Source organism: Suillus subalutaceus (genome assembly GCF_016647625.1).
Source record: "Suillus subalutaceus strain FC151 chromosome Unknown DFJ58scaffold_76, whole genome shotgun sequence".
Taxonomy (NCBI): Eukaryota; Fungi; Basidiomycota; class Agaricomycetes; order Boletales; family Suillaceae; genus Suillus; species Suillus subalutaceus.
The window spans coordinates 1-58,098 of NW_024540325.1; the positions used below are offsets into that span (position 1 = coordinate 1).

General features: G+C 49.0%; 15 protein-coding genes across 15 annotated transcripts; 6 read left to right on the forward strand and 9 right to left on the reverse strand.

Moving 5' to 3' along the window:
- Positions 1–13: 13 nt before the first annotated feature.
- DFJ58DRAFT_729607 (uncharacterized protein) lies at positions 14–1,297 on the reverse strand (the record flags this gene model as incomplete). The annotated part of the gene is made up of 4 exons (XM_041385772.1): positions 14–645; positions 699–793; positions 848–1,135; positions 1,194–1,297. 4 exons carry the CDS (start codon positions 1,295–1,297, stop codon positions 14–16), a joined length of 1,119 nt encoding a protein of 372 aa, XP_041242304.1.
- A 4,570-nt stretch (positions 1,298–5,867) lies between these two features.
- DFJ58DRAFT_662586 (P-loop containing nucleoside triphosphate hydrolase protein) lies at positions 5,868–6,552 on the forward strand (the record flags this gene model as incomplete). The annotated part of the gene is made up of 2 exons (XM_041382305.1): positions 5,868–5,920; positions 5,970–6,552. 2 exons carry the CDS (start codon positions 5,868–5,870, stop codon positions 6,550–6,552), a joined length of 636 nt encoding a protein of 211 aa, XP_041242305.1.
- A 4,816-nt stretch (positions 6,553–11,368) lies between these two features.
- On the reverse strand, positions 11,369–18,337 carry DFJ58DRAFT_795253 (uncharacterized protein). Its single transcript, XM_041390505.1, has 18 exons — positions 18,249–18,337; positions 17,995–18,193; positions 17,260–17,939; positions 16,900–17,204; positions 16,733–16,848; positions 16,376–16,674; positions 16,141–16,322; positions 16,039–16,093; positions 15,474–15,990; positions 14,805–15,422; positions 14,330–14,753; positions 13,965–14,282; positions 13,768–13,916; positions 13,505–13,718; positions 12,888–13,454; positions 12,456–12,837; positions 11,933–12,406; positions 11,369–11,874 (listed from the first exon to the last, which is right to left on the reverse strand). The coding sequence occupies exons 1-18, from the start codon at positions 18,257–18,259 to the stop codon at positions 11,610–11,612; spliced, it is 5,775 nt and encodes a 1,924-aa protein (XP_041242306.1). The 5' UTR covers positions 18,260–18,337; the 3' UTR covers positions 11,369–11,609.
- A 27-nt stretch (positions 18,338–18,364) lies between these two features.
- On the forward strand, positions 18,365–20,171 carry DFJ58DRAFT_795255 (uncharacterized protein). The gene is made up of 5 exons (XM_041390506.1): positions 18,365–18,629; positions 18,682–19,320; positions 19,358–19,569; positions 19,631–19,652; positions 19,708–20,171. The coding sequence occupies exons 1-5, from the start codon at positions 18,563–18,565 to the stop codon at positions 20,049–20,051; spliced, it is 1,284 nt and encodes a 427-aa protein (XP_041242307.1). The 5' UTR covers positions 18,365–18,562; the 3' UTR covers positions 20,052–20,171.
- A 105-nt stretch (positions 20,172–20,276) lies between these two features.
- Positions 20,277–23,767, forward strand: DFJ58DRAFT_795262 (RAM signaling pathway protein-domain-containing protein). Its single transcript, XM_041390507.1, has 6 exons — positions 20,277–20,604; positions 20,657–20,768; positions 20,819–20,911; positions 20,964–21,220; positions 21,269–23,120; positions 23,234–23,767. Exons 1-6 carry the CDS (start codon positions 20,342–20,344, stop codon positions 23,594–23,596), a joined length of 2,940 nt encoding a protein of 979 aa, XP_041242308.1. The 5' UTR covers positions 20,277–20,341; the 3' UTR covers positions 23,597–23,767.
- Positions 23,768–26,689, reverse strand: DFJ58DRAFT_704785 (uncharacterized protein). Its single transcript, XM_041383687.1, has 7 exons — positions 26,427–26,689; positions 25,104–26,376; positions 24,981–25,044; positions 24,604–24,913; positions 24,480–24,550; positions 24,229–24,421; positions 23,768–24,175 (listed from the first exon to the last, which is right to left on the reverse strand). The coding sequence occupies exons 1-7, from the start codon at positions 26,463–26,465 to the stop codon at positions 23,930–23,932; spliced, it is 2,196 nt and encodes a 731-aa protein (XP_041242309.1). The 5' UTR covers positions 26,466–26,689; the 3' UTR covers positions 23,768–23,929.
- A 54-nt stretch (positions 26,690–26,743) lies between these two features.
- Positions 26,744–28,470, reverse strand: DFJ58DRAFT_746676 (uncharacterized protein). The gene is made up of 5 exons (XM_041387479.1): positions 28,107–28,470; positions 27,941–28,056; positions 27,360–27,884; positions 27,252–27,309; positions 26,744–27,200 (listed from the first exon to the last, which is right to left on the reverse strand). The coding sequence occupies exons 1-5, from the start codon at positions 28,212–28,214 to the stop codon at positions 26,934–26,936; spliced, it is 1,074 nt and encodes a 357-aa protein (XP_041242310.1). The 5' UTR covers positions 28,215–28,470; the 3' UTR covers positions 26,744–26,933.
- A 116-nt stretch (positions 28,471–28,586) lies between these two features.
- On the reverse strand, positions 28,587–30,658 carry DFJ58DRAFT_729616 (uncharacterized protein; the record flags this gene model as incomplete). The annotated part of the gene is made up of 5 exons (XM_041385773.1): positions 28,587–29,230; positions 29,289–29,405; positions 29,455–29,934; positions 29,990–30,129; positions 30,183–30,658. The coding sequence occupies 5 exons, from the start codon at positions 30,656–30,658 to the stop codon at positions 28,587–28,589; spliced, it is 1,857 nt and encodes a 618-aa protein (XP_041242311.1).
- Positions 30,659–35,829: 5,171 nt separating this feature from the next.
- On the forward strand, positions 35,830–37,211 carry DFJ58DRAFT_889272 (SNF2 family DNA-dependent ATPase domain-containing protein; the record flags this gene model as incomplete). The annotated part of the gene is made up of 3 exons (XM_041394710.1): positions 35,830–36,372; positions 36,552–36,721; positions 36,754–37,211. The coding sequence occupies 3 exons, from the start codon at positions 35,830–35,832 to the stop codon at positions 37,031–37,033; spliced, it is 993 nt and encodes a 330-aa protein (XP_041242312.1). The 3' UTR covers positions 37,034–37,211.
- A 158-nt stretch (positions 37,212–37,369) lies between these two features.
- DFJ58DRAFT_746678 (uncharacterized protein) lies at positions 37,370–40,318 on the reverse strand. Its single transcript, XM_041387480.1, has 5 exons — positions 39,504–40,318; positions 38,365–39,449; positions 38,199–38,315; positions 37,788–38,141; positions 37,370–37,730 (listed from the first exon to the last, which is right to left on the reverse strand). Exons 1-5 carry the CDS (start codon positions 39,989–39,991, stop codon positions 37,591–37,593), a joined length of 2,184 nt encoding a protein of 727 aa, XP_041242313.1. The 5' UTR covers positions 39,992–40,318; the 3' UTR covers positions 37,370–37,590.
- Positions 40,319–41,029: 711 nt separating this feature from the next.
- DFJ58DRAFT_795281 (uncharacterized protein) lies at positions 41,030–43,087 on the reverse strand. Its single transcript, XM_041390508.1, has 4 exons — positions 42,195–43,087; positions 42,033–42,146; positions 41,639–41,966; positions 41,030–41,525 (listed from the first exon to the last, which is right to left on the reverse strand). Exons 1-4 carry the CDS (start codon positions 42,910–42,912, stop codon positions 41,408–41,410), a joined length of 1,278 nt encoding a protein of 425 aa, XP_041242314.1. The 5' UTR covers positions 42,913–43,087; the 3' UTR covers positions 41,030–41,407.
- Positions 43,088–46,233: 3,146 nt separating this feature from the next.
- Positions 46,234–46,989, reverse strand: DFJ58DRAFT_729620 (uncharacterized protein; the record flags this gene model as incomplete). Its single annotated transcript, XM_041385774.1, has 3 exons — positions 46,234–46,800; positions 46,852–46,921; positions 46,973–46,989. The coding sequence occupies 3 exons, from the start codon at positions 46,987–46,989 to the stop codon at positions 46,234–46,236; spliced, it is 654 nt and encodes a 217-aa protein (XP_041242315.1).
- A 1,773-nt stretch (positions 46,990–48,762) lies between these two features.
- DFJ58DRAFT_662561 (uncharacterized protein) lies at positions 48,763–50,652 on the forward strand (the record flags this gene model as incomplete). Its single annotated transcript, XM_041382304.1, has 4 exons — positions 48,763–49,270; positions 49,361–49,590; positions 49,639–50,370; positions 50,419–50,652. 4 exons carry the CDS (start codon positions 48,763–48,765, stop codon positions 50,650–50,652), a joined length of 1,704 nt encoding a protein of 567 aa, XP_041242316.1.
- Positions 50,653–54,330: 3,678 nt separating this feature from the next.
- Positions 54,331–54,642, reverse strand: DFJ58DRAFT_624511 (uncharacterized protein; the record flags this gene model as incomplete). Its single annotated transcript, XM_041381088.1, has 1 exon — positions 54,331–54,642. A coding segment is annotated over one exon (312 nt), but the record flags the coding sequence as incomplete, so codon positions are not given.
- Positions 54,643–56,638: 1,996 nt separating this feature from the next.
- Positions 56,639–57,072, forward strand: DFJ58DRAFT_645867 (uncharacterized protein; the record flags this gene model as incomplete). The annotated part of the gene is made up of 2 exons (XM_041381428.1): positions 56,639–56,849; positions 56,903–57,072. Coding segments are annotated over 2 exons (381 nt in total), but the record flags the coding sequence as incomplete, so codon positions are not given.
- Positions 57,073–58,098: the final 1,026 nt, after the last annotated feature.

Consider the following 58,098-nt stretch of genomic DNA (forward strand, 5'->3'; position numbering starts at 1 on the left):
TTCTTACACGTTTTCATATAAGACCCTCGGTTATTAAGACAGCGTTCCCAAGGGGAGCAGAGAGAGGGCCATTGTCATCGGCGTAAGGGTCATCATAGAGGTCACCATCTGGGTCATCAACTGGACTGCCCCCGGCGCCAGTGAAATGAGGAGGGGGGTGATGTGAAGGGGGAAGGTAAGCTGGGGGACTGCGCTGAGCGCCAGTGTCAAGTTGGTTTGGCAGAGGGAGCCGAGAGTCTTGGAGAGGGGGCTGAGGGTTTGGGGGAGGGAGCCGAGGGTTTGGGGGAAGGAGGTGAGGGGTCGGTTGAAGGAGTCGAGGGTCCGGTTGAAGGAGTCGAGGGTCCAGTTGAAGGAGTCGAGGGTCCGGTTGAAGGAGTCGAGGGTCCGGTTGAAGGAGTCGAGGGTCCGGTTGAAGGAGTCGAGGGTCCGGTTGAAGGAGTCGAGGGTCCGGTTGAAGGAGTCGAGGGCCAGGAGGCTCTGTGTTCGTGGAGGGACCAGCCCCCCCACGTGGATGAATAAGTGCATAGAAGTCCCTGGCATGGTCGACTCCCGGCTGGGAGGTGAAAATTTTGGCGCCACACGTCGGGTTAGAAAACAGGATGGGGTGGAGTTGGTCGTACCACGGGAACTCGAGCAGTACTTGTTCTTAAAATAAGATAAAATAAAATAAGAAACAACGGTGAAAAACAAACACTTACTGTGTAGATTAGCTGCTGCGTTTTCGTCAAGGGGGGTGACACCAGCACCGGTCTTGTTGAATTTGTTGAGTTGCTCCTTGAACAACTTCTTAAGACTTTGTAGAATTAAATAAGTAGCTACAGTCATCTGAGTGATAGAAACCACTTACGATACAATGCGGTTGCCCACCACGACGTCAAATTTCTTTGGGTCCTCAGCATATGCCGCTGAATAATCCGAGTCCTTCTCAAAGATCAGTTTCGCCAAGAACCGATGGATTTCCCCTTTGTCCTTTCCAGAAGGACGCTCATCATTGTTAGAAGCAGTGGTTTTTTTCCCCTCGTAGAATAGTACGCGAGCATCTGCAGAATTAGTGGAAAGATGCCGCACCAGAGTGTCTGTGTGGTGGAGATCTGAAGGTTTGGTCCAATGGACAATTATCTTCGGTCCGGCAGGCCTAGGAGCCTGATTATGAGTGGGATTGGACCCATGTCCTCGAGCCTTCCCTCTTCCACGGGATGTGGATGGATGGGGGGGGTAACTCCATCGCCTTTGGGCGACTTCGAGCGTCTGCTTGAAGCCTTGCAGAATGGCGGACACGTTGGCGGACAGCAGGCATTGGTATTCAAGCTCTGATACTTGATGCCGGCCGACTCCATCGTTGTTGGCTGTGCTAGAATGCTTAACCGGTTCTTTACCGAGCGCTTTAGCGAGTTTAGAAAACTACATTGATTCCCACTTATGTCCTCAAATTCACCCAAATTCACACCCCCAAAGTACGCCGCCGAAATTCACATGCCAATAATGGTTCTCAAAGTCGAACCTTCTAAGAAATTCACAGAGAAATTTTGCGAATTCGGATGCTGCCGGTACGGCAGGTTTCGAACTCCGACCTGCCCTGCCAGCCAGTGTGCTCAACATCGTCGTTACCGGTGTTGACACTGCTAAAGCCTTAATCCAATATCTGATCACTGTCATTAAGCACACCCTAGATCATGTCACGCTCAAATCAGAGAGGCCGGGGTGGAGGTGTCCGGGCCAACGCACCTGCCAGTACGGACACTGGGAAGAAGTGTACCATTCACTGGGAGGGGGTCCGTGGTGCTCGTACTGAACGGCTACTTGCCTGGTGCAAGGAAAATGACAATGCACGAATCAAGCTTTTCTCTGATTCGGCAAAGGATGCCAAGGAGCAAGGTCAGAAGAAGAAGCAGAGTGGTAGTTCGAGAGATGTTGTCTATTCACAGGTCGCACACGCAGTATTTTCGAATGATGAGGATCTGGAGGTTCAACGACTCTTCAAAGAGGACCCTAAGGCCTTTATCAAACCAGTTTCAACTCGTTTCGGCACGTAAGTATCTAGTTCCTGCGTCATTCATCTTCCCACTGGAATCACTGATAAGATGTTTCAGACTTCGAAGAAAATACAACGAGTTCAACAAGGACCTCAAGCAGTCAGGAGCAGGAAAGACGTATGCAGAGCTCCAAGAGGATCCAAAGATGAAGTCGTTGATCGGTCCGTTTTAGCTGTGTTGATCTGCACATGTCTTAACCGTGTTTCCATCAGATACAAAGCTCGAAAAATTTCCCTGGTGGCCTGAGCTTCATGGCTGGTGGCGGACCAACCCAGCCTTCAACTATGCCTTCTCTACTGCGGATGTAGGGCAGGACTTTGCATCTGCTGCATTGGAACACTTTGATATTCAATCGATGCAACTAAAACCGGCTACAGGTGACGACGACACTCACACAGACCCTGAAGACGGAGAAATAGTTGAGATCAATCCTCGCACTACGGATGATGGTGGTGTTGTAGATGTGACAGATGATATGGTGGTTGACCAGCCCCCCCCGCATGTAATCAGTTGAATCATCACCACTTTTAACTTCAGACTGTGGTCCTAGCAACACACCTGATTCATTCTCGCTAATTCCATTACCATCATGGTACCAACGACCACAGCTCCCTCCCATCTCAACTTCTGATGCGCTTGGCCCAGGAGTAGTATCATTGAACTCTCCTGAGTGCTCACCAGCATCCAATAAAAACGCCGTTGATAATTCACTGTCTTTTTTTCGGATTTCAAGGAGTCTTCACCGAGCCGTCAGTCTACACCTATTGACTCAGAAGACTCGGACATTGGTGCCAGCCGAGCACTACGGTCTCTCCATGTCAGCTCACTTAAGGGAAGTCGCGAAAGCTCACCTTCTCTCGCTGCAAAGCAGCCCCGTCCATCTTCTCAAAGCACATCATCTCAGCTTAGCCGTCCTCCCTCTTCATCACGCAAACGCCCTGGCACCAATGCTCTTGACCAGACCGCAGAAAGGATGTCCCAAACGGCAGAGTCTTTAATGGTACACCTCGATGGCAAACGCGAGGGTCATGTCGAGCATGAACGCTATAAGCGTATGAAACTCGAGAGCGAAGTCTGGGCTCGTGATCTCAAGGCCCGCAGTGCTCGTGATGAGCGGGAGCATGCAATGCGTCTTGCTGAACAAGACCACCTCCACCAACGGGAGAGGATAGTTCAGCAAATGGAGTTTGCAAGAATTGAACTTGAGCTATCTCATGCACGTCGAGAAGAGGAGGAGGCCCGGATTCGTCGTATTACTATGGAGCGTGGTCTTGATCAAAACTGAAGTACTAGGTCCGTACTATGTCATACAACTGATTGTTAAGCAATGCAAATGGTCCTTTCTCTGCAAATTTCCCTCGTTGGGTACTAAAGAGGATGAAGAGCTTCTACTTGACGCTGAACTTAAGCGCAAATTTCCCTCGTTGGGTACTAAAGAGGATGAAGAGCTTCTACTTGACAAAGAGAGTAGCAAAGAAACCCAAGATTGAAACAAACCGTATCACTGGACTCAAGATATGTACATTCTAATTACGCCAATGAGGAAAGCAACCGTGTCTTCAACGTGTTGCGAAAATCCTGCCCCACACTTCCAATGTAAGTCTGATCACCTATTGCACCACCCTCTTGTTGATCCTCCTCTCCCACATCGCCATCAGTTTGCCTTGGCCTCCGAGGTTGTTGGTAGAAGCGGACATTCGAGTCCCCATGGTTTAATTTTTCCTCGTTTTCAATAATTAAATTGTGCAGAATGAGGCACGAACAGATCCACATGTTTGCGTAGTCAAGGTCCTTCTGATTTTGGATTGGGATGCGAAGCTCCCGCAGTGATTGGAACCAGCCCTTGATAGAGCCAAAAAAATGCTCTGAACGAACACGGACCTAGACACTTGGTAAGCACTATGAACATGTATTGTGATTCATACTCACCGTTGACAGGTTGCGATTGAACGTCTTTTGGTCCTCCGTCAAACTCCCTCCCGGTGGCCGTTTATATGGTGGCACACACCAGGTTCGTGCAGCATATGCCAAGTCCACCCACAACCACTCTCCTGCACCAAAAAACAACTCAGGATGCCGGGAAACTCTCATTCATGCGAATACGTTTGAGTCATGGAGACTCCCAGGTACGCCAATGACATAGTCCACGATACGAAGGTTATGAGGGAATATAACAACCTTTTAAACTGTAAGTCACTGTGTTGCACACCGAACCGATACTTACCTGGGCTGTTAGAGAGTAGTCCGAATTCTTGTCAAAGAACCCTTCACCATGCCAACCAGGTTTCTCGTGTAGAGGGGACGGAGTCCCATCTACACAAAGAAAACCTCCATGCCATTCACGACATGTCTTGCTTTCCACGTAAGCTTTCGCCCGCTCTCGCTCCATTTGATCCTCGTGATCAAGCAGATCGAAATGAATCGCCCGGTCATGAAGCTGCAAGATCGCAATCATAACCCGTTTGTAGCAGTTATAAACGGTCCCCAAGGATACTCCAGCCCAGTCGGATATATCTTCAGTAGTCGCGGCATTGCCATAATGGCCGACACTGTTTAGAAAAATGGCGAGCTGGACCGCAACAGGGAGTTGGGGGTTATTTGAGCAGTTATAGAAGATGGGGTGTTCTTGAATTAACTTTGTGGGTCCATCGAACACGTCTGCCTCAACACGAAGCTTGCGGCGAAATTTATCAGCTGAGAACAGAGCCCACTCCTCCAGCAAGTGAAGCTGAGGTGCGCGATTCAGACATGGATGCACATTCAGCACTCGACACTTCTCCACCTCATCATGCAGCGCACCGATTGCGTCAATGAACTGGGTAAAGACCCGTTCACACATGTCCGGGATATCGTGCAATAAGAAGTCGGAGTATGCTGTCAAGAGCGATACCAGAGAGTTGATTGATGAGGCAGATGTGATTGACGATGTAGGCGACTCCGGCCATGTTGGTGATGCAGTCCGTATACTGATATCCGAGTCGCTACGGCCACTGGCAGCATCATCAAGCTCTGTATCAGAGTCTGAGTCTTCATCCAGTATTTGATCTATCATAAATTCAATTAGTTCCATGTATCGCGCGACGGAAAGGTCATTTCTGGTTTGTTTGAGGCTGCGAAGCAGCATCTTTCGATCTGATTCACGGGGCATATCAGTGATGGAGCTGCAGAATGCTATAGCAGATGGTACAAAGCTTAGGGTTTATTTGTCAGCGTCGGAGCTTCAAATACAACCGGCAACTCGCAAACTTTTGACGTTTCCAGATTCTATGAAATCAACTTTGAGAACCACTAATTCACTCTAATTCACCCGGGTGAATTAGCCAGGGTGAATTCACACCGCCACTTTCACAGTACACTACAACTCACAAAAGCTGCAGGGACTATACATGCGCACCATCGTCTCATTCTTTCAAGCACTCCAATCCAGAATGTCGCGCTGGAGCTTTTGAGTCTTTTCAACTTCTTGATGCCCGACTTCCTTAGGACCGATCAGCTATTCAACGAGCGATTCAGAAGCCAATCCTGTCAAATTGTGACGGAAAGGTGAAGACTGATGAAGCTGGTAAGTGACGCGTCCTGAGAACTAGTCCGCGGTTAACCAAATTCTCTGCAGCTGCTCTTGCTCTTGAGGCTCTGCATAAGCAAGTCCTGCCCGTCTTATTACGCCGGCTGAAAGAGGATGTCTTGAATGACCTACCCCGAAGATCATTCAGGATTACTACTGTGAGCTGTCAGAGGTGCAAAAAACACTGTACGACGACTTCTCCAGCTCACAGGCCAAGACGGATGTGGAGGATGCGATCCAAGAAGCTGCCAAGGATGCTCCACGACAGCATGGTTTCCAATTACTACAGTATTCAGTACGCACCGAAATTACTTGCTCTACGGTATTGTCTTTCTCTATGTGTGTGGTTGCAATACTCAAATGCGGGACAGGCAACTACTCACAGATTGCGGTATTGGAGGCAGTCCTTCGGTTACTGGTGAAAGTGGGAAGATCGATCCTGCGGAGAGCTTGTCCGAGTCGAGCAGTGCATTCTCCCAACATCGTGCTCTAATCTTCTGTCAGATGAAGCAAATGTTGGACATCATCGAAAATGATCTCTTCAAGCAATACATGCCTTCCGTCACATACATGCGACTCGATGGCGGAACCGACCCCAACAAGCGTCATGCTATTGTTCAAACATTCAATTCGGATCCCAGTATTGACTGCCTCTTATTGACAACGCACGTTGGTGGGCTTGGTCTTACCCTTACTGGGGCGGATACTGTGATATTTGTGGAGCATGATTGGAATCCTATGAAGGATCTTCAGGCCATGGACAGAGCTCACCGGATTGGACAAAAGAAGGTCGTTAATGTATATCGCTTGATTACGAAGGGCACGCTGGAAGAGAAGATCATGGGGTTAGTTCTGTATTTATTCTTTTTTTGTATCTTCGAAGACATTCCCGCAGAAGATAAATATGAGGGACTTGATCTGTCGAATTTCATGGACTCCTTGGGCATGCAGTGAAATGGGCGATTGTACACAGGGGGCCTACGATGATATGCCATTGGGTGAAATGGACACGACGTTACCTACGGGTGCCACCTCCCGTCAACAAAGCATTTTGTCAGAGTCTTGAGAATTTCAAGACTTGACGGCGGGCAATTTATATTGCTGGCTGTTAGGACTGAATGATGGAATTCATGAAATTCACCACGTCAGCCAACCATTGCCTGAGCCTGAAGCAGTGCTTCTGTTTCAATTTGACAAGACCAGAAACAACCAAGTTAGATCATCTTTGGACTGCAGGGGGCTGGCGCGAGAACACCCTGTACGACTACTAAATTACCGTAGTGAATACGAAGTCAAATCGAATCATGAGTCGATTTACATAATTCAAATATTAATACTGAGTCTATTCTCTCTCTAAAGTCAACTTTTGCATGTGAACACAAGTTAACTCGTTGTCTGACTTCGTGTTCCGACATCAGACTTCATCCAGTCAATGAATCTAGCAATCCTGATCTCATTCCAGGCACATACCCTACTCCTTTTCCGTTTGGAATCGGAAAGTTGAAACTGTGAATATGTGTCACTGGTCTAGACAGTCTGCTATTGCTGACTACAGTGTTACAATTAATAACCAAGTGCTCAAGACCAGCCTATGTTTTCAAGCGAAGTTGACTACCGATGCCCTGCAATATCTGGATGCATCAAATACATGGAGATCTTCCGATCGTCAGTCAGACTAGCCTGAGAGTCATCTGAAATTGTCGCTCTTCAGAACTATAGGCGACTAGACGCAATACATTATCTGTACAAGATCGATGTCTAGGGTTCAGAAGGCGTGTAACAACAGGTCCAGCAGCCTGAGCTACTTTCGGTGGGATCCTCGCACTCGGGTTTCCCAATATCGCATACAGTTACACAGGTTTCAACGGTAGAAGCCTTCACCACAGTGACAGCGGCGAGAATGGCAAGGATAGCAAACTGAATAGGCTTCATGGTGTCTAGTATAGCTATGCGAGTTAGTGATGGCCATCAGTGCGGGGACACCACACACCGACAAAAATTGAATGCGCGGTTGAGTACACGAAGGGGGTATAGCGACTTGAACTTCAATCAAGTCCAGAAAAAGCTGCATGACGTCGATTGAGTTAAACCGATACAGCCGCGACATTGCCCACATGTAAGATCGCTCACCCAAAATTTTAAGGCGTTTGTCCTGAGGATTTTGGGATGCGACTTGCGTTCAACTTATATTTGTTGCTGCGTGTAGAGTGACGGAATTCGCTATGTTAACCATCAACCGCACCAGAAGCAATGTCAGTGCTTCGACTTCAATTTGACGAGAAAATTTATCGGCACGCCGGTTTCCACGTAAATGTAAAACTTCTACTCGCTGCAGCTGCCGAATTTACGTATGTTCACCTCATGGAATGGAACCAAAACGAAGTCGGAATTGTTAGGCCATCGAAGGGTTACCTACGTCAGCGCTTCAGCTACGGTCAGCAACGAGAGTGATAATACGAAGTATCAATGAAATTGATGAAAGATAGTAATGAAAGACAGACGTTAATGAAGGAAACAAGATGACAGGAGGAGCAAGCGTGCAAGTGCAGAGATACAATTATACATATACCGCTCAGTGATGCGGCTGCAGTATTAAGCTGAAGGGAACATATTGAGTAGGGCCTGGGGGTCTTTTCATTGCGAATGGTAAGACGGTGCCACCGGGTGAGGGTTTCAAGTTGAAGTTGAAGTTAACATTGAAGTCTGACTCATCTGTCAGAGTGAAGAGCTTGTCGGAGTTTCCTATTTGGATATGCAACATCCACGATTACTCGACGAGAACGCCCAAACTCCGAGTCAATGTAAGATCGCACTGACAATGTGATTTGTATATATAGAGCGTTTGGGTAGTTTCGCTGGCTTCATGCCCCCCAAAAAACATCCTGGTACCAGTTTCAATGTATGTCAGTGCACTGGTTGATATTACTCTCATGACTCATCTATCTGATGGGCCTCAACTAATATCGCTGTATGAAATTGAATCATAATGCCAATGCTCCATTAAAGTCTGCTTCACTTTCGGCATCTGAGATGGGCACATATAGTCTGGGTCCAGAAAAACTCCCAAAAGATCTTCTATCAGTATTGTCAAAGCACCTTGATGATAAAGCTGCATACTGCTGCTTCGCTTTTGATTCTTCGACGGTACGCAGTGAACGACCACATAATCAGGCTGAAATTTAGATTCACGCCCCTCAAAAATTTAATCTAAGCACATATGCATCAAAATTGCAACCTAGGGAGAGTTGCTGCTTTTGAGTGGGTGACATAGGTGCCCTGTTACCAAGTGAGTACTCATCGACATCATTTGAGATCTACATGATCTGGCACTTTGCGTAATACTCTCGCACGCTCTCACACGCTCTCGTGTTCACTGGGAGTGATGAGTGCCCTGTCACCCTTCTGAAGCACTTCGGCTTCCAGATACTGACAAGGTACTAAGTACGTGCAGCGGAACGTAAGAACGTAATGACAAGACTTCGAAAACCTCGTCAGTTGCAAATTTGCCTCTGACTTACCCGAGTAGTAGAAACAGCCGCGGAAAAACCTCTTGGTCACGAACTTCAGAACAGGGCAACTTTCTGGCGCTCGCCAACGGCAACGTGAACGTACGACAACGATGATTTTTCTACACGAAAGTCGCCACTTCAACCGTAGTACAACTCGGATTGTTTATTACTCATACCCTTGCTTGTCCAGAATCCATGCCATCTGAACTCCCAAGTCAAGCATGCGCCCTCCACCGCACTAAACTCCACTCGCCCATCATTTTTGCAGCCCTTGTCCTTGTCCGGTGATTGAAGGTGCGCTTTCGGGATCCTTTGTTGAAGTTGGATGAGCTTTTTAAAAAACAAAGATGTGTCTCCGACTTAGTCTGGACCTCATTGGTTTCGGAGAAGTTATCACGAGGAGTGTCTAACCCCACGAGCCCGTATATCCGCAAGCTTTCTCACTCACTGGGCGGCTCATCGTCGTGTCGAGTGCTCGTTTTTGCTGGCAGCTTAGCCTTCTCCGCTAAGAGAATGCTCGCTCCAAGCAATGGGTAAATACTAAAGCCTTGGGCGTGAATGGAAAGGCAGGAGCCTTGATGCGTTCGTGTTATCTGAGAGTGCTCCACACACTTGAGCCAAGATTATGGGATAAAAATTGGCAAATATAAAGGAGGGCTTATCTCGTTGTACACTAGGTATAAATATGTGTGGTATTAACATTTTATCAAGAAGAAACAAGTGCGTTTGTGATGGCGCGGATAGACAATCTAGGTGAAGAAAGTAGTAAGAAGGTTCTGCATAAAATGATTGAAGATGAGCTCAGTAGACGTTGGGTACCAGCGTAGACAACGTAGTTCCATCTTGTATACATGGCACCTCCCAATTGAAACACTAGGGTGCATAAGGGCGGCAAATAGCACTCATGGGTTGCTTGGCCCACACGCTCTCATTTCTGAGCCTGTACTGAGCATCATCAGGAACTCCTCAACAGCCCAACCCTCATTGAAATTATGGTGCGGGGCGCACGTCCATGAGCCGTTCGAAGCAGTCCACGCCGTTCAACTTGGGCACCACCGTATCCAATTGACAGGCCACGGCGATGGGATCGTCAATCGGAGATATCCCCTAAAAATCTGGTGACATTATCGTTGGGAATGGTTTCACAGAACGGCTCGCTATTGGTGTCTACCGAGCATGCGCAGAAGCTCATGTCAATGGCGCACAAGCCCCGGCAATGTTGTATGAGGTGTATGAATCCTGTGAAGGTGAGAGATGGTGGGACCGGGCAACGACACCCACTTCCAAAGTAGAGCAGAGGCCAGGATTGCGCCATTCTCTTGAGTGACGCATCGTCGATGGCCGGAGCGCAGATCTAATCGAGGTCTACCTTTGTCAAGCGACTCGAGGACAACAGCGGGGCAAGTTGCAACCACATCAAAGACAAGTGTAAAACGGGGATCAGCAGGTATCTCTTCGTTTTCCGGGGAGAAGAGCGCGGAGTCGAAGCTAACACTGAGGTGTTCGAGAGCAAAAGAGAAGTACTCCGAGAATGGGATAATGAGTTCTGGAACAACCGGTAAATCATAAGGTAGCCCCGAAAGTGATATGTACTAGATTGTTTTCGGAGATAGATGTTGGATGGCATTGATTTGTGTGTTGTCAATATTGTTTGTCCTGAAGTACAGAGACTTCAACGACGGCAAAGACTCGGAAGCCAAGTGAAGGAGCGCTTGTGTGTTCCTGTCTCGAGATGGAAGAGTTCCCGCAAACTACGTACGGCGTCGGATATTACATCTGGACTGTCTTTAGAATCACATTGGTGTACGCACTCGAAATTCTGAACGGATGGACACCGAGCTCCGAAGGAAGCTAACAAGGCTGATTTGGCGATGAAGAGTACCCAGGAGGTTGCTGAAATACTAGAGCCCAGCTCCATCGACCTGATAGTAGGCACAAGGAGGCAGCGCAATAATAGAATGAAGCATTCTTGGTCATCGAGCCAATGCAAAATACAAAGGTTCGGCAACAGTGTGGGTGATTGAGCGTTTGCACAGCTTGATCATCTATGACATCTGACTCAAAGGGATTGAAGGTCAAGAAGCGGATACGGTGTGCATATTGAGCAAAAATGCTCCACTCTCTTGCGAAGGGAGGTCCGATGAGCGTCTATTTGAAAATTGTGGTAAATCGTGCACACTGGCATGTATCGATTTGCATTGGGCCTCGAGCGAGTCCGACTAAAAGAATTAAGATTTAGGTGTGTACCTCCTTAAGTCACGTGACGCCGCGTCCTGCAACCATTTTGTCGCAATGCTATCAACTTCTACATAGTGATGCGGTCACTGTCAATTATTATGTCAAGTCCGAGTCAGAGAGAAGACCTATTCGTAACTTAATCTACACTATACATTATTGGTGGAGTATGGGTACATTCTACTATAAATGCAACATATGTAGTCGTCAAGTGAAAACCAAGCCAGTGCTCGATCAATATAAATACCGAATCTAGAATCGCCAACCTCACTGCATGCCCAAGGAGCCCATGAAACTCGATAGATCAAGTCCCTCGTACTCGTCTTCTGCGGGAATGTCTTCGAGGCCTGACAGGAGGTTCTTCTGGCTGACAGGACCCGTTGGCGCCTTCGCCTTCTTCTTTGCCGCTGCATCTTCTTCTTCCGTTGTTCGTCTGAAAAGATCGAGAACAAGATCTGTATCCATCGACGCCAGACCAGAGTTCTGCTGCGTCACAACCGAGTTCGCAATGTTGAGCTTGAAGCGTTGCAAACTATCGAGCGCTGTCAGGGACCAGATACGAAAAAAAGGAATATATATATAGAACTAACCCCATGATCTTCTCTTCCAACGTGCCCTTCGTGATCAAGCGATATACATTAACGACCTTCTTTTGTCCAATCCGGTGAGCTCTGTCCATGGCCTGAAGATCCTTCATAGGATTCCAATCATGCTCCACAAATATCACAGTATCCGCCCCAGTAAGGGTAAGACCAAGCCCACCAACGTGCGTTGTCAATAAGAGGCAGTCAATACTGGGATCCGAATTGAATGTTTGAACAATAGCATGACGCTTGTTGGGGTCGGTTCCGCCATCGAGTCGCATGTATGTGACGGAAGGCATGTATTGCTTGAAGAGATCATTTTCGATGATGTCCAACATTTGCTTCATCTGACAGAAGATTAGAGCACGATGTTGGGAGAATGCACTGCTCGACTCGGACAAGCTCTCCGCAGGATCGATCTTCCCACTTTCACCAGTAACCGAAGGACTGCCTCCAATACCGCAATCTGTGAGTAGTTGCCTGTCCCGCATTTGAGTATTGCAACCACATACAGAGAGAAAGACAATACCGTAGAGCAAGTAATTTCGGTGCATGCTGAATATTGTTCAAGCTGTTGATTTTGCAATTCATCTTGGCGAGTGCTGCAACAACTGCATCTCGGTTGGTCTTCAGGATCAGTGAAGGATGATTGCAAAGTTTGCGGAGATACTGTAGTGATTGGAAAACATGTGGTTGTGGGGCATCCTTGACAGCTCCTTGGATGGCATCCTCCGCATCCGTCTTGGCCTGTGAGCTGGAGAAGTCGTCGTACAGTGTTTTTTGCACCTCTGACAGCTCACAGTAGTAGTCCTGAATGATCTTCGGGGGTAGGTCATTCAAGACATCCTCTTTCAGTCGGCGTAATAGGAAGGGTAGGACTTGTTTATGCAGGGCTTCGAGAGCAAGAGCAGCTACAGAGAATTTGGTTAGCCGCAGACTACTTCTCTGACGCGCCACTTACCAGCTTCACCAGTCTTCGCTTTTCCATCACGATTTGACAGGATTGGCTTGCTGAATCGCTCGTTGAACGACGTTTCAGTCCCAAGGAAGCCAGGCATCAAGAAGTCAAAAAGACTCCAAAGCTCCAACACGTTATTCTGGATTGGAGTGCCCGAAAGAATGAGACGATGTTGTGCATGTATAGCCTTAACGGCTTTTGTGAGTTTTGTCTTCGCGTTCTTGATCACGTGTCCTTCGTCAAGGATGCAGTATAGCCAGTTGTAATCTTCTAGGCTCGCAATATCGTTCCGCACAACTTCGTATGAGGTAATGACCACATCTTTCTTGGACAGTTTAGGAAGAAGCCTTGCGCGCTCCTTGGAATTGCCGGTGTAGAGAATGGGTTGCAAGTTCTCAGAGTATTTGAGAATCTCGTAGTACCAGTGACCGGTAAGAGTAGGGGGGCAGATAATGAGCGACGGAAGATGAACAGCATCAGGTGATTCTGTATCTTCATACTTCTTAGCTCGTTCTGCGTGCTTGCCGGCCAGTATACAAATGGACTGCAAGGTTTTACCAAGACCCATATCTAGAATATGTTAGAATGACGCGGGAAGTTTTAACGAAATTCAAACATACCATCACAAAGAATCCCATGCAACTGATATTTAGCCAAGAACGCCAGCCAATTAACACCTTCTTGCTGATATTTGCGAAGCTCCGCCTTGATAGGAACAGGTATGGTGTACTGTTCAACTTTGCTACCATCAAGTAGTTGGGTGAGGAACTGTCGTTCCGTTTCGCGCCTCTTAAGCAGCTCCTCGGGGAAGCTGGTAGGATCAGGCAAACCAGCCTGAAAAATATGTAAACGTAGAGGATGTATACCAGGTAATAGCACAAACCTCCAAGGGAACCATCTTGATCAGGGACGCAAATGTGTTGGTAGTCGCAGAGCGAATGTCGTCATCGGGATCGCTCATGCGCCCCAGAACAGGGACGATAAGAAAGATGACGTAGGGTAGTGCTTTGATGTCGAGGTGCTGGACGATATCTGCGCGAAGTATGAGAGACAGAACATTAAAAACAGTTGAACACGTACGATAGATCGCTTCTGCAGCACCCTGACGATTTGACAGCACAATAGCGTCTCCTAGTAATGGAATGATCTTCTCGATGGCGAACAGCATAGCGTCGGAAGTCATCACATTACAGATGGTAGCGAAACAGCGTGCAGCTGCCTGTCGAATAATGGCATACCGGCTACGCAGCGCCATGGCGATAGCGGGGAACAACTCTGCAAGCTTGGGCCAAAGATCAGGGTGAAAGGAAGGTACAACGGCTTCGAGCACGCTGAGCGAGTCAATGACATCTTGTCCATATTGTTTGTCCATGAGGGCGTCAGCTTCGTGTGGTAATGCTGAGTAGAGGTCAGGAAAATCAGAAGCTCCGGAAATAATTTCGCACCTGTTGTGCATGCACTCAGCAAGCCTCCTGCCATGGAAATCCACATCTTTGGGATCACCTGAAGGAGCTGAGATCCAAACTTGTAAGACAGCTGATCAAATGCTAGGCAAGCTCCTCGTCTTGATAACTGTGCTGTTGCAGCGTCATCGCCCGACTTGGCACTATCAGCACCCTTCGAACTATCCTTACCGTTCTTTGCTGGCTGTGTCGTTTGCTTTGACCAAGAGGTAAGGGACAGGATACCCTTGTAGACGGATCGCGAATAGGCAAAGGTCGGTGTTTGCTCCACATCTTGACATAAGAATGTACACAAATTTTTGACGATTTTATCAGGTGGCTGGGTAATGCTGTGTTGGAAGCAGAAGTCGATGAATAGTGCCACTGCTACGGCTGAGCGGGTCTGGAGATCCAGATTTTCCTCGTTCTGGAACAAGGTAAGCTTTTTTTGGTAATCGAGAGTCAACAATCAACATACCTTAATGCCATTCATGATTCCCTTGACCACGGGACTAACTTTATCTGGGGTACTCCGGAACGCAACGAAGGCGGCCGCAAAAGCCGCTGAAACACGAGTATCGTGCTGTGCCTTGACCTCAGAATATTGTTCGATGCTGATCACGACCTTTTGTCTCTTCTCGGCAATAACTCCCAATTCGCGCTTCTTCGTACGCCCAAGGCTGTCCTTCAGTTTCATGTACATCGGACCAACCGCTTCTTCTGCAGTCTCGATGGTGAAACTGTTCGGTTTTGTGCCAGTGATATCAATCTCGTCACCAAGATGCGGAATCAAGGAGATGGGAATCTTGCAATCAGTTGCGAAGCAACGAAGGAGCGCAGCACACTCTGAGTGGATGCGGTGTAGCGTGAACGCCATCTCGTGATATGCGATCGGAGGCGTGCCCTGCAACCAAGCCAAGCACATCGTGCTGAGCTCTGCTGCAAGAGGAAACGTCTCGATGATGGGTGCAGTAGGCGATGTTGCGTCATATGCGCGGGCCCATTCCTCTGAGACGAGGGCAGCCAAGAATTTCTGAAGCATGCTGGTTGACTGCAAGTAATGCACGAGTATGGGCTGGAAAAGTTCGTCGATGGACTACAAATAAATCATCAGAAGCAAATCGACACGCGCTGAAGAACGCAGCACCTTGGGAGGCCAATAAATCATTAAATACGCCATGGAGGTAGCCGCCGCGATCCGAGCCTGCATGATTACCTCCGCACTGACCAACGATAGATCCTGGGCAAGCATGTTCTTGTCAACATTGTGTCTCTCCAGGGGGGCGGCGTCACTGTCATCTTCCGTGAAGGCAGGGTAATAAAACGTCGAGCAATCGATAGGAGCGCCAAGCGGCGTCATCATGGTCGAGTACCAATCAAGGACGGTTTGCTGCTTCACCAACTTCTTCATCCATCCAGGCACATCCGCTACGACCTCGAGCGCCGTCCGCCAGGCTGTCAAAGTGATAGCGCGAATATCCGCTCGCTCTTCCACAACTAAATTCTGGAAAAGAAGGCGAAGGAATGGCGTGACGATCCATTCGCGGGGAAGAGAAGTTACGGTCATGAAGGAAAGCAAAGTCTTGACTACGGCGAGACGAACATTGGGGATCGTATGTCGGAAGAACGGGAAGAGTGTGGGTGCCAATTCCGTGAGCGGGAGGCTAATCAGGATCGTTAGATATAACTGAGAACAATCAAGAGAAACTTACGACACGCTAGCTTGTGCAAGGATATCGATGACCTTGCTATAAGTTACGAGTTTACCTACCGCCCGTGAGTACTACCCTGTAAGATGACAATTAGAGTCTTACCCAATAAATCCATCACTGCGCCAACACTTGAGCTCAAGTCATCCTTCATGCCACGTAGGCAGTCCCAGAGAACTAAAAGCACTCTATCCAGAGATTCTGGAAGCTGCTCGACAAGATGACCCGCAACTGGAAGCAAACAAGATGCGGCAACAGCACGAACATCATCATCAGGATCACTGAGACTGCATGGCCAGACGTCAGGAAGGTGACCATGAATACTACGTGACACACTTACCCGAGCACTGCGGCATCGACGACGCCCTGCAAAATCTCTTTTCCTGTATCACCAGCTGTCTCAAAAAGATCACTTCGCACGGCGACCTCGTACTTGATACCAAGAAGACCTGCGTGCCGAACCTCCCATACATGGCTACCATCGCCTTTCTTGCTCTTGGTTGGTTTGTGCCCCAACGGGAAGTCTTGTCGGATCATCTGCAATAGTATGGAATGGACGTGCTTTACAGACTGCTGAGGCATGTGTAGCAGTAGAGATGCGAGTGTTTGTGACACCGTCTCACGAACAGGTGCAACAACCTAGAGTGCACTCAGGACGTGTGCTATGCTTGAGTGTATAAAGAGAGAGAAAACGAACCTGATCAGAGACGAAGTCTCCGAAACGGTCGAGAACGAAAATGCACAAAAGTTTTGCGGCTAAGTCATTACACCAACGCTCGTGCGCAAGGGAATTTTCCTCCGCGGATAAACCGTCTAAACTCTGTCGTCAAGAACAAGCTCGATGCTATCACGAACAAATGTCACCTTTCATGCCACCCGATGATCCTTGGACCTTGAGCAACTCGCGCAAAGCCATGGCAGCACCATGTCTCGATTCCCAATTTGCAGAGAACAAGTCGACCTCTAAGAGGGCTACAATGCCCTGCCACACCCAAGCCCCTGGAATGACCTCCAGCGCATGTGATTGTTGGGCTGCTTTCGGTGATACAGCGCCACCCTTTGACGGGTCTATGATAACCTTCTCCTGAACGAATGATTTAACAGTGTCAACAGGGCTATCTAATCGTGATCTTGGCGCGTCCTGTGGTTCTGCTGATACCAGTCGCGCTCTGAGGGATTAAGATAGTGAGATATATAAGGAACTGTTGTTGCAATTGGACTGACTTATTTGATGGCCCTGCAGGAGTTGCGTTGTACTTGGCGCCGGCAGGGGGTGGAGGGGGTGCCGCAACAAATGCAGAGTTGCCTGGTTTCCGTTTACGTTTCAGGCGGTTTCGTTCGCGTGCTGAAAGTCCATTAAGACACTCTCCCTCTGTTACGGGTGACGACGCAGCGGGTGTTGTGCTCTTTGGGCGAGATAGTGATGGAGGTGGCGACCGTTCGCGTTTCACTGGAGCCTCGACCTCCATCGGGGAGTCTATAGGGGTAGCGGTGTCCTCTCTTTTAGGGCAAATTTCGTTGTCATGATCAGTTTCAGTCTCCCCTTCGATGGCGAGTTCCTTGTCCAGGTCCATGTCATCTGCAGCACCCACACTTTCAAGGAAGTCGAGACCTAGCCGACCCATGGCCTCCTTACGAGCTCTTTTAACCTCTGCTGCATTTGCAAGGATGCCCGTTGGCTTTGAGAACTCTTTCCCCGATGATGCAAGAAGTAGCACGCCTTTCTGCATGAGTTCTTGTACGGAAAATGCAGGAAAATCGGGGGAAATTATATCTAGATCTGGGAGAGGTTTGATGTCTACAGCCTGTGGTTGCCACACTGGCACAAGGGAGAATATTTGTGAGAGTGCATTCGATGCGGCCGACCTTGTTTCATGACTCTTTGAATGCAAATAAGGTAAAATCTGAGCAAGCGAAAATTAGCATGAAGAAACATGGAGTGGAACACGTTATACGAACTCGAGCCACGACGGCCATTAACTCAGACCATGCTGAGGAGTCCCCGAGGGGGACATGGTGACGAGTTGACTTTATATCGTCTTGAATTGCAACATCACTGATTACACTTTTGGCTGCAAGTTGGGCAAGTTGTTTGGCTGCTGTATTCCTCACGGAGGACGAAGATCCTGTATCAAGAAGAAGAAGGAGCCTGTCCAACCTGGAAGCAGCGTTAGATTATTCGTATGCAATAACGCTGCGGACGAAAGGCGTACCTCGAAGTCATATCCGAAAAAGGAATGCGGTCAACGCCGTTCGGCGCGGGCCGGATGCAATGGATTACTTTGAGAGGAAATGATCGTCTGGGGAATTTTCTCACGGCCGCTCCTTCCCCGTTGTCCTTTTTATCTTCAGCCACGCGTGACGGAAAATGGTTTCTGTCACGTAACTGTTCGCGTGTTTGTGACACTTCGATGCCTTTCACACGTGGAGTGTTGAAGTCCGCAGAGCAAAACGCTCATGTAGCCGCCGCCAGACGTGCATCTTTGTCTCTTAATTTTGTTTGCAGGTTATCAGGCTCTTTCGATTCATGAGTCTTGAATTTTTTGACCAACTCCTGGCAGAGTTGAGTGACGAAAGTCACCCGTCCACAGTTGGTAAGCGATTCTTCGAAAAGATACCAATTTTCCTGGTCACGATCACAACTAGACTTACGGTGCTGCGGCTCGGTATACTTCGAGTTTTACGCAGCGGCTCGTTCATTGCATGACAACGTCGACTCGGGGACGTCAATGAAACCTTTCATCGATAGGGCGTATCAAGAAATGAGCCGCTTACCGCCGTCCGAGTCCCTTTGCTGGCGAAGGCTATACACAGACGCCTGCCTCTTATATGCTGTATCCGAAGTTTCTGATTTGGTACAGGATGATGCAGCAGCTACAGAAGCTGTTGCCGTCTTGGATCGCGCTATTATTATAGCAGGCGCTCCTGGCAGATTGGATTCTATCCATCAACTCATCAAAGATATCCAAGAGAACCATCTAACGCTGAAACCACTCAGAGCCTCTCCTGGTCACAAACAATCACTGACACAGATGTACCATTCCAGCGCCTTTTCCCTTGGTGTTCCTTGCATTCACCCTCCACCAAATGCCTTCGGGAGGGAGTGGTCACAAAAGCCATTTGTACTTCAACGTCATGGTCACGTACAAGGTTGGAAAGCCTTAAGTTCGTGGGCGTCTATTGACTATCTCCGTTCCGTGGCGGGCGCTGGTCGTCTTGTGCCTGTCGAAGTTGGGAAAGACTACAGGACTGAGGAATGGACCCAAAGGCTGATGAGCTGGGACTGTTTTTTTGCAGTCCCTCGACTTTCCTGAACACCCAGCTCAACCCCAGAATGAGGTGTCATACCTTGCACAACATAACCTCTTGATGCAATTCCCGGCTCTCGAAGGGGACATTGGTATTCCCGAATACGTTTATGCGTGCCCTGATCCCCCATCTTGTTATCCTGCTTACAAACCTCCGGGAAATGCGGATGGGTTGATCATCAATGCATGGCTCGGCCCAAGGGGTACCATTTCCCCGGCCCATACTGTGAGTCCCTTCAAGATTAGATACCATGTCGATGCACGAGTATACTAATATTATCTGATAGGACCCCTTCTTCAATTGTTATGGTGAACGACTTCTTTGCCCATTATTTTACTTGTATATTGAATCTTCTTGCGCTAGCCCAAGTGGTCGGCCGCAAGACCGTCTGGCTCGCACCGCCTGATGTTTCCGATTTGATGTACCCATTCGATACATCGACATCTGACACTGCTGATAAATCTCGCAATCCGGCAGTCAACGTTACGGAGCCATCAATGTGCAATACATCTCGGGTGGATGTGTTTCCCGATTCCCCGGAGGCAGAGAAAGCATCGCGAGATGCTTTCCCTGATTTTTGGAAAGGGGTGCCGCAGAAAGCTATGTGCATGACCTTGGCCCCCGGTGATGTGCTATTTTTTCCTCCTGGATGGTGGCATGCGATGCGGAGTGAAGAGACGAGTTTTTCTGTTTCGATGTGGTTTTAGTTGTGGTTTTAAGATGGCGTTGTGTACGTAGATACGTTGATGGTGACCATTAAACGAGCAATGCGAAAGTCGGAGAATGAGATGATCGATCTGCTGTGAGTCGGAGCCTGTGACTTGTCCACTGTGGAAGCGTCGGATAGACCGCGTGAGTGTACAGCATTTATTGGACCGGATGGTACCGACGACTACCTGGTTCAGAATAATCATTGTTGGGAACAATACATTATTTGTTCGACGCCCTAGAAAGCCCAGCTGACCGTCGACCCTACTCCTCTTGCTTTATCCTCTAAATGTCAGCCTCGGACGCTGACCGTGCTGCTGGGCGCACGTCTCCATTCCCGGGTACTACTAGTAGACATGGCGCTTTATCTCCTTTGCTCTCTGCCTCACTAACGGAAGAACACATCGCGGAAGCACTTCGACAGTCATCCGACAATGGCGCTACCCTTGATCTCACACACAGGAACCTGACAGATGTCGGTGAGGATGGTGCAAAACACCTGGCAACCATGGGCAGGAACGGCTCTCTCGATGACGAGAGTTCAGTATTCAGGTACGTTGCTGCGACGCGTTGTTACCGCAACTTCATATACAAACTACTTTAGGATTGCATTGGGGTACAATCGCCTTGCTACGCTCCCCACTGCATTTGCCCTACTGTCTCGCTTGAGATATTTGAATTTGCAGAACAACAGTTTCACCTCTTTCCCCGATGTGGTGAGTAGCCTTGAAGTTCACGCGTTAAACGGTCGCTGAACACGACACAGTTGACAGTCATGCCATCCCTAGAGATTCTGGACATCAGTCGAAACAAAATTAAAAGACTACCGGGCCAATCAGGCTCCCTGATCAACCTGAGAGTACGTCCCGTGGTCCTGCACTTCCTCTTAGTGCCAAACGTGTTCTTGTCAGGTTTTCTGCCTATCACGCAACAAAATAACTCGCATCCCGGGGTACTTGACAGACTTTCGTGAACTGGACGTCTTGAAGGTAGACCACAATCCCATAGAGTGGCCGCCGAAGTATGTCATGGAAACGCCAGATGGGGGAAGGGAGTGGATAACATTCATGCAGAAGTGGATGAGAAATAATTCTCGACCTCGTTTGGACGTGAAACAATCCAGCGTCGACTCGTTCCTCAGTGCGAATGCTGCTTTGGACAACTCTATGTAAGGATCGAGTCTATCATACTCGAATGCCAGCTGACGCACCTACAGCGAAGACCAAATACAGTCCTGGTCTCATATACAGGAGGATTCAGACTCAGGTGTTACGCCCCATGCTCGTTCCTTCTCTATCGATGCCAACTTTTCTCCTCTTCCTGGACCTACAAAGCCAACATCGCCGCGTTTCGACCGCCCGCCACGTCTACGCCTTGGGGTGCTTCCTCCGTTCAAAGTGCCACCTCGATCAGTGACTATTGGGAGCTACCTGCCTACTCCTGCCGAGTCCGTGTCTTCTACAGATGATGACAGTACAGCCGTGCCAGAGGGTCCACAGCATGGTCGTAATGCATCATTTACCGGTTCAGCCCGTGATCGCCGTCCAGCACTGTTCGGGAAGAAGAGTCTGCCTGATCTCCGTGCAGCCAACGTGAGTGATGGTGTCAATAAGCAGACTGTCAGGGGGGCAAGCAAAGGAGTCCTCGCACCTGATCTGCTGTCGCAAGACGAATTTTCCATGCCCTCGCCTCTTTCACATCGTCAAGACTCATCATCATCTTCTGACGGTTCCTCGCATTTCCAAAGCAGGAAGGCATATGCTCAGACACCTCCTACATCTGCATCTCCAACCTCTGGCGATGTTCCTCGGCCGGTTCCCGAAGTCGAACGCCATGCATACTTCAAGCGCCTCTCGGCGCTTCCTGCTACGGCCATGATTAATAATCTCTCATGCTCCCTACGCTCCCTTGTAGAATGTGCACGGTCGCTGTTCTTCGCTGTTTCACAGGTGTATCAGGCACTTTCACACTACATCACTTACACCAACGACCGACAACTCTCCTCTGTGCTGAAGAAAGTCACCGACCCTGCGTATACTTACATGATGCAGTTGAACGGTGCACTCGATCGGTTTGATGCAATTTGCAAGAAAACAACGCCGCCTCCTTCACTCTGCCGAGCACTTGTTGAGAGTAGTAGAGATACCGCGGCCATGTTTGGCAAAGCTATTGCGATGATGTCACTGCAGTTGAACATCCTTGCGTCTAAAGACGATGACCGATATATGCGGTCATTGGTGCTCATCTTTTACGGTGCCATGGCCGAGATATCGAGTGCGTGGCAGTCGATGGTTCCACATATTGAAGCTATCAAACCTCACCTTTCGGAACGCCGGCGACACCATGTAGTGAAGCCCCAACCAGTCCCGAATCCTAGTCCCGAGCTTCCTCCTTCTTCAGCACCACCGTCGTACTCCCCGTTCAATCCGCCGCCGCCGCCGCACAGTATTCCAATCGCCAGATCACGGCCCACACAATCACTTGGTAGAGCAAGAACCACGCGGCGTCATGCTGGGTCATTCAGCTCAAAAGACGTGGAGATTGGTAAATCCTTGCCATCATATGACCTGCCAGTGCCATTTGGCGCAGTTGTAAACTCCACGGCGACGACACTTCGAGCAGGACAACGTCATCCGGCGCTACCGCTTTCAGCATCGACTTCGAGCTTGACTCCCTCGTTGATGAATTCTAGCATACCTTGGACGTCATTGCTGTCTGGGCAGCACTCCCGGCAAGCCTCCCAAACATCACTGACACCATCAGCTGCGCCTTCATCGCCTTATGTACCTGCCCGACGCCCAATACTCGAAATACCTCCTTCACGGACACTCGTCGACAAAGACGCCCTCGACGCGGTGGAAGTGGCAGTGGAGGCAGCACCAGCAGTATGGGAGATGCTGAAAGAGATCGTGGACAATTTATCCGAAGGAGCTGAAGAATTCCGCAACACGCTGCTTAAGGCTAAATCCACCACAGAGCGCCTGCGTACTAATATAAACGCAATGCGGTGCGGAGACCCAGGGGCTGACAGGAAAAGGCTCCGCGAGGACGCACACGTGTTCGTCAAGGTGATTCATCCCTCTGATTGCCTTGTCTTAGCCCATTCCTGTGGTGATCCACCTGTCTTTTCAATTTCATTTGGGTCATCTGTGACGCTGACTACCGGTATTTTTTTCTACAGATTGTGGTCAAATTGTCAAATCTGGTTAAAACGCACGGCACGTCCCATGCTGTGTTCTCAGATCTTTTAGGCAAGATGTTGGCGTTGACAAATGCCACGCAAGAGTTTGTGATGCTCCTGCATGTCTCGTCATTCTCGCCGTCGACGCCACGACCATATTCTCCCATGACTGCTATCTTGGCGCCATCCGCAGTTGGATTGATCGCCGAGGATGGGCGGCTAGGTGCAAATTTATCCAGGAGCCGCAGTTCCACGCAGCCGAAGGCATTGAAAGTGTTTGGTCACATAACGGCCCCTCGGAGCGCTCTTCCAAACCAGTCTTTTAATATACCCCGTATACGGGACACGAGTGATGAAGGCTGAGCCCTGGTGGCTTTGATTAATTGTTATATTCACGACTCATCCTCACTCCGCATGACGCATACCTGCAGTTATTGTAGCATCATCATACCAATATCTCATATTACATATTCGACTAGTATTGTCTCTTGCTTTTAAAATTCCATGCCTATATTATGCTGGATCCTACATAAAGGTGATGTGTATGTAAAATAAGAGGGTCCCAAAGCATAAGAAGATCTATCAGAACGATACAATGAGGATGCGGATGTAATGGTAGATTCATGAGATATCATTTTGTTTGCGTGCATGAACGAGTCGTCAACCAGCTATAATCACCCCATGCGCGCCTCCGTCTCACCGCACACCATCACCTAGCATACGATCGATTTCGGCTCTGATTTCGGCGAGATTCGCCTTGAGCGTCTTGGCGTCTTCGAACTTGCGATGCGCCATCGCCTCGCCGACAAAGGAGTCGAGCAGAGCCTCTTGTTCTAGAAGCGGTTGTAGTGTATGGGCGAGGTCTGAATCAGGGTCCACAAGTGGTGTCTCGAAAGGCACAGGTGACGATGTTGAATCACGTTTCTTAGGTTTGGGCAGGGACTGCGCACCGTGCTAGTCAGTTCAGAGTATCAAAGGAAACGTGTTTCACGTACCTGCAATGGGAACATATGCTTCTGCAAAAATAGATTCGCCCTGCTGAGGACTGCGAGCTGCACGTGGTTCTGGGAAGACCCTGTATTGCAAGGAATGGCACGTATCCGTTTGGCGAAAGCATCGTATTGAGCGAAGGCATCTAGGAGGCGCTTCCGTGCTGCAGACGCTTCTTTAGTTGGCTGGTCGTCATTGCTAGATGCAAAGGTAATATTGTCAATCTGGGAAGAACCAGAGTCCACTTAATACGTACCTGAGTGTAAGAAGAAGGTCCTGAAACTGCGGAATTGCATCCTCGATCTCTTTCTCGAGACTAATAAACGCCTATTTCCAAATTAGTACCACGCAAGCTCAATAGGCTATAGTAACCAACTTACATCATAGAACCTTACAAACGGCGGCACGCTCGCCATCTCCTGCCAATATTGCTGCCGCGTGAGCACAGGTCTGCAGCTACGGCATATCCTGACGCCGCGAAGAAATTTCTCCTCCTCGCCGGCGCCCGCACGACGTACACCGTAATCGACGCCCTCCCCGACCTCCTCGATACGCCGCGTCTTGGCATCGACGACGAAGAGCACTGAACAGGGGCTCTGACGCTGCGGGAGCTTTGGAGGAAGACTGCAGATGATGGTACCACAGAGGCGACAATGGTGTTTACGGTTCGTAAGTGGGTGAAAAGATGCGCTGGAGGAATGTAAGTGAGATTGTCATGTTCGAACGGTGGTGATTTTAGAGATTTAGGAAGACATACATGCATAGAGGACATTTAGATACGGCGGCATCATCCTGCCAAGGTGTTATCCGCTGTTCTGCAGCTGGAAAAGAAATTGTTTTGGTCAATACCCAATTCAACGAAATGAGCAATGTCATATACCTCGAGTATCACCGTTAGAGCCCTGTATCATTTGGCTTTGCAATACCCCTTTCCACAGTTCACCCGCATCAATATTCTTAAGGTCAAGATTAAAGAACGACGAGGCCCTCCTCTTCTCCATTCCTCTTCCATTAACGCTGACCTCATCTTTCCTCGCATTCACGCTCTTCTCAACAGAATTTTCCACAGGGAAATGCAAAGCGATGAGCTTTTCGAGCCTGCGCTCCAGCTTTGTCCGTTCCATCAGCCCCTCGTCAGCACGTTTCTTCCGGTATTCAGCAAATTCATCAGTACGGGGCCGATACAGACCCTTGGGCTGAAAGCCTGGACGGTAGGGCGCTGCGGACCGCGCAGGGGTTGATATGCGTGTGTGTGCAGAGGAATATGCAGGTGTAGATGAGGTGGAGGGGAGGGACGGAGTTGACGCTGCAGGAGAGGCCGAACCCGAGGCGGTTGCTGATACCGGGGCTGATGTAGAAGCTGGCGGTAGAGGTGCTGGTGTGGGTGTAGGTGAATAGAGTGTCGGTGGTGGCAGGGGTGCAGCCATCGAAGACGAGCGCGGGGGTGGACTGATCATGTTTTGAGGGAAAGGTGCGCTTTCTCTTCGAAATAAGACTGGCGGAGGTAGTTTACCATTATCTGATATCACTGATGTAACTGAGGTGATACGGCTGTGCATCACGGGTGAATGCGTTGCATCGAGTTGACGGCTGGATGTTGATGGTGCGGGTGAGTGGGTGAGGGGTGGGTGGAGAGGCGAAACGAGCGGGGATTTCGCAGCGGGCGGACGGAGGCGCCTGAACCTGGATGGTTTCGGAGAAGCAGCAGGTAGGTTTGTTATGGAGGGTACAGGAGATGAAATCGGTAATTCGATTTCTTTGTCTTTTCCGTTTGTACGTGGAACTGGCTCCTCGTCGGCCGCAGGGGCATGGACAGGATCTGGCAGCGCAATATCGATGCTTGCTGGGGAAGGTGATTCGGTACTAGTCTGTGAGCCATTGGTGGTTGGTGAGGAAGGAAGGTCCCTCGAATGTACGATATCGACGCTGGGTGCTCGTGTCTTGTCTGTTACAACTGTAATGACACTTGGATACTCTGTGGAGACTGTCAGAACCTTCTCAGACTCATAATATTCGTGTGGACGAGTGAGTGTAGGAGCTGGGATAGAAGGGACGATAGATGTGATGCTCGATGGGCGGGACATGGGCGGCGGGGAGACATTAGGAACCAGCTGAATAGATGAGACTGCTCGGGAATGTCGTTTCGACTTCGGCTTTTTACATTTAAATAAGAGTGAATGAGAATTTAAGATGATCAACGCACTTGGTAGGGCTGATACGGGACATTAGGCGGTGAATCCATAACTCAGCTGAGCAATTGGATATACAAAATATCTGCAAAGTAACCTGTAGTAAGTCGGTGGACACGCTAAGCGTCCGAGTAGCGTGAACAGAGGATGGTGCACAGGAAAACCCAAAACACCCGTCGGAATGACGACGACCAAAATCAGAATCGTGAGCCCGTCAGGGCACTGCCAGTGCTTGTGCAGCGTGAGCGCCTTCTCACCGGCGTCCTCTAACAACCGCAGCTAACCGCAGGCGCCTCACCGCTACCCTCTCTCATTAAGGGCATTACATAATCGGAGACTATTCCTTAGATCGACTTAAATTTTAGCTCGCTCCACATCTACATCATGAATAGTACAATATACAGTTCAACTACCCATTATCAGCAGGGATACATAGTGCTACATGCTATAAGGAATGAGCAGCCCAAACAATACACCAAAATTGAAAGATTTGTGATAAGATACATTTCATAGTGACGGCCTCATACCAGGAACATGCCAGCTACCACACCCACAAGGCCAACCAAGACGTTTGTCCCACGATCATTCATCTTTACCACACCACTCGACTGCGTCTGTGTAGCTTGTGCTCCCGTACTCGTGGTCGAGGATGTGGTCCCGTTGAGCTGGATTGCTAGCGCCTTGAATGCAGCAAAGTTGTTGGCTCCGGACTCCACTGCGTTCACAGAGAACACCATGCCTTGCCCACAGTGTCCAGACTGTTTACAATATACCCAGACCGGTGCAGTCTAAGGCACTCAATGTCAGCACAGAAAGTCATATGATGTCAAGTTCCTTACATCATTGATCTGGACCGTATACGTCGGGAATGTCGTCGCATTAGATGCAACAGCCATGCTAACAGCGCTGTCAGTTTCACATATCACTTGACCAACAAAAGCGCTTACAATCCAGAATCAAACCCAACTTGTCCACTGGTAGACGTCAGAGTAAGCGCGCGGCACGGATCCGCAAACGTGCTCTGCGTGGCCGTGTGATTCTTTTGCATGAATTGGAACGTTACCGTATCTCCAATTTGTGCAGTAATATTCGACGGCGTATACGTCAGGGTCGAGCCGCCAACGATAACTACATGATCTGCGCTTGTTCCGCTTGTTGGTGCTGCGCTGCCAGGGAACGAACCGTAGGTTGTAGTCACAGTTTGCCCGCCACCAGTGATAGTCGCGGTTGCAGTGACAACCCCAGTGGGAGCAGTTGCAGTCGTTGAAACGGACGAGGACGAGGAAGCCGTGGTATTGCCCATGGCCGCTGCTTGAAATGCAGCAAACTGAGTGCCCGGATTGATGGCAAAGACCATGCCCTGTTGGCAGTGATTGGCTTGTTTGCAGTACACCCAAACTGGGTTCGTATCCTGCACCGTATACTGCGCTGCAGGGAACGGGCCGTCGGTATTACTGGCTGATACTGGCATGCTGTGTACGCCGATATATGTCAGTCTAAATTTATACAACGACGTGCTCGTACTTACTAGCCAGAGTCAAATCCATTGGGCGCCTTCACACATGGCTGGGCTAAAGTAGATTGGGTAGCCGTATGGTTGGATTGTTTAAAAGTGAAAATGATGGTATCTCCAGGATTTGCATTCTTCACATTGATGAGTAATGAATACCGCGAAATTGACTACAGAGACGTACAACAAACTGCGGATCATATCTTAATGGTCCTCCACCAACAGTAACGTTAAACTGGGCGGCCTGCGCCAGTGACACTGCACCCAAGGCCAAAAATAAGCTTGAGAACATCGTGGTTGGTCAAGTTCGAATGTTTTGAAGTGTCAGAAATAGAATGAGGCGTCAAGCCCAAAAGTTGAACGCGCGCAGCGACGAGGGTCAGGAAGTAAAGGTCAAGACAGAAAAACTGAAACAGCAAACAACAAGACGAAAGTCCTTTATGTGCGCCATTTGTGCCAAGGTCCATATAAAAAAAGAGGACAACAGAGGATGATCGAATCCTGTTGTGGAAAGTGAACAATGCTCATTGCCATGCGACCGATTGTCCCAATGCCAAGAGAGCCTTTTTTGGGAGAACTATTGTTCGCCACGCTCACGACCTGAGATCCCCGTTTCGTTGAACGCTAACATTATAGAACTCATACAATGCTACGAAGGACACTGCTAGTGTACAACATCCCAAGTAAGTCCAGTAAATACCCGCGACAAAATTAACAGCGTCCACAGGTGAACCTCCCCAATAGTTATAAAAAGAGCCCAAGAGTCAAAACTAAGAGCCCAATAGTCAAAACTCATGGCATCGTCACCTTCAGCATAATATTCCATGAGGAATAACCCCCACTTCCTGATCACAGGCTTGACGATGTCTTCCCATTCTCTCTTAAAGAATTTACCACCTTTCTCGACGCGTGTGAATGCGAATATCTCCTTGTGTGTTTTAGGATATCCACTACAAAGTTCACCGCAGGGTTTAGGAACAGCCTTGTCCTGGTATTTTAAATCCGAATAGAGGACTTTAGGAAAATCGGGATGCAGATAAGCAACGTGCGTCACTAGGTCCCAAAGTTCAATATGCACCAATTGTTCGAGTTTTGCCGCCATCAGACCGAAGGCGCCCTGATCATTACTGTCGATGAGTGACTGTATCAAGGTTTTGTCATCGTCTTTAGCTTCGATTATGGTCTTGGGCCACCACCCGCGAACGTCTTTTATAGACAGTGGATGTTTCGTTTGCCACTGTTTGTGGCGTTTCTTGACGTTCTCACTAAACCCAATCTTCAACACGAGCTTTCCTTCGTAATCCGGGTCTTTGTAAGGGTTCGGATTTCAGGCCAATGTTTCTACAATGAGTCAAGGAATACCTACCGGACACGTCAAGCGCATATACATAGCCTGGTTCCTTGTGCCTCGACGAAAGACCCTTTTTGATGGCGTTTCGAAGTTTCTGCTGGGTATCCAGTTGCAGGTATTCAGGTATAAATTCTACTGAACGTTCAAAATAGACCGGCGAAATCAGCAACAAACACATTACCAGAAAGGCGGGCAGAAAGCTCTTTCTGCACTTTGGTCAACTCGACATCGACATGTTTCACATTTCCTCTTGTATGGACACGACAGAAAACCGGTTGGGAAGAATCCTTTGTGAGTTGTCCGGGGGCAGTCAAGGTCCCATGTTCACATTGGCGTCCTGTCGATTTGGCTATGGCACTACATTGCGGTGTTCTCCGGACGGTAGTAGGGGTGATGTTACATTGGGATGGATGCTCATGATTGTGTTGAACAGGAGGTTTCGAATTCACACTTGTTGTTGGCTTTGCAGTGGTGTCTCTCGATTGACGGCTCTGTGGACCCTTCCCATTCGCCGATGGAATAGAAGGAGGAGGGCCAGTATCTTGCTTATCATGATGGTGGCAAAAACTATTAGGGGCTTTGACCAGATTGTGGCACCGACGATTCTCCGTCTTGAGAAGGCCATTGCATTGTGTCTTGGCTTGCTCCGATATTCCTGTGTCTGTAATGTCTTCCGCGTTAGCTTGTCATGGGGCTCGAGACCAGGAATTTCGTACCTTGGTCAACATAGAGGCGATTAGGGGCTTTGGCCGATTTCAAGGATTGACTTTTTGTCTTCTCGGCAATGGATTTGCGCTGTGTCTCGACATGCTCTGATTTTTCTGTGTACAAGATGTGTTCCGCGTTATGCTCAGAGCTTATCATGAAACGTGAGATCAGGTATTTCCAAGGCCCAAAAATAACACTTACATTTCTGAGATCTTCACCACAGTCGAGATGATTTCCAGAGAGAGGCTTGACTCCGATTTGTCTGTCGTCTCTTTCTTATGACTGATGGGTCTGGACCGCGGTTTACTAAGACGCGGGGGCGTGTTGTCGGGCGTCAAAAGCCCTGTCAGGGGCAGAAAAGGAATAGTAGTTGACTGGTCACTAGACCATTCAGAAAGGTTTTCTAAGACGGTCAGCGGCTCCGTGTCCTTTGGGGCGTCGGAACGTCGGACAGGGGTACGAGGTGGAGAGGTAGAACGAAAGTCGGAGTTGGGCCGTGACCGAGAGTCCGGGGGCGTTACCAGCACAAGGATTTGCTTGTTGCGGGGTGGTGTCGAAGGAATGTTTCCAGCCAATGGCATCACACTAGCGGTCTTTGGCATAATGACTGCATCATCGTGATCGTCATCCTCCAGAGCACTTGTCCTGCAGTGTCCCTGGTAGCGACTTGTAGCCATGGCGGGATGGTGGGGCGAGAATAAGAATAAGAGGCGTAGTGTAACGGTGCAATCACATAATGCCATCCATAAGAAATGAATACCTGGAATGATAGATGTCTTCCCGCGTCTCGTTGGACATTGGAACTAGGCAAGATATCTCGGCAGTGATGATGTGCCTGCCTAATCCCACGCCAACATCGCAAATCCCTCGCACAGGACGAAGTATAAGGTTTTGGAGAGACAATAAATAGTTATGTTAGCGAGACTCGGCCCTAGAGTTATATCGTCACAAGTGGAATTCCAACCTCGGTTATACGCTACGCTGATCACAATCGAAGTCCGTGATGCGCCAGATCAAGGTCCGAACAGAAGTCAGACTGACAGTTCTGGGGTACCTCCAGATAGCTACCATGCCCTAACTGGCAAATCAGCACCGCACAAAGGACGCGTTATGAGCTTCCACAGAGAATGGGGAGTATTAACCATGTACAGAAGGTGTATGTACTCCCAAATTGATGCGGCGGGCGGCTGTCATGTGTCACATACGGCGGACAAGCCTGCCACGATCATGTCAGACTTGAGGCATCGATGCTTGATGATTATCTCAAACGATTTCTACCGCGGGTCATGTCGCAAAGTGAGGTAAAGCTTGGGGGCCGGGGCCCTGAGGACGGCATCACCTGCTGTAAATGTAGCGCATGTGCATACGTCACACATACAGCGATTTGGGAACACTACTTAGTAGTAGGACTACACACAAGTAACCAAACACTGGTGAAATTCCGCTTCCTCGCACTCCGGCAGACTGATCAGTTTTTGAACAGGTTTGAAAGCACGCAAGCTTGTACACGCACCTTGGTACCATCAAACATTTCATATCATCTTGTATCACCACCACTCACTCGCACACACGGAGTCACTAGCTTCATCACTGGTATCAGTCAGACGGGAACGGGTCCCTCCATCAGCCAACAAAATGGGACCACCCACCAATTAATCCTACTGCAACCTTTCGACTCCTGTACCTGCCCGCTTCTGCGGCCGAGTACGCGTCTTTGTCTTCGTACCGATAATCCATACCTACCACAAGCGTACATATAAGTCGTCTCATCTTCGATGGGTTGCGCGTCTAAAACGGCCGGCGGGAACGGCGGACTGATGGGGCACGTCCCACATCAGGGATTCGCGAACTCAGAGATGCGCAGGGGCACTGGGGGCCCCCTAGACTAGATAGTATTGTCCTCCATAGAGTATTACTCTCCATAGGACATGAAAATTGAATCAAAAAAAAAAAAAAAAAAAACCAAACACTGAAGTACTGATAGTAAGTTGTACAATTGTATGTCGAAAGTTTCCCGATCACACCTCTAGAGTTTACACAGTTTCAACCATGAAGAGTGAAATAAACCTGCACACAATGATTTGACCAATTCATCGGTGCAGAGGATACCTTGGGCGCCGGGGACCACTCTTGGACATCCATCAATATTGCCATGCGAACCGATCGTCTCAATGCAGACCGTCGGCATTGCCTTTTGGGGGGAACCATTGTATGCCACGGTATGCCACGGTAGACCTGAGTAACGTCTTGTAACGTCCAAGTGACGTCCCAGCGTTTACGAGTTGAACGTTGAACGCTAACATTGTAGAACTCATACATTGCTACGAAGGACACTAAAATACAGGCTTAGTAGTGTACAACATCCCAAGTAAATCCAGTAAATATCCGCGACGTATCAAAATGAATAGCATCCACAGGTGAACCTCGGCAATAGTTATAAAAGGAGTCGAGCCCAAGAGTCATTAGCAAAACTCATGCTTCACTTGTACGTCACCTTCAGCATAATATTCCATGAGGAATTATCCTCACTTCCTGCTCACAGGCTTGAAGAAAGAGGAATCAGAAGTGTAGTATAGCATACGCAGATGCGTCAAATACATATAGATCTTCCGATTGCCAGTCAGACTAGAGTCATCTAAAAACATCGTTCTTCGGAACCATAGGTGACTACACGCGATACATTGTCTGTACGAACTCGATGGCTAGGATTCAGTGCAGCAGGTCCAGCAGACACCACGTTCGACGGGATACCACCCTTCCGCGCACTGAGGTTCCTCGGAAGAGCATATCAATTGACAGATTCCAGTGGTGCCATCAGTAGCGGCCTTCACCCCAGCGACAGCGGCGAGAATGGCAAGAATGGCGAATTGAATAGACTTCATGGTATCTGGTATGCGAGTTTATTTAGTGATGGTCATCAGTGTCAGTGCGAGGACACCACACACCGACAAAAGTTTGAATGTGCGGTTGAGTACGCAAGGGAGCTATAGCAACTTGAAGTCCAGGAAAAGCTGCACTGTGGAAGACGTCAATTGAGTGAAACAGATACAGCCGCAGCGTTGCCCGCATGCAAGGCTACTCACCAAATGTTTCAAGTCGTTTGTTCTGAGGATTTTGCCATACGACCGCGTTCAATTTATATTTTTTGCTGTTAGTGCAGAATGATGGAATTCGCTAGGACGTTGGCCGTCACCCGCGCCAGGGCAGTGGTTCTACTTCAAACTGACGAGACCGGAACTCTGAACACGCCGAACCGCTTCAATGTAAAACGTCTACTTCACGTGTGCTCACCTCATGGAATGGAACTTGTCACGTTGCGAACCGAATTCAAATAGGCCGCATCTGGTCGCGATATAACTGAGGCTTTGTAACAGGAAAAACATGCTAGTCAAAGTTGAATGTTGAACGTCATTATATTTGAATTCGGTTTGCAATTGCAACGCGACAAGTTCCATTTCATGACGTAAGCACGCGTAGGCACACGTGAGGGAAACGTTTTGCATTGAAGCGGTTCGGCGTGTTCAGAGTCCCGGTCTCGTCAATTTGAAGTAGAACCACTGCCTCTGGCGCGGTTGACGGTCAACGTCCTAGCGAATTCCATCATTCTGCACCAACAGCAAGAAATATAAATTGAACGCGATCGTACTATGGGAAAATCCTCAGAACAAACGACTTGAAACATTTGGTGAGTGGCCTTGCGTGTAGGCAACGCTGCAGCTTTATCTGTTTCACTCACTTGACGTCTTCCACAGTGCAGCTTTTCCTGGACTTCAAGTTGCTATAGCTCCCTTGCGTACTCAACCGCACATTCAAACTTTTGTCGGTGCGTGGTGTCCTCGCACTGACACTGATGACCATCACTAAATAAACTCGCATACCAGATACCATGAAGTCTATTCAATTCGCCATTCTTGCCATTCTCGCCGCTGTCGCTGGGGTGAAGGCCGCTACTGATGGCACCACTGGAATCTGTCAATTGATATGCTCTTCCGAGGAACCTCAGTGCGCGGAAGGGTGGTATCCCGTCGAACGTGGTGTCTGCTGGACCTGCTGCACTGAATCCTAGCCATCGAGTTCGTACAGACAATGTATCGCGTGTAGTCACCTATGGTTCCGAAGAGCGATGTTTTTAGATGACTCTAGTCTGACTGGCAATCGGAAGATCTATATGTATTTGATGCATTTGCGTATGACGCAGCTGTTGCAGGCACATCCGGATATTGCAAGCGCATCGGTGGTCAACTTTGCTTGAAAACATAGGCCAGTCTCTGTGTTTTTGTGCACTTGGTTATTAATTAATTGTTAACTGCCACTTGTAAGTATGAATTACAAGTGCTTGCCGCTGCGCGGCTCGTTGGATGGATCTAGTTCAAATCTAATAACAATTCTTTATACACGACGTTGGACGTATTGAAATCGTCATTTGGTTTGTCTTCTGAAAATAGGATGCGTGAATCGTCTCGTTGACGGATCCGTGAAAGGGCTGTGTACAGTTGACCGTGTGCGAAGACTTCGCAGCGAAGGTTGAGAACGGTCTTGTCAAGGGTTAGACCTTGGCAACCATTGAAAGTCGTTGCATATGCAAGACGGAGGGGAAATTGTAGACGATGAACAGTCTAACTTACGCGTGGGGGGTGTGAATTCGAAGTGGATGCGGAGGATGTATTGAGTATCTCCAAGTTGACCTGTCCTGTTGTTGATGACTCGAACCTTGACATAACGGCGGTGCAATTGTTGTATGATGAGGCGTGCATTCTTCACCAGTTCCTTCTGAACAGACATATTGCGCCTAAGTGAGCAAATACAGCCCTGCTTGAGATAAAGTTCGTGCTTTGGAATTCCATTTTGTGAGAGAATTGCGAGAAAATCAGGTGTCGCTTCAGGGTGATCTGCTATGAGCTGATCATCTTCTTTTACAGTGTCAGCACTGTAGTATACGACTGTGTGAAATATCATCAAGACGGATTCATGGATGAACCGGGCATAATAGATCAAGTCGTAAAACACAAATGATGCGTGGGCAAACTGATGAAGAACGACTCAGAATTTATATTTTTCGTTGTGCGTAAATGACGTCGACATGTTTTGGAGCTGCGGTGTTCAAACAGCAAGATGACGCAGATGAAAGGGTCAGCTTATAAGGAATTGATGATGTGCTCGCAACCAAATGAAGTAAAGTGGAGTTTTATTTCCGATCGGCAATGTTGTAAGTGATGGAGCGAAGCTAATGATGGTAACGTTAGTAGGTTTCTGAATGGTAGTGGTAGTAGAAATTGGTCAAGTAAGCGCACGTGAGACGCACGCGGGTGGACGCCGCGCTCCAAGTCATCATAAGATTATATATTGTGGATGCGCGCATTCGGAACACGATTCAGATGACTGTGACAATACTCGGATTAATCAGTCTAGTCCGACTCTGAGCGCTGAGCTATGTACCCAATCCTTGTCAGCGAGCTCTCACAACGGACAAGCAATCCTGTGCTTCGAACGGTCGTTCATGATATACAGGCTCTCAAAGATGAGAGGGCAAATGGAGGCACATGGTTGGTTCAACGTCATGTTTCACATCTGCTTGGCACCCAGTTTGGATCCCAGCTCCATCAGGTGTTCCCGAAGATGTGGATTTCAATGGCAGGAGGCTTGCTGAGCACATGCACAACAGGTACGAGATCATTTTCGGAGCCTCTGATTTTCCCGGCCTCTGCTCAGCGTTACAACACGAAGCTGACACCCTCAGGCCCGTGGACAAACAATATTCATTGACTCGCTCGATGACCTCAAAGCCGTTGTGCCTTCCTTTCGCCCTGATCTTTGGCCCAAGCTTCCAGAGTTGTTCCCCGATATTACAATGGCGCTGCATAGCAGATATGCTATTATTCGGCACGCAGCTGTACGCAGTTTCGCTACCATAGAATCGCCCTTTGATGCTGTCCATCTTCCATCGCTCATTGTCTGCCCCCCTACTCTTACCGGCGGTCACTGGTACTATGAGATTCTAAAATACTCCGAGAACTTGCAACTCATTATCTACACCAACAACTCCAAGGAACGCGCAAGGCTTCTTCCTAAACTGTCCAAGAAAGATGCGGTCATCACCTCATACGAAATTGTGCAGGACGATATTGTGAGCCTAAGAGATTACAGCTGGCTATACCGCATCCTGGACGAAGGACACACGATTAAGAACGCTAATCACAAAAGCTACAAGGGCATACATGCACAGCATCGTCTCATTCTTTTGGGCACTCCAATCCAGAATAACGTGTTGGAGCTTTGGAATATTTTTGACTTCTTGATGCCTGGCTTCATTGGGACCGAAAAGTCGTTCAACGATCGATTCAGAAGCCAATCCTGTCAAATCGTGATGGAAACGCGAAGACTAGTGAAGCTGGTAAGTGACGCGTCAGAGAGCTAGTCTGCGGCTACTAACCAAATTCTCTGTAGCTGCTCTTGCTCTCGAGGCTTTGCATAAGCAAGTCCTACCATTCCTTTACGCCGACTGAAAGAGGGTGTCTTGAATGACCTACCCCCGAAGATCATTCAGGACTAAGTACTACTGTGAGCTGTCAGTTTGTGCAAAAAACACTCTACGACGACTTCTCCAGCTCACAGGCCAAGATGAATGCGGAGGATGCCATCCAAGGAGCTGTCAAGAATGCTCCACAACAGCATGTTTTTCAATCACTACAGTATTCAGCACGCACCGAAATTACTTGCTCTACGGTATTTTATTTCTCTATGTATGTAGTTGCAATACTCAAATGTGGGACAGGCAACTACTCACAGATTGCGGTATTGGAGACAGTCCTTCGGTTACTGGTGAAAGTGGGAAGACCGATCCTGCGGAGAGCTTGTTGGAGTCGATAGTGCATTCCCCTAATCGTGCTCTAATCTTCTGTCAGATGAAGCAGATGTTGGATATCATCGAAAATGATCTCATCAAGCAATACACGCCTTCCGTCACATACATGCGACTCAATGGCGGAACTGACCCCAACAAGCGCCATGCTACTGTTCAGACATTCAACTCAGTACCGACTGCCTCTTATTGACAACGCACGTCGGTGAGCTTGGTCTGACCCTGACTGGGGCGGATACTGTGATATTTGTGGAGCATAATTGGCATCCTATGAAGGCTATGGACAGAGTTCACCGCGTTGAACAAAATAAGGTCGTCAATGTATATCGCTTGATCACGAAGGGCACACTGGAAGAGAAGATCATGAGGTTAGTTCTATATTTATTCTTTTTTTGTATCTCGGGACTGGCGAATTGTAGTACGTAGGTACCGACTTGGGACTAGGCCCGGGCTGGTCCGAGTTGGTGGTCGTCGTATGATATGAGTAGACCTAGTAATTGACATCACACCTCACTTTGGATTCTGAACGTTGCTGTCAACGCTTGTTATAATAGAACTCATACAATGCTACGACGAGTCAGCATACCAAAATACAGGCCAGTGTACAACATCAGATCCTGAGTCTAATACTAAATATCCGCGACGTATGAACCTCCGCAATAAATATAACCTCCGCAATAAATATAACCTCCGCAATAAATATAAAGAGGAATCAAGTCCAAGAGTCATTCGCAAAATTCATGCACCACCTTAAGTCGGGGCAAAATATTCCATGAGAAATAATCCCCACTTCCTTATCACAGGTTTGATGATATCCTCCCATTCCCTCCCGAAGAACTCACCTTCCCTGACGCGCGTGAATGAGAATACTTCCTGGTGTTTGGTCCCATCTGTAAATTCGCAAACTTAAGCACCTGCCCCGCAACCATTCAGTGGGTATAACTTACTACAGTCACGGCAGGGTTTAGGAGCAGCCTTTGGCAGGCGTGGGATGTCCGAAAAGTGGACGTCAGGAAAATTGCGATGCAGATAGGGAGCATGTGTTGCCAGATCATTGAGCTCGATATGCACCAACCGTTCGAGTTGTTCAGCCATCGGACCCTTGGCGCCCTGGCGGTTATTTCCAATGAGCTCCTGTATCGACATCTCGTTATCGTCTTTAGCTTCGATTATGGTCCCTGGCCACCACCCGCGAACATCTTTTATGGAAGAACGACATTTATTCTTCCATTCTGCATGGCGTTTCTTGACGTCGTTGCTGTACCCAATCTTCAACGAGAGCTTTCCCTCATTCTCGGGGTCTTGTCAAGGGCTCAGCTTGCAGGCTAACGTTTTATGATGGGTCAAGGAAAACCTACCGAATACGTTTAGCGTATACACATAGCCTGGTATCCTGAACCTTTCCGAAATCTCTCTTGTGATGGCATTTCGGAGTCGCTTCTGAGTATCGGGTTGCAGATATTCAGGAATATAGTCTATTGAACGTTCAAAAAGGTCCAACGGAATCGGCAACAATCACCTTACCACAAAAGTGGACGAAAACCTCTTCCCGACCGACTGGCTGCACTTTGAACCCCTCGTTATCAGCGTGTGTCACAATCCCCACCAGAGCTGGAACATGGTAACGACAATAGATTAGTTGGGAAGAATCCTTTGTGAGTTGTCCGGCGATAATCGAGACCCGCTGTTGACATCGACGTCCTTTCGACTTGGATTTAGCATTGCATTGCACTGTTAACCGGACGATAGGTGTGGTGGGGGTACGTAGCGTGAGTTCACGGCATTGCGAATTCACATCTGTTGTCGGCTTCGGGGCGGTAGGGGCGGTAGGGGTATTAGTACTTTGAGATCCATGCTGATGGCAGTATTGAGCCGGACGTTTGACTGAACGTCGGCATTGAACGCCACGTAATGTGAGTCCACGGCATTGCGAATTCACATCTGTTGTCGACTTCGGTGCGGTGGGTGTAGTAGGGGTATTAGTACTTTGTGATTCATGCTGATGGCAGTATTGAGCCGGAGGTTTGATTGAACGTCGGCACTGAATGCCACGCAGTGTGAGTCCATGGCACCGCGAATTCACTTCTATTGTCAATGTCGATGCGATAGGTGTCGTAAGGGTGTTATTGCCTTGGTATCCATGCTGATAATGGTATTGAACTGGAGATTTGACTGGAGGACGGCACTGAATGCCATGCAGTGTGAGTTCATGGCACTGTGAGTCCACTTCTGTCGTCGGCTGTGGTGCGATAGACGTGGTAGGGGTGTTATTGCTTTGATATCCATGCTGATAACAGTATTGAACCGGAGGTTTGACTGAACGTTGGCATTGGGTACCACGTAGTGTGAGTCCATGGCATTGCAGATTTACGTCTCTTGTTGGCGTCGCAACGGTATCCTGGGATTGACGACGCTGCGGACCCCTCACATTCACAGATGAATTAGAGGGAGGGCCGGTATCCTGGTCAATATGGTAGATGCAATAACAATTAGGGGCTTTGACCGATTTAAAGCATCGACGTTTCGTCTTCTTGGTAATGCCATTGCATTGTGTCGTAACTGGCTCTGATATTCTGGTGTTCTGAATGACTTCCGCGTGAAGTTCGGAACTTGTCGTGCGACTTGAGGTCAGGAATTTCTGAAGGCCGAGAAATAACACTCACGTTTCTAAGGTCTTCACCACAGTCGAGGTGATTTCTAGAGAGAGGCTCGACTCTGATTTGTCTGTCGTCTCTTCCTTATGACTGATAGGTACGGATCTTGGTTTACTGAGACGCGGAGGCGTGTTGTCGGGCGTCAAAAGTCCTGTCAGAGGCAGAAAAGGAACAGTAGTTGACTGGTCGCTAGACCATGCAGATGGGTTTCCTGAGACGGTCAGCGGCTTCGTGTCCTTTGGGATGTCGGGACGTCGGACAGGGGTATGAGGTGGAGAGGTGAAACGAATTGCAGAGGAGTTGGGTCGTGACCGAGAGTCCGGGGTCGCGAGAGGCGTTACCAGCCCAAGGACTTGCTTGTTGCGGGGCGGTGTCGAAGGAATGTTCCCAGCCAATGGCGTCACACTAGCAGTCTGTGGCATAATGACTGCATCATCGCGATCGTCATCCTCCAGAGCACTTGTCCAGCAGTGTCCCTGGTAGTGACTTGTAGTCATGGCAGGATGGTGGGGCGAGAAGAAGAATAAGAGGCGTAGTGTAATCACATAATGTCATCCATAAGAAATAAATACCTGGAAGGATAGATGCCCTCCAACGTCTCGTTGGATATTGGAACTAGGAAGGCCATAAGATATCTTGGCAGTGATGATATGCCCAGTCTAATCCCATGCCAACGCTGCAAATCCCTCGCACAGGACGATGTATAGGTTTGGAGAAATGATAGATCAGGTCGGACAGAAAATGGCAACCTTGTACCAAGAACAAAAAGGAACCTTTGCGACTGATTTCTCATGCTATCCGGACTTCTGATAGACAGATAGCACATGCCGGTTTCTCGTGTTCCTGCATTCAAGTCGGCTGATCCACTGACAATAATTCAATAATTTCATTTCCAGGAACAAGCAGAGGAGTGAGCAACGTCGGTGTTCCCACTCGCAAGTCGTATCACTGAGTGCAAGGACCTTTCACTAAACATCCAAAACGGCAGGTCATCTAGAAATAGTCATGTTAGCGAGACTCAAACCTAGAATTATATCATCACAAGGGGAATGCCAACCTCAGCTATATCGTAACGCTGCACTGATCACAATAGAAGTCCGTGATGCGCCAGATCAAGGTCCGAACAGGAGTCAGACTGACAGGTGCCTCCTGGTGCCTCCAGAAAGTGCCCAAGCCGGCGAATCAGCACCGCACAAAGGACGCGTTGTGAAGAATGACGAGCGGCGAGTCACATACGGCGGAAAAGGTCGCTACGATCAGACTTGATGCATGATGCATGATGATGATGATGATCTCGAACGATTTCATCCACCACGGGTCACATCATCCACGTCGTAAGTGAGGCCTTGAGGACGGCATCACCTGCTGTAAGTGCAGCGTATGTACATACTACACACTAACCAAACACTGATCATGATGCAGATGAGTTGTACAATTGTATCCGATGGAAGTTTCCTGATCACACGCCTCTCAAACTAGTGCTGACTAAGCGAATGTGCCCCTTAAGTAGCGGTAACCATCTTATCACACTGGAATTTCTTGGTCGATTAGAGCGGACTTTTACTGATTGCTTTGAAGCTTGAGCGCTTGAGCTCTGGTAGTTAAGTAAATAAGAAACGACTCTTCATTTGTCTATAGTCTTTAGTCTGTCCAATGCAAGTCCAAGGGAGATTAAGACTGTTATGACGACTATTTGTTGCGGCAGTGTTTCTGGTACAATTGTCACCATCAGAGTCGTCGCACAGGACCGAATCCGTCAGAATTACAAAGTTCTTCGAGAGTCAAACCTATTACCGACGCAAGAAGCTCGGATAGAAAGCATGCCACTCTGTGGCTTGCACCGTGGATATCAATTGAGGGGTATAAGGCTTCCCATTGGCTCCTCTGAAGGCGATGGTGTTGCACATGATAGCTCAAGCATAGTATTCCGATACAAATTTGCCCCATTTCTCGATGACGGGTTTCACGAGAAGTTCCCACTCTCGCCCCTTGCAACGTCCCTTCTCAGGACGTGGAAGTGCGAATATTTCCCTGTGCATAGCACCACCTGGACCCAGCGTCAAAAATCCTATATTGCTAGCATAATAAATGTGACGATTGCTCACAATCAAGACAGGGCTTCATCGTAGCCTTCTTCCGGGGACCCCGAAGTAGAAGGAGAGGTGTCTGAATTGTCGATTTTCGGAAACTTGGGGTCTAGGTAGGGTGTGTGGACCACCAAGTCCGCAAGCTCTATATGCACCAACCTCTCCACACGGTGGCACAATGGCCCCGGCTCTCCTGCCTTGATGTTTCCTGTAAGCAGGCTCCCATTGGTGCCGTCATCGTCACTCTCGTCTTCGACCGTGCCTGGCCACCATCCCCGGACAATTGGCACCTTCGAACCACACTGTTTGCCCCATTGATCCAGTCGCTTTGTGAGATTTACAGCGCGCCCGACTTTGAGCTGAATTACACCAGGACGTTTCGGGTCTAACATGAACGCCAAAGAAGATGATATAAATATCAAGAGAAGCTTGAAAATTCAGAGCGACGAACCTCGGATTTCGTACGTGTAGATATAACCGGGAACGTCCGAAGTAGAAGCAGCTTTCTCCATTTCGACTCTAAGCGCCAGCTGGGTATCGCGTTGGAGGTATTGTGGTATATAATCTGCCCAGTATTGAAGAGCGTGTCAGACAAGATGAATATGGCGCTCACCACTAAATTCTACAAATGTATCTACCATGCCTTTCCGTCTGATATAAAATCCGGTTTGCGCATGAAACATTGCGTCACGGTGCTGATGACAATACACGACAGGTATTGGGTTGATATGGGAGTGGGTCGACGGAAGCTTGACTTGGCGGGAGCACTGCTTCCCGAGCTTTGTCATGCTGCTACATTGCGCGGTGTTCTTGATCGCCAGAGGTGATAATGGGGAAGGGGGTACAGAAGCAGCACGCGGTCGAGACTTAGGTGTGATATCGAGCGCTGGATGCGGGCACATTCCAACGGAGATAGAGGGATGGGCCATGATGCCAGGAGAAAGAAGGGAATCCGAGTGAGGACGCGATGGTGCTGGCAGTGCCATGGTATTGAGCGCGTGCTGCATCGTCAACGATTGTTTCGCCAATTGAGGAGATGGCATGGCCACCACAAAGGTAGGCGGCTTTGGTAGTGGGGGTAATACGCCCTTGCTGTTCGGAGAGGATTGCCCGCTGTGTATGGGTTGTCGCTTCGTCGCGTCAAGTAGCGCGTTCACTGCCAACTTTTCGGGATTGAAACCCCCTATAAAACTACTTGCCTGATTCCCGTTGGCAGGGAGAGGGTCAGGTAGTCGCTTGCTCTCGTTTGACTTGCCGGCGAGCGCCATGGCATCGAATGCCTGGACAAGATCATAGCGTTTTGGTGGTATCGGTGGTGCATATGAAGTCATAGTATTACAGGGAGAAGAGAAAGGCGCAAGGCGCCTGCAATAGCAAGGCCGTGCACACGAGGAGATCAAGACAATAATGGAAGTCAGCTGCGGGTGACTCGAGGCAGGGCGAAGATTCGCATATGTACATGAGAAAGAGGACAAGTCAGTCTGATGTTACCATTCACCGCATTCGGCCTTGTCCGTTCGTTGATTGCTTCTTCGTATAAAAAGGATTATCCCACCCCACATGACTCGATGTTCCTTTCTAACTCCCATTACCTTTGTTACTACGACGCTTCAAGTTCGCTCAGGTAAGTCCCACTGGCAATAATTTGTACGGCTTTTGCTGTCGGTCTGCTCCATAAAAGATGAAACGCACTGGGCTCTGAAATAAATAGATGTTATGCACTACGCTCCAACTAGAGCGGCGGCCTAGAAAACCGTTAACTGAATAAATCAACTTTCATTGTTTTTGTTATACCTCCTCGAACCGATCGATATTGACTTTTCTCCAGTCAAACGACACGTGGCATGCCGCGCTATGCGCCACCCGGACCCGGTTGCTACGCGGAGTGACCAGTCCCGTGTTACTCGTCCGGAAATCCTCGGCCCCAGAAATTGCGTCACTTCAAGCCTATGCAAGGTACCTCGATGAGCCGATCTTTGTTAGTTCCAACAGTTGTTCTTTCGCTGACACCATCTGTCAATCTAACACTGCGCCTGCTACTCACTCCTCTGAATATCCATGTATGTTCCGATTCAGTTCAATACCCCTCGTTCAACAAAAACTTATCTCCCGTCGTGTAGTCCAAATTCTAACTTATTAAAGCGCCCACTGTTCACGAATCACAAACATGCTGTCGCTATCACGCTCTGGCCTCTACGCGTTTACCCGTTCGACATCAATATGAACGCTTGGATACCGCCGCCTATGCATATGAAGGACCATCGACATTTACAGTTATATTAATACATCACACATACAGTCTTCACGTTTGTTAATAAAAATTGCCCCGCCCGGCGTCGGGCAATGTATCATTCATACCACGCTACTCTACTAAAAGTTCATCTCGAGTGGGATAGATATGCTAAATAATGCATGTTTCACGACAGCGGATCTCCCGACGAGGAACTTCCAACACTTGGCGTGTTTTTTCCTCCTAGATTCACCTTCTGTGACGAATGGGATAGGCTCATTCTAGAAACGAGAAGAACTCAGTCTTAGTTGGAAAGACTCAACTACGACACATGCATGCCTAGAAACGAGAGAAGAACTACGCATCATTAGGTACGTGTAGGTAGACGTGAAATAAGTATGCTGATTTCAGTCTTGGTTGGAAAGACTGAGGGAGAATAATCGGCGGGGAGAGGAATTAATACACTGATTGAGAACGTGAATCAAAGGTGAACGTGTACGACTCGGAGCCATGTAACGAGGAGTGATTGCGTATGTAAAAGAGAAGGATGAGTACGCATAAGAGTGACGTCGAGAGCTATATCTTGGTATTGGTACGGACTATGAAGAATATGGTATGGATCTAATTGTGACATATCGTTAGACATGTGCCAAGGCAGTAAGGCAGGACTAACTCACAACCATCAAACTGAGAGAAACACCACAGGTATTTTGTGGCCGAAATTCTTTTAACTCGTTATCCAGGTCGAATTTAGTACTCACAGTGCTCAAGTAGGCAATGCGGAGGATTCAAAAGTGTGTCGGACGCCTGTAGAGTTTGGTGCAGTCTCCAATCCCATTTGCCGGAGCTCGATGTCCGTGCTCGTCGTTGGGATGCGGGTACTATCTGTTTCAATAGAACGTCGAGAACACGACGCTGAACTTTGGCCTGTGGGTCTCTAGTTGATGATAGGTCACGCGAGACCAATTACGCGGGACCACGGTAAGAATTTCATCGAGGATGTGTGCTGCATACACTCGTATTGACGGTGACGGTGAGGAGAGACCCGTGATCCACAGAAGGTAGTTTATAGTAGTGTTCTATGTGATCTCAGGTGCGCGATAGATGAGGCAACGGAGGTTCAGTATCGCTACCAGTGAATCCAGTTGCTCCGTATCGAAATCGCCCTAATGCTGAGAAGATCTTAGATCTCATTGTGACGTACGAGGGTCAACCCTGACTCACCTGTGTACGCGGCAGGTGAATTCCGCTGACACGCCTTCTATGAGGAGAAATCGGTACAAGACTCGAGGAATCATCCGACTCCATCAGCATGCTCCCATCAGATTGCATCCCGACCATCTCTGAGCTAGGTTTACAGAGCACGCGTTGACAAAGTCCAGAAAAACCGAATCCGCCAGGTTTTTGGACACATCAAAGAGGCGCTGCACGGTGGCAAGCTCTCTGAATCAATATCCAGGATTGGGTGATGAGCCACATTCCCTTGTTCAACAGAGCTCATCACTGACACGGATGTGAAATGGGGACTGTACCATTGGAACTTCATGGCCAAATCTTGATAGACTCGGAAGAAAAACTGATCATGCGCATGGCAGCATGAGCGCTGAGCGGCTGAGCCTGAGGCTCCGCTGAGCTCTGATCACTTGCAAACTGAAGGACTGATGTGAGGTATTACTTATGTAAGCAACCAAACAACACATCAACAAGCCGGCTGCGGTGACGCGTCACGATCTTCAACTTCAACTTATACTTACCTACTGGGCCGCACTGGCACATACAACACAGTTCACTGAGATCGGGGTCTCATGTACAACTCCTCCCTCATGAGAATGCAAGATCCAGGTATCAAGCTTTCAAGAGTCGAGCTTTCAGGCACGGCAGCAAATTGTTACCTCGAACCTTCAATTTGGTGCTGGGAAGTGTTACAGCAGAGCCACTTGCATATTGCTACGTAAATGCTTACCCTGTTCTTGTATTCGTTCTTTGGGCTCCCTCGCTGTACTTTCTACCACTCTCATTTGACTTTTTGCAGCCCCTCTTTTTATGTATGCCCATGTCCTTTCGCGCTCTTCTGTTATTGTATACACTTTCCTCTTACTACAGGACCGGCGGCTCAGCTTAGAGTTGTCTGTGGTGTGGTCGAGTGTCCAGTAGTCAGTTGTGACACCGTGTGTTTTGTTTTACTGGCTGCTGTGATTCTAATTTCGTGCAGTGCACTAACAGGCTGTATGGACAGCTTCAAAGCACACGCAGGACTGAAGGAGGATACCAAATCAATTGTAACAAGTTGCACATACTAAGTATGGATAGCAGGGAGGAGAAGGGCCAATGAAAATGATAGTAGGACGGTGGCCAGCACACGAAGAGTATAGTAATGTATCGTGGTTGTGAATGCGTAAAATTATATAGGTTGGGACGCCCTTTAGGAGTGTCTACGGCGACACTTGTCTCCGTAATGTATTTCCCGGATGTGCCGGCGGATTGTATCTCTCCTGATGGTTTTTGGAGGCGAACAAATGTGGCATTGCACCTGACTAGCGGATGGCTGCTTCTTACGGAGATGTTGTGATGATATATGCGTGAGCATGCTCTTGATAGTATTCACAGAAAAGTCACACTTGCCTTGATGGTCAGTCCACAAGCATGGAATCTGTGTGGGAAAACCGTCGTTTGAAGGTTGTCCAACAGCACTATTGAACGAGTTGATGTTCCGAATAATAGGGATTATGAGGGATTCATACCTAAGAATGTTGGGCTGACCGATTTGTTGATCAAGGAGTGGAAGTGGTACCGAGACATCACTTGGAAGTGGGCCTGAATCATCACTTTCGGATAGGCCCGCGTCATGTAGACCAACAGGAGCGAGTACTTGGTCATTGCTCGTCGAGTTCATGCCATACATGACTTGATGTTGAGTATCAGCGGGCGTAGGATCCTTGTATGAATTCACTAGAGCAGAAGGCAGGTAGTCCTGCTGAGTCGACTGACCCTACAGCCAAATGTTAGAGCACTAACATTTACGAGCACAGACAAAACGTACATCATCGGCAGTCGCTTGTGATTGCCCTGCTTGTGATGCCTTGACATGATTGTACAGCTCTGAATCCTGCCTGTACAATGGATCAGCACCGAGAGGAAGTGTAGTATTAGTGCAGACACACCAGTAAAGGTAAGACATTCTGCAATACGCTGTGGACGGGGATGTTCTTGAAATCTATATAAAGTGAGCAAAAAGTTGCGTAGCACCAGAAGAAACCATGTAGGCCAACAGCCAAAGGGCATGTGCAGGCCAGGAACCGGTAACATATATCGGCGAACTAGGACAAAGTGAGCTAATAGTTAGAGCCATCCACCAGAGATCTGTCGGGATGAACAAAGTCGATTGCAAAAAGCAGAGGCCAAAAGCCAGAGAATAGGAGTCGATCAGGCAGGTCAGGCCAACGGGCGTGTCAAGGCGAGCCGAAACTTCATGAATCAAGTTGGAGTGAGTTTGGCTCTCGATGTGTCAACACTTCCACGCGGTTGTGAGCCTGGAACATGAAATCCTGGCCCGCTACTAACAAATATCCGTCTCGGACGTGGCCCGAGGGATCTGCGTCAGCCAACTTATGAGGGGAGTTAGGGTTAGTGAATAATATTGACATGCCACTGGAAGAATCGATTCGCGAGGTCATCATGATAGTCTGCCAATCTGCAGCTCACCTTCCTAAAACACCGCCCGTGGGTTGGCCTGCGTTTTCATCCAATCAGTTGCAAGGCCATCAGTACTTAGCATCAGGGAACCGATGAGTGCTTCAGGGTAGATTGCGGGACGGGTAAAGTTGGTTTTATTGGTAAAACGCCAAAACACGTGACCTCGCTGACACATCAGCAACGCGACGCGTCTTACTTACCAGTACTAACGCTCAACGCGCAGATCTGCAGCTCCCGTTCCGTCGTCTTCGCACTACAGGATGTACCGCACCTGTACCTGCACTTCAGGACCACTTGTAAGCACAGAAACTACTCACCGACGGAGCTCGCCGGGCCCCCTTGTGTCGCCGTGTCGCGTCTCCCATCAACCTCGCGCTGTTGTTGCGACGCGATTCCGTCGAAATTTCGCGTGCGCACATGCAGAAAGACGGCATGGTTTATGTTTTTTTCTCTGTCCATAATGTACAGCTATATATACGTGCACCCATGCAATATACATGTTTAAATTTGCTTAATTGTTTGGCGAAAATGAGCGAGTGTGCCCGCCCGCCCTATCCATGTAAAATTCCGCCGCCGGAGCTCTCAGCCACCCGTAAAATCTCAAGATTTTACGGTAAAATAAAGTGCGGCGGGCACTTTACCACAACTTTTCCGTTCTTTTCTTGTAAAATGCGGCGCGCAGCGTGGCGAAAAATCACATTTCTGGTTCCTTTCCCTCGGGGTTTTGCTTTAACTGTAGCCTTGCATTTTCACTACCATCTATGCTACTCTGAATACTCCCAGAGGTATGTTATATGTCATCTTTTCATACTTACAACGCACCTCACGCTCTCAGACCAGGGGTGCTGCCACCTCAGGCAGGACTTCTCGGTGGTAATAAAGGTCTGTGAGACCCCATTAATATGTTAGGGTTATATGGGTCTAAGAGACCCAGCCTCGCGGATGATCTATTTATAGCACAGCCCAAATATACTTTTTTTCCTCTGCAGTGCCTCCCCGGATCCTCGTGGCCCTCGCTGGATCCTCCTGGTCCTCGCTGGATCCTCCTGGTCCTCACTGAATACTCCGTACCCTCCACTACGACCTCACAGGATCGTCGTCAACATTCCCATCCCGCTCCGTTCAGCCTCTGGATAGGTCTATGGTGAGCCCGCCAGATATAGAGCCTCAGTGCTCTTCCTGGCATCTTGGACACTGCTGTCAGTTTCCAAGTCCGTTTTTCGTTGTCTTTCTGTTCTACACTACGACGACGACCATCATGCTGGCCATCCGCCCCACACGTGGCGCTCAGCCAATATCTACAGGACTTGGAGTACACTTTGTGAGCCCCAAGAAGGCTCGAGATCCCAAAAAATCGCAGACACTCGTTCACATTCCAGGTGCTAACTCCAAACATAAGCGCCTCGTCGCTCAAATGGCTGCTCTAATGAATCCCCAAATGCTAACTACTCAAACACCGAGTTCTAGTTCTGCGCCAGCTCAACCTGAAGCACCAGCAAACGTTGACGACACTGCAAGCTATTTTTATGACGAGGACGACTCTATGGTCCATGACTACCAGCCCGACAAAGGACCTTGCCCTACAGACCTGGCACCCGAGGACCTGGGGCGCCGTATCCTGCCAGACAAAATGGCAAATAATCTTTATACATCCTGGAAGGCCCTCATACCCACATTGGTAGACCTGCATCTCAAGTACTCGGCAAGAACCCATGGGCACCCTCTTGCAGAAATATGTCTGGTCATATCTGCCTGCGCAAGCTCCAGTTGCGTACAGCGAAGATTCTCTATAGTCTGTCTCTTTTTCGACCGTAAGCAGTTCGTTTCTGATTTGCGGCTCCAGCTGATAAGTCCAGGTTTCCTATATGTCAATGTAATGACGTGCAAATGCTCAACACTCTCGCAAGTCCTCGTACATCACGGCCTTTTTCCAACTGCACCATCTCAACCACGCATGGCAGTCTCCACAGACCTCCTTGCGTTCTACCAGGCATTATTCGAGCGTTCGTGTGATGCTATCCACGCGCTCACCGCTGCCCTGAAGACTCATTATTCCCGCCGAGGATTTCAAATGACCAATGCAGCCGTGAGTTCCGACTAACCAGCCTCATGGGCTCTTCCTCACTTCACCCAGGGCCAAGTCGTTCAAGAGCCATTCCGGCATGGATTGGGTCAAGCTGTTCAGTGGTATGATATTTTACAGACCGAAGTCGAGCGGCAGACTGAAGCCGCGGTACAAATATGTCGAGAGTGTGTCTACGAGGCTCGTAGCCCTCAATGTAATGAGGAGGCTAGCCCGTCTACCCCCAAGCCTTTCAGTACCTCCCTGCTTCAAGGCCAATGTGCCGCCATCCTAATGCAGTGCTGTCCAGCATGCTTTGGAGGTGTGCTATTCGGCAGGCCACTTAGTGAAGGCGGAGATATACACGTTGCAACTGACAGTAACTTCCATCATCGTCATCGACGATCTGCAGGCGACTGCCCGCGCTTCTACGAACCCTCGTATTTCCTTCTGAAGACCCAGGTTGATGAAGTTGGGCGGCGGATCATCTCGAAGCGTAAGCGAGCACCCAAGATCCGCACTTCTGTAGTCCCGGATGAAGCCATTGATCAGTGCGAGAATTCCTACGAAGCCGCGGATGGTAAGAAGCAGAAGGCTGCCATGGAATCGTTTGATGATGCGGGCGTCATGGCCCTTATTTGTCGTCACGACATCCCGCTCTTCTTTGCCAATATCAATTTGCCTGGCGAGCAGCAGAAATATGCAGTATCCCTCATCGAGCACCTATTTTCCCTCTTACCGCAGGAAGCTACCGTCATCACGCTCTACGACATCGGCTGCGTCCTCTCCCGCTCATTATCTCAGGTAAGTAATTCTCTGACAGACAAGATCTCAACCTAATGTGTCACGCAGTATGATATTCTTCCCGAGCCTGTGACTTCGCGGCTTCGATTCGCGACGACAGCCATGCACGCATATGGCCACAAATGGGCCTGTCAACTGGAGTATAACCCTCGGATGTGCAGTGGCCTTGGTCTGTCTGACAGCGAGGGTACTGAGAGGCTCTGGTCGAGGTTTGTCAAGCTGATCGGAATTCAACGGTCGTCGTCTGTAAGTCGCAAGATTCTCATTATGTTCCTTTGTTAATAATAGCGCATAGCGACAGAGGCGTCTTTGGTTGATAGACCGCCAGGCCGGTGCCATCGGACTGGAGATGCGAACAGATCTGGGTGAATGGATCAAATGCTGGCTCAAACGTGGTGTCAATGCCCAGGGTGCAGCGGCTAAAGATGTCCTGAATAAGTGCGGTGTCAAAATCGAAGATCTTGAGGATCAATGGGCGGATCAAAAAAGGTCACAACTCTCCATTCGCGCCCGTATGTCCGTCAAAGTCGCTCGAAGGTCCAACTGACATTTTATTGCAATCAACAGATGCTCCAGCACGCCTGAAGAAAGAGCTTGACGTTGTGCTTACTCTCCAAGCTGACCTCGATGCTTCTGATAGGGCTTTGCAAGCCATGCGCACTGTGGTGGAGAAGGGCTCGGTTACCGAGGAGACACTAGATGCACTTGAGAGCCTCAAGCACAGCCACAACCGTTTGATGAACAAGGTTGAATTATTGTATGCCTCACTTAACGTCCACGACAGATTTCCTGAACTCCAAGGTGTCGACTTAGACTTCGTTCAAACTCTTCTCATGGCTCGTGACCTCAAAATAAATATCCGCAAGCGAGCCATAGGCAGCTTTTTTGAGTGGGATAAACTCGACCGTGCGGTTGGCGGTGCAAATCAGGCCCTTGGTAATATTCCATGCTTCTGTCTTGCTATATCTGAATTGTGACTCATTTTAACAGGCACGAAGCTCCATCAGCAGACTCGCAAAGCCATCACAAAGCGCCAACCAGCTTTGATGACTGTGATCCGCAAGAATAATGGCTACTGCGAGCGTCTCGAGAGCCTCTATGACCCATCTTGGGGTGTCCCGCTCCCCGCTCCTCTTCCTACCAAACTCGCTGACCTTCGAAATGATCCGACGTTGATGGAGGATGTTTGGATCACCCCATCCGTAGGAGATGTCCCCTGTTGGATGGAAGACGCCGATGTACGAGATGGGATACAAGCTTTGCTGAAATGACAGCGATGTCAAGAGGAACAACGCCGTCTTGGGTTCGAAGCCGACAATCTCTGTCGATGGTTTAGAGATGAGTTGGCTGTGCTAGAGGTTGCCCTACGTTCTCCTGCAAGTAAGTCATTCTAGTGTTTCAATGATTGGTACTGATTTTACCAGATCGCACATTTTTATTTCCGCTGCAGCAACAGCGGGATCATGTCCTTCAACTTCAAACTAAATGGGTCACCCCGCTAGCGTCCTCTATCCGCTTCGTCAGCAATATCACAGTGGCAACCAATCTCGCGATCACTCTTTGTGAGGGACAATCAGAAGGTGGTGTCTACAGGCTCATACCAACCTTGTTGGCGCTCGATGAACCCTCCCCCGAGGATGACGCAGACGAATTTATAGTGCCTGCATTCGAAGAAGCCGTTGAAGAAGCGGTGCTCATGGATGTTTTACCCCAAGGTACCATTAGTGATGACGAGGATGATGAAGTCATACCAGAACCTGAATTCACGATAAGCTGGGAACTGCCAGAGGTATGTCTTCGTCTGTAAATATGTACTTGGACTCATCAAATATCATAGAATCTTCGCACAGATACTTTCAAAGTTCCTCGTGAAGAGGATCACGTCATAGTACCATCCTCAGGCGCCCCCCTGACTCGGGTGCGACCAGCGCAGGATGGTTTTCCCTGTCAAGTGTTCGACGCAAGGGATCAGTCCTTCCTGGCACAGCCCACTGCCCGCCTCAACGATACGTGTATCAATGGTTGTGTGGCACTGTTATACTCTGAGATACTGACAAGTTCACGCATGCGGCCTTGTGCCATTTTTTCCACACACGACCTCCCGCGTATCCGATACAACGTGTCGGATGAGATACTATGGCGGAATACTGCATGGACGTCCTTTTGGGACAAAGATGTTTGGATCTTACCTATTCACCATCCCTCACCAGTTGGACACTGGGTACTCTGCGCAATATATATCCCAACTAAAGAGCTCCACCTCTTCGACAGCCTGGCTGAACAACGGCCATGGAAAAATGATGTGAAGGTCAGCACTAGATGATGTTATCCGCTGTTGAACTAACAATGATTCGATACAGGACATTATGAATCTTATCGCGCGTTTATCATTCATCGCCCACCAACGCCGTGGCTCACACCGTGTCGATCTTAAAGGCTGGGTAGCCCGCCCGCTAACAGTCCATCCTCTACAGACCAACAGCTACGACTGTGGGCTCTGGGTCCTAGCGGCACTTGCGGCTGTCTTGCAGGGAGCTCACACACCAGGTATATACGAGAAGGATATGATAGCATTTAGACACTATGTATGCACACTTGTAGTAAGGATACCTGCTCCGTGAATATATTCGTAGTTTGTTTACAACCCTCCCAACAATGTGTGAAGATGGTGTTGAGTATGATACACCACTGCGTGAACACCATCCAGAGTATGATACACCACTGCGTGAACACCGTCCAGCACAGTTGGGAACTTGAAACAAGGAACGAATAAGATTCCATACACCTGCGTGAATATCATGCAATTGTATGATGGCAACTGCGAAAACCTACCTGATTCACGGCAGGCGGTCCTTAATACATGAGATAGAGGTTGGCGTGAACATTAAGTCATCTGGCAGTGATCTGGACACACGATCCGAGTCAATCATCAATCCTGTTCCCGCTCACACTCATTTAGCATTCCAAACCTCTCGTAGAGCAAGCTGAACAACCAATTGATCACTTGTGATCTGATCCCTCGTGTAGTTGTGGGTAACCCAGGCTTATAATTGTGGAAGGTTTGCTGAACGTTGCAATTCAGCGACTTGGAACCATTGAAACACTCACAACTCAACGAAGCAATCAGAGGTATACCAGTCTTACGCACAGTGAAGCGACTGTGCATGCTAAAATGCAGTGTTTTTCTATCTCATCTGAAGCAGGGTCATAAGATCTTCAGTGTTCACCTCTTTGTAGCCATACATATAGCTTTACGAAGCTGCAGAGACATGTTTTCTGTATGATAGGACTTTAATACGAGTTTTATTTGCAATGTGATTGGTTGAGGAGGCTCTTGAGATGTTGCGCCCAACATCCTTCCGCTCAATCAGCATCAATGAATCTCAAGATCGTGACAAGGTGATCGTAACAAGCGACTGCGAATCTTTTTTCATGACACTACCCACACTATCATTGCAGCTTCGTAAACTCTATAGAATTGTACAGTAACGGGAGATACTAACTAAGAGGCGGGAGATACTAACTAAGAGGCTGAGTAAGAGACTGGGTACTAGGCTGGGTACTAGGCTGGGTAAGGACAGCTATCTGTGGGATCAAATCACTGGCATCTACTCTCTCAGGCTGTGCCGAAGGTGGGGCTTGTGCGGATGATCCCTCAGGTATGGTTGGTGCTGGCGGTGGTGTTGCTGGAGCGGATGAAGAACACCGCTGTGCTGCCTTCAGCCTCCAGGAGGGAGGTGCAAGTGGTAATTCAACGAACATCCGGACATTCCGGTGACGGAGGCGAGGGGGTGCAGATGGTTCAGGCGAAGGCTCTGGTCCAGGTGAAGGCTCTGGTCCAGGTGAAGGCTCTGGTCCAGGTGAAGGTTCCGGTTCAGGTGAAGGCTCGGGAGAATAAACTACCCGCCGACGAGAGCGACGAGGAGGCGACGGTGCAGGTGAAGGCGACGGAGATGGCAGTTGACGACGAAGACCCTTACGGTCAATCCTACCGTCAACGAAAATGCGCCGACCACGAGTATGGGGTGATTCAGGTGCAGGCGCTTCGCCCAAAATGATGGGCTCATGGGAAGCCAGTAGTCTTTGGCAGGTTTTTTCAGCGGTGATGTGTTGCACGGTGAGTAAATTGTTTTTGAGGGCGTCCGCGAGTATGGCCCGGCTGGGAAGGGTGAGATCGTGGATCCCCTTGCTCCTGAGGAGTGTGCTGCGTTTTTCGCCAGGCACGAGGACATTCTCAGGGTAGTTGTGGATGACGCATCCACGGCGGGCAAGGAGGGAGGGTAGTGTCGTCCAGGGGAAGTTTCCCCCTCGCCCGTTTAGTGAGCCTGTAGAACCGTCAGTCATTCCACACTTAGACAGACTATCAACTTACCACATAGGGCCATCAAGCCTCCAGTGATGCAAGGGATCCCATCAGCCTCCCTCCAACGTTCCAGTTCATCTTCTGCCTCTCTTCGCCTCTCAAACCATTCTTCCAACACCTTCTCATTCATCCACCCGCGCTGCGATCCGATCTGACTGACGAGGCGATCCAGCTTGTCGAAATCCATGGTGGTTGCCATCGTGGGCGATGGTGGATAATAGGTGCCAGGAAGATCGTAGTGAAGGAAGAAGGAGTGTCGCAAAGGTGGCCCTCGGCATCGATGAAAAGAGAAGTCGTCAGCATCTGGTATTACATAGTGAAATGTGAAAGGGATTGTGGGGTGTAACACGTAACATTTCCCAAATTCACACGGTTTAGGTAAATCTACACCAGTACATCTCACACTGACTGAGGCCTTCGAGGCAATGTTCACCCCGATATTGTGGAACGGTACTCAGAAAACGTTGTCGACACTCTGCACAAGAAGAACCTGTTACTCCTCGGAGAAGATCGATCGTTACCTTACGACACTCCTGCTCAAGACATTCCCAAAGCGCAAGAACATGTACTGTCCCCAAGCAGTCTGCAGGACCATCATCCCTGACACCTTCCGTGTTTTGCTCTCCCAACATCATCGGTCCTAATCTGTTTGAGCTCGTTCTTGTTCATGAGCGTGGTAGCCTGTGGTCAAATTAGCCTGCAGGCTGAACCTCACCGCACCCCTCTGCCAATGGCTTTGAGCCTTTGACTACCATCCCAGAAGCCGTCAACGACCCTCTTTTAATCATCCAAATGTAAGTAAATTAATTCCAAATCTGCCGATCACCTTCTGACTTCGGTTTTGATACTGCAGATCCCTCTGGATCCCTTCATCGGACCAAATATTCTAGGATCTCAAATGTTAATATCCAAGCTCAAACGACTTCCCTCTCCTGCCTCGTTGAACCGACAAATGCCCAGCCTCGTTGGACCGACAAACGCCCACACATCCCTGTACGTTCCAAGAGGTTTTATTTTATTTTCATGTGCGCTCCAGCCTCACACTAATTCATCATTCTAGTCATGACCCAAAAGTCATCGCCCAAAATGCAGGACTCCCCGCCTCCTGGCTATTCAGCCTCCTCACCGCTCCCAGAGTGTGGTGGAAGCGAGGGAGAATTCCTCGAGGAACAAGTTGGTGGAGGCAGGCGCCTACCGACTCCACCGCCAGTACAGACGCCAACTCGACTGCGCGGTACCATCAAAGCTACCGACCGGGACGTTGGTCTGGTCAAGGAGGCATCTGCGCATCGGGCAAGGCTGGTTCTCCAAGAGGCACCAGCTGACGTCGAGGCCCACAACCAGTCACACCAACAATCTGTCCAACCTCGCCAACAATCTGTCCAGCCTCGCCAACAATCTGTCCCTCTCCCCGCTTTCATCCCTCCAGTTCATCGCGCACGCAGCCTGGGTGTGCAGCTTCAGCCAACATCGCCAACATCGGCAGATGTTTTTTTACGAGCCTCCTCTCTCCATGGCCGACCAGCAACCTCGTCAGAGGCTCCCACAGCCCCCGCAGCCCAACATGTTGACAAAGCCTGCTGTTTTTGAGCAGGAATCTTTCGACTTCAACGGTATGATTAACGGCAGTTTTGATCACCAGTGATGACAACATCCCTGGATCATCTACCATGCAACTCACCATCCCTTCGACACGTGTCATACCTCCAACCCCTGCAGGCCTGGGGGACTGGGACATGCCCACAGGCCTTGGGGACTGGGATATGGATATGGCCCCCACCTTTCCACCTTATGCGGCTTTTTCTGAGGACACTGTCATGGACGCTGGCATGAGCGAGGGTAATGTTAGCCCTTCCTTTGTGAGAGGCCGAAGAAAACGACGAGACGAATGCCACCCATCAAGAGGGCTTCGTAGAGCTTGAATGTGTCATCAATGACCTCGCCCACAACACGTCAATCCCTTCCTCCCAAATTATTTCATTATGGAACAAGAGTCACGCACGCACCGTCAACAATGTGAACCACTGGAATGCATATGCCAATTACTTTAAAAATAACCTCAAGCAGGAGCTCAGCAGGCTCGGGGACGAGGCTCCAGAGGCTCCTGGCACGCCAAGTGAGTATCTGTCTCTTCTTTCGATGTTCTTATGCTAATATCATAACATAAAGGTGCTAGCGTGCACCGCAAGTGCTACAATGCTTTCAAGGAATCATTCCCAAACGACTGGCAGGATATTCTCGAGATTTGTGGTGAGACTGCGTTATTGCTCGGTGGACCTCAGACAGTTTCCGCGCGGGGACAGGAGTTCCAAAAATTTACGAAGAAGCTCTCTGGATTAGCACGTACAATGATGTTCTCTTACTGCCATGTTTCTGAAGGCATACAGATGGACACTGGAGCGGCCCGTTTCGGCTTCGAGGCTGCACTTGTAGCCTGCAGCAAAGTCATCAATCAAGACGGTTCTTTGGGCATGGCCCATACAACGTCTGGAGCTGCCGACGTAAGTATATGTTAAAGTCACTTGCACATTATCTGATATCTCGTTCAGTTTTGGTTGTCACTGTGCAAGGCTGACGAAGATACCATCATTGGCCATTTGAAAGCGCAAGTATAGTGAGTGCTCTTGTGGATCTTTTGCGGATTGAGTTCTCATTCAAACCCCAGTAACCTTGCATCTCTGGCTGTGGTCGAAGAGGCCTTTGAGGACGAGGTTGTGGAGGTCCAGGGCAACCCCCGCGTGGCTTCAAAACCCCCTGCAGAATGTATCGACATCGCAAAGAATGGACTCAAGTGGATTAAGGACGAGATATCTCGTCAAATCGGTATGTTTAATGTATTGGGTTTATCGGTATGCTGACAGTGAGTAACAGACATCCACGGTGGCAAACTGTCATCCCTCAAGATTTTTCCATGGAAGACGCTGCCATCAGAGCTCGTGCGCAATTCATTGGTCATCAAGGGCTATCCAGACGATGTGCTCCTCCCCGGTGGGGTTCATTCCAACGCCAATAAAGGAATTGCAAACTTGACTCTCAAGGAGATCGGCACCATCGTCGTGGCGTTGCAGGCTGGCACTATGTACGTCACAAAGGTTTCCGGAGCTAAGCAAGGTATGTTTATTATGATCATCCCAGCCTCCAGTCTCACCACTGATCATTTCGCACAGCTAAACTTGTGACTTCTGAAGTCCCAATACTGGTGGGTGCGCCCCCTGCAGGAGATTCTGAGCACGCAGCAGGACGTCACCTCTTTGCGAACGGCCAATCCGATCGCCGGGGGCTTCCCCGCCAGAAGCCGAGCATGGCTACTACAAGGATCAAAGGTAAATCTGTGAAGAAGGCATCAACGCTCCCTGCTTCCACAA

Coding starts and splice junctions, on each gene's coding strand:
- DFJ58DRAFT_795253 (XM_041390505.1), bottom strand. Junction 17,940..17,994: donor TAATGGCCGTCGTGGCTCGA/GTTCGTATAACG, acceptor TCGCTTGCTCAG/ATTTTACCTTATTTGCATTC. Junction 13,455..13,504: donor GCATGGGATTCTTTGTGATG/GTATGTTTGAAT, acceptor AACATATTCTAG/ATATGGGTCTTGGTAAAACC.
- DFJ58DRAFT_795255 (XM_041390506.1), top strand. CDS start 18,563: ATGAGTCTTGAATTTTTTGACCAACTCCTGGCAGAGTTGAGTGACGAA. Junction 18,630..18,681: donor AAGTCACCCGTCCACAGTTG/GTAAGCGATTCT, acceptor GATCACAACTAG/ACTTACGGTGCTGCGGCTCG. Junction 19,653..19,707: donor CCCCTTCTTCAATTGTTATG/GTGAACGACTTC, acceptor TTCTTGCGCTAG/CCCAAGTGGTCGGCCGCAAG.
- DFJ58DRAFT_795262 (XM_041390507.1), top strand. CDS start 20,342: ATGTCAGCCTCGGACGCTGACCGTGCTGCTGGGCGCACGTCTCCATTC. Junction 20,605..20,656: donor GACGAGAGTTCAGTATTCAG/GTACGTTGCTGC, acceptor AAACTACTTTAG/GATTGCATTGGGGTACAATC. Junction 20,912..20,963: donor GCTCCCTGATCAACCTGAGA/GTACGTCCCGTG, acceptor TGTTCTTGTCAG/GTTTTCTGCCTATCACGCAA.
- DFJ58DRAFT_704785 (XM_041383687.1), bottom strand. CDS start 26,465: ATGGATTCACCGCCTAATGTCCCGTATCAGCCCTACCAA. Junction 26,377..26,426: donor TCCCGTATCAGCCCTACCAA/GTGCGTTGATCA, acceptor AAATGTAAAAAG/CCGAAGTCGAAACGACATTC. Junction 24,422..24,479: donor GACCTTCTTCTTACACTCAG/GTACGTATTAAG, acceptor CTTTGCATCTAG/CAATGACGACCAGCCAACTA.
- DFJ58DRAFT_746676 (XM_041387479.1), bottom strand. CDS start 28,214: ATGTTCTCAAGCTTATTTTTGGCCTTGGGTGCAGTGTCACTGGCGCAG. Junction 28,057..28,106: donor GATATGATCCGCAGTTTGTT/GTACGTCTCTGT, acceptor ATCAATGTGAAG/AATGCAAATCCTGGAGATAC. Junction 27,310..27,359: donor GTTGGGTTTGATTCTGGATT/GTAAGCGCTTTT, acceptor CAGCGCTGTTAG/CATGGCTGTTGCATCTAATG.
- DFJ58DRAFT_746678 (XM_041387480.1), bottom strand. CDS start 39,991: ATGACTACAAGTCACTACCAGGGACACTGCTGGACAAGTGCTCTGGAG. Junction 38,142..38,198: donor GTATACGCTAAACGTATTCG/GTAGGTTTTCCT, acceptor GCCCTTGACAAG/ACCCCGAGAATGAGGGAAAG. Junction 37,731..37,787: donor TAAACCCTGCCGTGACTGTA/GTAAGTTATACC, acceptor GCGAATTTACAG/ATGGGACCAAACACCAGGAA.
- DFJ58DRAFT_795281 (XM_041390508.1), bottom strand. CDS start 42,912: ATGACTTCATATGCACCACCGATACCACCAAAACGCTATGATCTTGTC. Junction 41,967..42,032: donor CTACACGTACGAAATCCGAG/GTTCGTCGCTCT, acceptor CGTTCATGTTAG/ACCCGAAACGTCCTGGTGTA. Junction 41,526..41,638: donor ACCTCTCCTTCTACTTCGGG/GTCCCCGGAAGA, acceptor TGCTATGCACAG/GGAAATATTCGCACTTCCAC.